The sequence below is a fragment of the Camarhynchus parvulus genome, chromosome 3 (assembly GCF_901933205.1).
Source record: "Camarhynchus parvulus chromosome 3, STF_HiC, whole genome shotgun sequence".
Taxonomy (NCBI): domain Eukaryota; kingdom Metazoa; phylum Chordata; class Aves; order Passeriformes; family Thraupidae; genus Camarhynchus; species Camarhynchus parvulus.
The window spans coordinates 47,394,514-47,457,534 of NC_044573.1; the positions used below are offsets into that span (position 1 = coordinate 47,394,514).

At 38.9% G+C, this 63,021-nt stretch overlaps 2 protein-coding genes across 2 annotated transcripts in view; both read right to left on the reverse strand.

Annotated features, from left to right (window-relative positions):
• Positions 1-27,948, reverse strand: part of ADGB (androglobin) — a 98,036-nt gene extending 70,088 nt beyond the window's left edge. The window contains exons 1-8 of the mRNA XM_030945672.1: positions 27,886-27,948; positions 15,195-15,339; positions 12,087-12,179; positions 9,800-9,871; positions 8,346-8,534; positions 5,586-5,725; positions 4,203-4,289; positions 2,440-2,651 (exon numbers count right to left, since the gene is read on the reverse strand). Coding sequence (XP_030801532.1) covers positions 2,440-2,651; positions 4,203-4,289; positions 5,586-5,725; positions 8,346-8,534; positions 9,800-9,871; positions 12,087-12,179; positions 15,195-15,339; positions 27,886-27,947 — 1,000 coding nt within the window. The 5' untranslated portion in view covers position 27,948. The remainder of the gene's footprint in view (positions 1-2,439; positions 2,652-4,202; positions 4,290-5,585; positions 5,726-8,345; positions 8,535-9,799; positions 9,872-12,086; positions 12,180-15,194; positions 15,340-27,885) is intronic.
• A 7,269-nt stretch (positions 27,949-35,217) lies between these two features.
• Positions 35,218-55,276, reverse strand: RAB32 (RAB32, member RAS oncogene family). The gene is made up of 3 exons (XM_030946451.1): positions 54,819-55,276; positions 38,898-39,175; positions 35,218-36,770 (listed from the first exon to the last, which is right to left on the reverse strand). Exons 1-3 carry the CDS (start codon positions 55,045-55,047, stop codon positions 36,621-36,623), a joined length of 657 nt encoding a protein of 218 aa, XP_030802311.1. The 5' UTR covers positions 55,048-55,276; the 3' UTR covers positions 35,218-36,620.
• Between the last annotated feature and the right edge of the window lie 7,745 nt (positions 55,277-63,021).

Genomic DNA, 63,021 nt, shown 5'->3' on the forward strand with positions numbered 1-63,021 from the left:
CTTCTAACACTCAATCTAAACCTACTCTCTGTGAGTTTAAAGCTATTCACTCTTGTTCTACCACTACATGCCCTTGTAACAAGTCCTGCTCCAGCTCTCTGGTAGGCCCCCTCTAAGTACTGGAAGGTGCTCTAAGGTCTCCCCGAAGCCTTCTCTTCTCTAGGCTGAACAATCCCAGCTCTCTGACTGCCTCCATAGGAAAGGTTCTCCACCCCTCTGATCATCTTAGTAGCCCTCCTCTGGACTCATTCCAACAGGTCCAAGTCTTTCTTGTGCTGGGACCCCAGAGCTGGATGCTGCATTCCAGGTTGGGGTCTCATAAGAGCAGAGTAGAGGGGGAGACTCACCTTCCTCATCCTGCTGGCCACACTGCTTTGGATGCAGCCTAGGATACAACTGCCTTTCTGGGCTGTGAGCACACACTGGCGGCTCATGTACTGCCTCTTGTCCACCAGATCCCCCATGTCCTTCTCCACAGGTCTGCTCTCAGTTCTTCTTCCAGTCTGCACTCATGCCTCAGATTGTCTCAACCCAGGTGCAGCACCTTGCACTTGGACTTTCTGAACCTCATTAGATTCTCATGGGTCCAATTCTCAAGCTTGTCCAAGCCATTTTGGATGGCATTCCTTCATTCCTTTGTGCCAACTGCACAATACAGCCTCACAGAACCACAGAATGCTTCAGGTGGAAAAGGATTACCGTGCGTCATCTGGTCTAACCTCCCTGCTCCACCAGGGTCATACTAGAGCACATGGCACAGGACTGCATCCAGACAGTTCTTGAATATCTCCAGTTTAAAGAGATTCCCAGTGAGGGAAAATCTACAACCTCTCCAGGCAATGTGTTCCACTGCTCAGCCACTCACACAGTAAAGAAGTTCATCCTCATGTTCAGGTGGAGCTTCTTGTGCACCAGTTTCCACCCACTGCCTCTCTTGATACTGTTCATCAGCATGGAGCAGGGCCTGGTTTCATCTTCTTGGAACCCATCTTTTAGATTCTTATACACATTGATGAGGTCCCCTCTCAGCGGTCTCTTCACAAAGCTGAATAGGCCCAGCTTCCCCAGCCTTGCCTCGTCAGAGACATTCCAGTCTCCCAGACACCCTCATTGCCTTCTCTGCTGGACACACTCAGGAGCTCTATGTCTGTAATGTGCTGAAGAGTCCAGGACTGGACAGAGCACTCCAGATGGAGACTGAGGGAAGGGGCAGGATCAGCTCCCTCGCCCTGATAGGAATGCTCTTCTTAATGTATCCCAGGACATCATCAGCCTTCTTGACCCCCAGGGAACACTGCTGACTCAGGGGCAGCTTGTTTTCCACCAGGATCCCCAGGTCCTTATCTCTCATGGTGACACGGATGGCTTTGTGTCATCCAAACATCAATCTCAAACATCAACAGAACATTTCAACAAAGCTTTTAGCCTCAGAGTTGGAGATTACAGAGCTGTATCGGACACAATGGTTCCCTGATTCTTACCTATTTCAGTTACTAATGAATTTTTAAGTCTTAGGCACGATTACATTTACTTAGTTTTAAGGGAAAAAAATGACAGTACCCTGTTGGACGAACAACAGTGCTGTTGCCAGTGACATGTCCATTCCAAACTCTGAAATATCTACCCCACTGATGGCTGGGTCAAAATGATGGCAAGATTTCCTAAGAAGAGAGAATACTACCTCAGCCAGGTAACTTCTAAGACTTTTATAACACTTTAGACATTGGGACATAGTATTTGGGATTCAAAGCAAGGAAGTCAGTGATTTTTCTGAAAATCTAGGAAGAAATAGAAATTTTAGCATGTGATTTGTACTCTCCAAAGGCATGAGAAGTGTTTGAAATTGCACCCATGACTTCAAGTTAAAAACAGCAACTAAGAAAATTCATTCTCAAATAAAAAAAAAGAAGGATAATATACTGGAACAAACTAGTTTATAAATCTAAATTTTAAAATTTAAATGTAAATAGGATTAACAGCTCTGAAAGAAAATTATTGCATATACATAACAGAATAAAATAAAAATTGCAATAAATAAAAATACAGGTAGATGTTAGAATATATTTGTCATAACTCTGTAGGTAATCACACTTTACAACACCCATTATGAAATATATAATTAATTGATGGTCAGAGCAGTGTTGCCTTTGGAGAAACTGTAACCTCTCTGATTGGTATCTCTCTGCAAGGAACTCTATTTTAGAGAAATGACTGTGACATGGAGCTGAAAAAATCTCTGCCAGAAAGGGAAACTATTTTTATAAAATAAAAGACTAGTACTGCTTTTTGAATATACATCATTGCAACATGTCTGGTGAAACAACAAACCCACAGAGTTGTATGTGGCAATATATGCAAAATATACTTATTTGAAACAGAGATGATGTTAACCTTATTTAAACTTGGCCTACAAAGATTAGACTATGTAAAATTACAGACCTTTGCTAATGTTACTGGCTGTCTCTGCTCTCTCAGTTGAATCTGGCAGCTTACTCACAGATGAAAGCTCACTTTTTAACTCTGAGTCTCTGGTTTCTTCAGTTTTTGTATCATCCTGAGTAATCTCAAGTTCTGGAGACTTCTTCTCTGGCAAGGTGAATTCTGGCACAATCTCTTTCAAAAAGCCCCAAACTTTGTCCAGGTATTCAGGCCTTTAAGAGAAAACACAAATGTATATGTTAGTGGTAGGGATATTTCCAATAAGAGAAGAAAGTGTGATTTTCATTTAGACAGCACTATACCACAACTCACAGTCCAACTCTAAAAACCACAACTGGGTTATTTTAGAAGACACAACACCCTCTGTATCAGAAATATTTGTTGAGACAGCTTATGAAAAGCCCATAAAAAAAGAGATGGTGGTTAGAGATGCATGCAAATAAAGCATCCTTTCTCAAGATTTTTAGCAGATACTAGTTGTGACAGAGAAACTTGCAGACTACTTTACAACTACACCATATAATAGGGTGATTCTATCTCTGTATATTAAAAAGTGTCCCAAAGGTACTTCCAAACTGAAAAGTTTTTGATATGATGCAACAGTTGCAGTCATGTTAATTTTCCACAGAAACTCGATCATTCCAGAAATTATCTCAAACAGGGTCATGCAGAGTCTCATTCAAGTTAACTGCATTCAACTTTTTTTTTTAAATAAAATAAGTGATTGTAAAATGAGCTAACGTCATCTTATACTACTATTCCAAAGACTCTGTAGTATTCACATTTTCATATTCCATGGTATAATGTATTTGTAGTGAGTGAATACTGGTTTTTGCTGTTGAAGTTGTAAAACTAACTACAGAAAGAAATAAAATTTAGGCTAGTTAGATTTTTAAGTCCATGAACTACATACACACTACTGTGGGACACAAATATATCAAAAACCTAAATTGCAAGCATAGCTTGAGACATAAAAATTACTGAAAAATTGAATAAAATATTCTTTGAGTGGAATTATTTATTAGTGAAATATGGTTATAAATAAACAAGTATATCTAAGTAAATTATATATAAACCATAACTATTTGTTATCTAGATATTAATTTGAATTTATATATCAAAAGGCAAAAAAGGTGCGACTCAAAAGAAAAAATCTAAATATTTAGTATCAATACCTGGGTAATTAATTTAGTAAAAAGAATACCAAGCTGAAAAACCAGAATGTCTTTCTTTAAAAATAAAAGATTAACATATAACACATAGGAAACAAGAAACATATTATTGTAGGTAGGAAACACTATTTTTGGTTGAAACTAGAAGTCTGCCAACTGTTACAATTTGCAGGGTGGAAACACCACACTAGCTGACACTGATTACTTCCAAATTCATGACATATACTTTCTATGGTATATTCAGATATAAAATTATTATTATCAGCAGACATTTTATAACTGCATACTAAACACAACATAGATTTCTCTAACCTTGTTTTCCTCATGCTGTTTAATATTAGCTAAATTAATTTATAAAGAATAGGCATCAGCATGATAAATAGCTTTACAAGAAACTGTGTGACTTACAAAGAAAAACACAGTAAAATTGCATTTCTCAAAGGTACGTTACCCAAGTGCCTGAACTATAAACCATTCACTTTCCAAAATTGATGGTGAAGGACTTTTAGGGCTTAGCTTTATTTTTCATAATGCCTTACAGAATTAAATATTAAATAACTGACACATAAATTGTTTAATGAAAGAACTTACTGGAGAGGAATAACTTCTGGTATCCATCCAGTCAGTGTTTGTAGAACTGTAAATTCCTCCATCTCTCTTTTTCCACTTGCATGTATACTATAAGACAAAAGCAGACTTTTTACAATTATAATGTTACCAACTACAGTAAACTCTGTAGTCTACATTGCTTTCTGTAATAAGAGCATGTAATAAGGAATAAGATCATACACAGAATTGTCTGATGAAAAACAAACCATTACTTGCAATTTCAACAGTTTTCCAAACCACTGCTGACTACTCCCCTACAAAGTCAATGCCTTCACATCAGCTCCATTATTTTAGTGCTCCCTCTGGTACAATGGCATTTTTTTCACCTTTGTTAGCAAGCATACTATGTATGCTTGCACACAGTAGCAGTGTTGGAGATGTGGGTTTGAAATTCCTTGTGCTAAAACAGGGTTATGATTCTACAACTTCCATTTCCTAAGCAGCTTCTTTAGCTCCCAGGTTATTCTGAACAAGCTGGTTCTCTCTAGCTGGTTCACTTCCACTCTAGCAAAGTTCACTCTTTCAAACTGACACTCTGCTACTCTCTGGAGAGGTTTCCTGAGAGGACCAAGGCCAAAGATGCCAGCACTTGTATGGCTAGCCCTTGTGCTCTGGAGAAATGCAGTATGTCAATCACATTCCTGCAAAGTTTCCTAACAGGCACCTCTTGGCAACTCCTTAGCCTGTGTCAACATACTTTAGATGACTCTTCTGACAAACATAACTTGATATGACGAAAATAGGGAAGCTTCATTACCCAGATGTGTGTTTTGAATTATTTTCTCAAACTTATTCATTTAAACTATTGGTCTTCATTCCTCATTTCATAGGAACCTGTAGCCATAATTGTCAATTACTGCATCATAGGCCACCTTCTGCTTTTCCAGTTAGTTCTAGGGAAGTAGATCACTATACACAACAGCACAACTGTACCTTTCACAACTGTAGAAAGATATCAAAAGAAGCTCACAAAACTCTAATTTCAACATTGGTTGAGTCAATACTGGTCAAGGCTCACAATAACAATTTCATTAACAGTTCACAGGTACTTCTTTTTGGCAGGAAGCCACATGAGAAGTTGTCAGGAATACAGTCAAACAAATGAAGCAAATAATGAGAGTACTCCAGTTTCTTTGTAAGTTTTCTGTGAATAAATTTACAAACACAACACATCTAAAAATGAAATCCTGTGCCTTCTGTAGCTGTAGAGGATTTTGTTTTTCTGATTTACAGTGTCAGCTTTTGGAAGTGCATAACTGTCATTACAAAAATGTAGCAAAATACATTTCCTAGTATACTAAATCAAATTTTGCTGTTACCATGTGACTTCACAAAACAAACCAAAAGTGAGATGACAAAACATACCTAGTATGTGCTAACTTAATTATAGCTTTGGACAGCAACATTGGCCAAAGTTCATTTTGGCTGGCTGTAGCTGGTAATAACAAATTCTCCTCTTCACTGAACGGCATAGTGTCATCCACAATGATCTTCCTCCAGCATCCCTGTGACAGGGGAAGGGGAGAAAAGCAGAAAGAAAAAAATTATTTTGTGGGCTGGCAAGTAAAGAGTACACAAGAGAACTTTTAATGCTTTCCCAAGAACCTAATTCTACTGTAACTCGATTTACATCACAGATGGCTTTAAAAAAGTTCTCACATAATTTATGAGAAACATGAAAACAGCATTCATAGCATTTTATTACTGCTCTGACTTATTTGTTCCAGAGATTAATCTAATTGCTGCTATTTCCAAATATATTTCATCTCATATGTGTAGTACATCATGTGCATGCATTCAGTACTGTTTCTTCAGCTGCCATGACAGATGCCTGAGAAACACTAATGATTAAAAAAGGCTTAACTAAGATAGCAGCTTTTTAAAAGTCTCTTTAGATATCAGTCTGGAAAATACTTGTGACATAAGCAGTTCCCCTTGCTTCCCAAAAACTACCTGGGGATACTGACTGCAGTTAGTCTCCTGTTACACATTACAACAGTATTTTGTAAAACACTATACTAAACACAATGATCAAATGTAAAAAAATTAAAAAATATAGATACATATATTTAAAAAAAAATCCGTATTTCCAGGATAAGAAACAAAGAGGTAAGACAAAGTACTGGTATCTCCAATATGAGATACTTCATTAGTAAACTGAGCTAATATTCCACAAAATAATCTTGTCTACCATTCTTCAAATAAAACTCTGTGTCCTAGTGATGAAGATATAATAGAAAATAGGTGGGCCAATAGCAAATACTTCTGTTAATTCACCCACAAAATGATGAAGAATGACCAAATCACTAAAGTGTTCACCATGTGTTATCAGAGAGTGCAAAACTATTGCTCTCTGCTTGTAACTAAGCTATGGGTTCAAGCTGAAATGACAGCTGATTAATGCTATGAATTCTATAGGTCTAAGGAGAAAACAAATTTAGTCCAGAGGTCAAAGATACTAAAAAATCATAAAAGAAGCTAATCTTTTTAAGGATAAGAACCATTTTGTGACAACAAAAACAAAATATTTAAACTTCCCTAGTTTGAAAAGGACCTAGTCAGGGATATGACCACATATTCATCTCCTCTTCCAGTAGTTGCTGAAGTTTACTAGGGAGAACAGAACAAGTTGATAAGTAAAAGAAAATAAACCAAAAAATTAAAAAAAAATGTGGGGCAGGTCTACAGACAGAAAAAAGTGAGAAAAAAATAACTACAGGAACAAGTTCAATAAACCTCAGGAAGGCAAAGTGAAAGTAGAATGTGGGATGGAATGTATATATTTTGTCAAATATGTAAAAAAAATTATTATCCACAGGTTTGATGTTGTGTACAACGTCTTCAGGACTCAGTGTAGACATTAGTGAAATCAGTTCATTATTCTTCCACTTTTTGCACTGTTTTTCATTTATTTTTCTACTTTCTCCTATGAAATATATTTCTCCTCTATCTCTTCTGATATTTGTCTTTCCTTGTTTGTATATTTTGTTTAAACTTCCAACAGGTGACCCTATTTGTTCCTGTTTTTCTTTCTGTAAAATACATCTGTATACCCAGAGGAAAAAACAAATTGAATAAACACACAGGCCCAAATAAAAAAAAGACAAAGAGTGTAACAAAAAGTGACAAAAGTGACAAAGAAAATGAAGCACTGGTAACTCTTGGATATGCTTTAAAATGTAGTCTTTTACCACATGACTTCATAATATCTGCAGCATTAAATTCACACACAGAATAATGTCTTCTTCTGAGGAGCTTGGACAATACAATTTGTGCTTTCTCAAACTCATGGAACTCATTTCTATATGAAATATAAGTTATTCCACAAGTGAAGGCAGTAGTAAGGGGTGAGGAAAGCACATGCATGTAAATCAGATAAGTGTTCCCTTTACAGAGAAGGTCACTTCCAAGTTTTTGTTTCCAACTGACTTTTTAGAAATATTTTCAGCTTTGGGCAACTGGAAGTTTAGTAGGGTTAGTTATAGGTCTTAGCATGCTGCAACATTTTCTGTTTCCAAAAGGCAAATGTAACTGAAATAACTCCAACAACATAGATAACTTTTAGATGTCAGTTCTTTTATATGTTACTATTTCTCTATTAAAATTAGGTTCAATATGCAATTAAGTGTTCCCTGTTGACTGCCAAATGTGTTAAAAAATTATTATCTATTATCTTTAGAAATCCTTGGGATGTTTTAGTTTTACCAGTACCTCTTCAGAAAATGGTCTTCACACTAACTATCTTTAAACACATTTAGAGACAAATAGCTCTGTAAAGTCAGGCAACTGAATTACTTAAATATAAAAAGAAAAAATTTAGCCTAATACACCAGAAGTGTGGGCCAGATGTCTGACTCTACTAAGCATTTGCATCAAACCTACAAAACTACAAAAATAAATATTGCCTTTGCAAGTAATAACACTTCTATCAGGCCACAAGTTGTACAACAATCACATGAACTGTAAGAGACATTTTAATTAACAAGCATTCAAATCAACAATTTGTCAGTTTTTCTACTCCTAAAAATCTATCTATTTTCAATAATAAAATGTATGTCCAGTAACCATTAAAATTTGCCATGCTAGCTGCATCATATTTTTATATTGTTGGAGGAAACCACTCACCATCCAATAAAGTTTCAATGCATATTTTCCAAATTTATTGTACACTGTTATGCGTTCCTTGGCAGATTTACATAAGCCATAAATGTGTTCCCAAGGTTTCCAAACAAGTGTGGGTGTTTCACTATTTAAGGAATTTTCATTGTATATCCTCCAGACAGCATAGATTTCACTTACAATCCATCTCATCAGCTAAAACAAGAGAAAAATAGAAAAAAAAGTTTTTGCAAGTAACACATTTTGAAAAAAATGTGAAGTTATAATGATCAAAGAATAAATCAGATCCTGTTGTAAATAAAAAAGTGACATAAAAATATAGCTATAGTTTAATGGAAAAATTTATTTCGCTGTCACAACTTCTCTTAAAATCATTACAATACCTATCTGCAACAACACAAGACTTCATGCAACTTCATGCAAAGGCACAATATAAATAAAGGTATTCATTATTTAACAAAGACAAATTAAGAAATATGATCCTAAAATAAATTATATTACAGGGCTTGTGAGTTGTCACTTGTTTAATTGCTTTTTAAAAGCCAGTTGCTAAAAGTCAACATTGCCTTGAATAGTCATTATTTGTACTCAGTAAAGGAAATCCTAAATTATTAAATGTACTTAGAAATATTTAATTCTTAAAATAAGAACTTAAACTAATCCTGTTTTATACATGAGCTTTTATTATATGCAGATTTATGATGTATGCCTTACTTTCACAAGTATTACCAAACTGTTATAAGGATTGATGTATACTGGAATGAAAAAAATCTTTTACTACAAGAAACGTGCCCTAAAATTAATTTGTGGTTCTATGGACATTCTAAGAAACTTGTCCTAGAACAAATTAGCGATTTCTTGGACTTAAAAATTGACATGACCTGTCTTCTGGTGTTTCTTCCCTTATATCTCTCATGCTGAATTTTGAATTTGCATTGACATACTGAATTAAATAGAAATTATTAAGTGATATTACATTCAGTAAGGCACTCAGATGATTTAGTTCCACTTGGTTTACATTTTTCCATGACCCTGCAGAAATTCAGTAAACCTTTATTCAACTCTGGAGAGACAGAAAAGACTGGATCACAGATATTTGCACACACATGCAAATTGATTGTTGATTCAAAATATATTGGACTACTAGGACTTCCAGAAAGTTTGAGTAAAAAATAGAAATCCTTTATAACATAGCCTTTATTTACTCTTTCTTTAGACAATATTATCCAGCTGGAAAACCTGTTACCATCACTGATATTTCAATTTCTAAAAAAGATAAACACTAATTATAATAATCTAGATAATTTCTTGCTACTTTATCCCCTTCATTCATTTTCCACTTAAAAAACTTCTCACAACATATTTCTTTTTTGTAGGACTTTGGAGTGAAATTCAAAAAGTCAAAGAAAGATAAAAAGGAAATAATTTTTTTAAAGGGACATTAATGTATTTCCACCTACCTCACAACAAAATATGTGCTCGTTTGCTGAAACAAGATCAAATGAGGTTTCATTTTGCACTATCACAGGAACCTAGTAGAAAGTAAATCAGTTAGGTCCATAACTAAATTATCTGGAGAAAATTAAATTAACATTAGCATTTAACTGCAGTGGACATGCAAATGTTGGACATCCGGCAAGCATTCATTACACATTTGAAAACTAGTAGTGATCATTTTGTAGATGGTTTGGTATTTCTTTATAAAACCTCCTTAAATGTAGGTTCAGATTTTTAATAAATTATTATTTTTACCAGGAGATTTAGAGTATCATATTGAATAATCATGTGAGTAAATTGAGATGCCCTCAATTTCTTAAGATATTTGCAGTTCTGCATTTAAATCATGATCATAACACTGTTTCATACTTCGAGATTCCCTTAGCCACCCACCAGGGTTCACAGGGATTTATTTGCTCATGGTCAGTTAGATAGTGTAATGTCTGAACAGCAACTTTGTCATATCTCTGGCTGCATTATGTTGTGTTCATGAATATTTTCTTCTTGTACAGCCCATTTCCTTTTTGTAAGCAGTTTAATAATAACAGACTGGGACTGCAGTTTATTGAACTAAACGTATCTGTGCCTCTCATCATGTATTGGTGTTCATTGCTTGATTCTTTGCTTACCACACTATTGGCTTGTTTATGCTTTCTTTTATAGTTAAAAATATATCAGCTAACAAATAATTCTTAGTAGCCTTTCATTGCTTGACATTTACATTAATTTTTATATGAAATCTCTGGTAATCATTGCTTGTTGATTCAAAATATATTGGACCAAAAGAAGCATCAAAGTTTTAATCAGGTCCTAAAGAAAACAAATGCTTTCTTCATCTTACTCCAGAGATATATTTTAAAAGTTATTTTTAATACAGATACATGTTTCCATAACTTTCTGGGCTGCCAGCTTTCTTGTCCTCATCTTTCAGATACCTCCACTCAGTTTATGCATTTTGGCAGTGTTTCCTATCCAATCTTTTGGTCTTGTCACTTACTGCTCTGACCTCTCCCCCTCCGTCCATTAAAAATTAAACATAGATCTGTTTAGAGTCTAGTTAATAAAAAATGAAACTGACAAGCTGACAAAAAGAAAACTGACAAGCCTGAAAAACTTGGAAGGGTGGTCTAAGTGCTTTAAAACTTCAAGATATGAAGTAAATCACATAAACCCTTAGATTAGTAACAGAACTGGAGAACACTAACCTTTGAAATGGGAGGCTGTTTATTTTCTCTGCAATTAATTTTAAAGCTATGCACAATTTTAAAATGCTATGGTTACCTTGCAGACAAGTACTGCCAAAGACATGTACTCTGTGTAGCCCAGAAAAATATGATAGTTGAAGTGAAAAAAAGTAATGTAGTTCTGGTAAAGTTAGTTCATGGTTTCATGAAAAATATGAATACTTCAGACACCTGCTCAGGTGGAACATACAGAAAATTTTCTGCCATGAGAGTAATTCTTAAGTGAGAATAGAGAAATAGAAGGTATCTATAAAAACAGAAAAGCATCTCTCTGTCCAGTTGTCTTCCAAATGAACATGGGAGTCAAAAAGTGAAGCAAATGTGGGGGGATACATAACCATGATGTTTTGCAGCAGGAAGTGCTGATCCATGGTGGTCTTATCCCATTAATAAATTTAATTAATAATTAATCTCAGATTCTGTACAGTATCACTGAGAATGCTATTATTACGCTAACTGTAAAGAATGGGATTAGTATAGGTAATCTTATGTCCTTTTAGACACAGAGAAACCCGTGCTGTGTGGCATCAAGCAGGTCTCTGGTTCATCTATGCAGTATTCTGTGCAGATGTCATCCATTTTGGTTTTGCTGACCTATGATACAATTTGAGCTACGAAAGAATATTCTTACAAGAAAATAACCCTGCTCCCAATTTCTGCTGTAAAATGAAAGGATGTTGAAGAACTGCTGTGTGGTTAGATAAAGTCACGGTGATGTAATTGCCAGTAAGGAGCAGGAGCTGCCTGCAGGCTGCTCCATCACCATGAGCAGTGTGAGCTCACCCTGGGCTCAGGCTTTCCAGCTCCAGGGCCCAGCCATGCAAGCAGCACAGCTGAGCTGTCACACAGGTCACTGAGCCCTCATGTACACCAGTGTCCAGGACAGGACTGACTGCATGGTCAAGTGGTTTTTACGTGTTGAACTAACTTCCTCTGCTAATTTCACTCTACTTGTCACAAGTTAGGCAATTGGGAATTTTTCATCACGGCCTTGCTTGTTTCTTACCTCTTTTGTTAAAAACTCTTGTGGACGTTTCCACGAACGCACTTTTAAGGATGCTGGCAACTGTATTTTCCCTTCAGGATCATCAAATCCAGGCTACACAAAATATGCATGAACAAAAATGGACCAACTTTAATAATTACAGTATTGTATCTTCCATGAGATTTAAAATAATATATTGTTCACAGGATAATTCACTTAAGGAGCAAAATACCATAAAAAAGAACCAATAGTATATACAACTAAACAAAAAGAGCCCAAAGCCCAAGATGAAAATGCAGCACAAAAGCCGCCTCCAGTATTCAGAGAAGCTTATATGGTCTGCACTTTCCAAGAGGTCTATATGAAATTATTCTTTTTCTTTTCCCCTTTCAGAAAGATCTCAAAAAAAAAAGGTTAAATTTTTAAGTCAGTTACTCTTCTACCAAGCTATTCCTATGTACTTTTTCTAACTCACTTATTTCTACAGCTTTTAAGAACACTGAAACTAAATTTCTAAAGTGATTATTAAGAAACAGAAAAACTCATGTTCCATGCATTTAGCACTGCCATAGAAACCAAAGAGAGCTATAATTATACAGCATGAATTAGCCCATTAAAAAGAGAGGCTCATACAGTTTTCAAACTTGCATTTTTAAGTGATGCTTATCCTCCATGCGCACAGAAGGCGTGAGGATATACGATGTCTGTTTACTTGCTGGCACAACGTGGGATGAGGACATGCCTCTGATACAGGTTGTGCTGACTGAGAAGCTAATCAGTTACATGGATAATGCCTTTTATTTGTGCCTGGATTTTCAAGAACTTGGAGGCATATTACACATTTGTGAGTGTTTCACAGTCTACGATGCACTCTGCCTTCTACAGAGCAGAGAAAGAGTTGCCCGGAACAAAAATCTGTGAGTCCTTAATGATTAATGGAAGACAAAACAAAGTGCATCAGAAAAGCATAAAAACCAAACACAAACCAAAGACCCCCAAATAACCTTTTCCCCACATTTTTTTTTCCCATTGTATAAGTTCCTTCAACATAATAATCTGCAACAACCTATTTCAGTACCTGACGGAAAAAAGAGAAGCTGGGGAGGAGGGGAGGGAAGGAATGTTTTAGGAATACTTTCTCTTTTTTCTGAAAGCTTAAAGAATTCCTTGGAGCCTGGACAATACAAAACTGTATTAACTGTGTTTATATTCTGCTTTCAGACACAACCAACCCTGACTTCATGGCATAACAGGAAAGTTTAGCTCTTAAACACTAGATAAACCAGAGAAAGGAGGCAGATGGCAATGACATGACACTATGCAAAGTACCAAAACCAAAACAAAACCAAAAAGCTCCAAACGAACAAAAACAAAGAAACAAAAAAAAAACCCCACACCTGGAAAGATACAACCTTTCTTTAGCTTACTAGTGCAAAAAATGTTTTGAAGCAGAATATTATAGGTCCAGGCTGAAAAAATCAAGTTTTAACTTATCAAGTTTAAACTAGTCTTTTATTTAAGGTGGCTATAAGAGACAAGTGCCAAGTCTCAGGGGTTCATGCTCTAAGGACAGGAGTCTCAACCACAAGTTCTACAGGAAGGACATGGAAGAAATGAGCACAAAAGACAAAGACAAGATCAAATGCATAATCTCAGGAACACAGTGCACAGCTCTAAGAGAGAGCATTGTGTTCAGGTGGTTGGTAAAAGACTTTCAGTGTTGCAAGGAAAGAGATCACTTCAGGTTGATTTCTTTACCCACACAAGAAAATAGGACTGTTTATATTCATGTTCCAAGTGTACTTAAAAGTTCTAATTTTGTTTCCAACTGAAATAACCTATTTGATGTTGAATTCTGGCTATCTGCTTAGATCAAAAGAGGTCATGTTACAAAATACTTTAGATCTGTAAATTCATCTGCTGTAACTGCCGTGTAATTCCTTTAAACATGTAAAAGAAGCAATGTTTCATACAGCTTGTAGCTGAAGAACAGAAGAGTCCAGTAAACAACTCAGAACACCTCTTGTGCTAAAATAGAAGAAAGGTTTTCATATATAGTTAATTTGAAGTTTATGTATGATAATAATGCCTGGTAGACCTAAAAATTAGTGTTAGATAAATGTTGAGTACAGGCCAAAGACACCAAAAGTGGTAAAGGAACAGGAGAAGGACACAAAGGAAAATTATTTGCTTGACAAGTTAAGACAGCCTTCAGTACAGAATGTATACCTTCTCTCAAAACAATACTTTGGCCCCATAGGAGTATAATATATTCAACCTTAGGACAAGAAAAAAAATAATCTAGAAATATATATGGAAACATAAACATAGTACACAAGCACACACTCAGAAGAAATATATTAACAATGCAAAATTTGCATATAAAATATGTGATAAATAATTTAAATGCATTAAATAAATTTAATGCATTTTAAATTTCAATTTAGGATGCTGAGTTTAAGAAATTTTTAAGAAATCAGTTTACTACTACTCTGTGTAGAAGATCCATACACTCTGCAATGATAACCAGCATGAAGGAGTAAAAATCCATGAGATTTTAATTCATTCCAAAGTTGGAAAACAGGATTTTTTTCAACATCTGGCAGGTGCTTACTTTCTGCAAAATGACAATATTCCCTCAAATAATTCTGTACATACTAGAACTGCAGACAGTGTTTCATACGTCCAGAAACTGCAGCGTACAAAAGAAAGTACTTTAGCATCCATTTCTGCCATAAAAAAGATGGATGCATCAAACCTCTTGAGTCCACCAAAACTGCAGTGCCCTCAAGACTGTGCCAGTGCCCTGACATACTACAACAGTTCAGCTGTTCCCACATCCTCAGTTTTAGTTATTCTATGAAATAGATTTGAGGGTTGTATTTTTTTAAACCATTAATGTGCACACAGATATGTTAAGAGTTCATTTCAAAAGTAGCAAATAAACAATGCACAATTGTTTTTAGTTTATTACTGTAGTTTAGTAAGGAACTACTTAAACATATTGAAAACATATGATTGAAAATAAATATATTTATCAGTAACACATTATTTTGAAGTTGTGGCAAATACTCTATTAAATACAAGTACAAAAAATGAAGTAGAAATAATATGTGTCACACAACTTACTGAAACTTGACCTTTTCCAGGTTTTTCTTTTCCAGCTTTTCCTGCATCCCATTTTTCTGCATTGATATCTGCATCATTCCATTCTGGCCAAATAGGAAATCTCCACTTCTCGTTGGAAGCAGCTTCCTTGGAAAGCATAGACGGCCTAGAAAACACAAAACAGCATACATAAAAATGAACAGCATTATTATACAAGCGTAGTAGAAAGTATTTTATCTTATAAAATATTATTTTTTTAATGTAATAGGAATTTTAGTGCTTTTAACTATGTTAACTTTTTGTCACGAAGATAAGCAAACATCTTAGAAAATGCTTGATGTTGTTATTAGGTATAAACCAACAAAATATTTAATGCATTTATACTTCTGCTGAAGTAAATTGGGTACTGAAGCACAAAACCAGAATTTGAGGGCAGTTTCTTCCCTCCTCTTTTCCCCTGCTGCAAGTCACATGGCTCTCCTTTCTCTCCTATGCCAGTCCTAGCATTCATCACTCAGTTAAACTCACTCACCTATCTGAAGGCATTCCTTCATTTCTTCTGACTTATTTTCTTTAGATAACCAGAAGGAGCTTGCCATGGATACCAGATGCCCGGGGGAAAAGGATTTCCACTTCAAGGCATCTGGAAGCTGCTAGACCAGCCAGCGCTGTCTGCGGGCAGTTTCATTCTCAGGCAGTCTCATTCTCTTGTGCTACCAGCATTCTCACTACTTTCTCCTGGCTTTCACAATCCTGGCAATAATTTTGCTGAGGCTGAAAGGATTTTCACAAGACCAATACCCAATGTGTTCATAGCCACAAAGTAGCACTAGTGTACCTTCATCTTTCCAGTGCATACAAAGGGCTGAAAAACTGAATTAGCTAGAATATTCATTCATTATTCCTATATATAAATGCAACAAAATGTGTAACCATGTTCCAAAGTCAAACACAGACTACTTAAATGACTAAGGAAACTACTTAAATTACTAAGTCTGACTAAGGAAAATGTTGTCTATCAAATGACACCTGAAAATCCTATTAAGCCACATCACCCAGAAGGTGGAAGCAGGGACAAGTCACTTAGGGGAACAGAGGCATTGCTCAAGTGTAGAGCAGTGAAACTACAAAAGCAAAAGCTCAGCTGGAGTAGAAATAATCAAAGGATGTTAAGGACAAGGAAAAAAGCTCCCGTAAGCACACTGGCAGCAAAGGACATATAAGGAAGCACATGTCTGCTGCTCAGTGGGGTGGGGAACAGCTTAGTGACAGAGAACATCGGAAAGGCCAAGATACTCAATGTCTTTTTGTGTCTTGGGTTTTGTTGGCAAATTTGTCTCTCCCCAGTCCAAGAGCCTATTTACAAAGTCTGTGGGAGTGAAGCATTACCCACAGTAGAGGAAGGAGCTGGGCAGCACTTAAGGCAACGGGACACACACAGCTCCATGGGACTAGCTGCAACGGGAGCAAAGGTACTGAGGGAGTTGACTGGAGTCTGATTTGGATTTTGGTAAATGCAGTGCTTGGAGACACTTGATGTAAACAACCTGATGTAAACTGTTCCTGCTTGAGTAGGAGTTTGACTAAATGGCTCCCAGATGCACTGTTCAATCAAAGTTTTTCTATAATTCCATAATACTTTAGCAATAGTAAGGACAAAGACATGGGTAAAAATAAAGATTTCTCACTGTCTAGACATTAAGTACGTTCATCCACACTACCAGTAACTCTTAATGGAAGACAGCTGTTAAAATTCAATACCATCTGCGCCTTCTGCTGTGCAAAACCCACCCAAACATAGCTTCTACCTCTCTAACTGGAAGGAAGATGAATTCTGTAGAATGATACTTAGCTTTATTTTTTCATCTTTTTCACCTCAGTCATCTGTAAATTGACTCTATTACGTTTGATCTTGCATTAATGGCATAATATTTTCTCCAGTGTTTTCTTGAAGACTCAAATGATGCTTCATTCCGTATTCAATAATATTTACCCAGCAATTGAAAAACCCTGTGGTGTTTATCAGTTTCTTTGTATAGTTTCCAGTTGTTTCAAAGAATCTTTTGCATCTGTGCTAACCTCATGCATGAAGAACAATGAAAAACTAAGTGCTGGCTGTATCAACAGATTCAGCATTTGTGATATTTTGAAACCCGAACACTTCTAACACTGATTTAAATATTACTCCTGGCAGTTTCTTACACATAGTAAAAAATTTGTAGGTTAAAATTTTTTGTACTTTTTCTTATGTCAGATGAAATATGAATGGCTTACCTATCGATTTTAAATATTTAAGGACTACTCCTAATTTTTTCGTATCTTTTTTGTACTTCTAAATCTGCATTTGCTCTTCTACAAATTTATAGAGAAGCATGAAAATTTCACTGACTGATACCAATAATAAAGATATTTTGACACCATTCACAAATAAAATTAATGATAATTGCAGTAATTCATAGAATCATAGAATGGTTTGGCTTGGAAGGGACCTTAGAGATCATCTAGTTCCACCCCTCCTGCCATGAGTAGGGACACCTTCCACTAGACTATGTTACTCAGAGCCTGTCCTCGTTTCTTGCTATAAGGTTTCTGAGTGCTTTGGGACAATAATGGAATAATAAAAGAGCATAATTTTAAAATGCAACAATGAGATATGGAAGACTTACTTAGCTTACTATCACACTAAGACAGATAATCACTTTCTACCACACTTTGACATAACAGAATATCCTCAGCATTAACAATGTGGAAGACATGGAAACAATGCTACCTATGATTGAGATGCCTAAACTAAATTGTGGAAGTCTAATGCTACTGCATCTCAGAAATGATAATTCAACAAGACCTGTAAAATTCACAAATTACAGCAATTTAATTGGTCTACAAATATAAGTAATAAATGAAAAAAGACTGCTGAATTAATTAAAATACTGAATTTGAGTAATGCTATTAAGAAGTTGCTCTATTACAAGAATTGAATAATATAACTGTGAGAATTCTTTGAAATGAACTGTAAGATACAAGGACAATGCAAATTACTGGTATTTTACGCTCAGGCTGGAAGGGTTCATTGTGCAACAGTATTTTTAAAACCAAATTACTGGTAGACTTCCTTTTAATCCTGTGCTAAATCCTAAAGGAGAAAAAGGAAGAACAAATTGCCAAATGAAATACCATGAAGTTGGCACTAATTCACCTCTGACCCTTAAAGCAGCTTCTCCAAGAATACTGGTATAATTGATATAGTGCCAACAGAGAAAAGAGGGGATGGCAGGATAGACAAGCACTACAGGGAAAATACAGACAGATTGCAACCTAAGTTTTTCAGACACTTCAGATTTAATACAGAGACAGGAAACAAGCCCACTGGAAATGTGCTCTCAAGTAATACAGTCATTTAGTCTGTAGACATATGCACTACCACATTCTGCAAGCAAGATCTTGTCAGCTTGGTTAACGGAGTCTAGGAAGATAGGAAGCAAATATTTTCTTCCTAAAACAGATGAATCAACCTGCAAATTATCTATGGCCATTCCATAGAGAGGGAACCCAGCAACACTGATGGGAGTCTTCTCAAGAATTTCAGAAGCATTGGTAGGTACTTTCAAACAGCATGGCTACTCCAACCTTCCTTTGCCAATACTCATGTCATTCTGGACCACCAAACAATTTCGTGATTTTTTTTAGAAATGTGTCACTTTCTGTGAATTGTTTGAACAGTCATAAAAAAACTACTACTGTCCTCAGTAAAGCTTTTATACTAGTAAAAAGAGAGCAGCGAACAAACAGATGCTTCATTTTTTTCTCCAAATCTGCCCTGCAGGGAAGCTACTTAAGTTTTCCTTTAATCTCTTCCAACCTCAAAGACAAAAGACTCCTTTGAAGACCTTATTTATAGCAGAAATTTCTTTTAAACTGTAATCACTGAAATGATTTTTAAAAAGTAGCATCTGAATATCTTAGAAACCCAGAGCAGAAACCATGGTAACAGTCAAGTTCATAAGAATCTCTAAAGGATACAGGAAAGCTTGGCCAAGTATCAGTAACTCTGGGGCAAAATGATTTGCTCTTTTTCTTCATACCTAGTGTCATTCTTCAGAAGAGGAACAAACAATCACAATCAGACAATTTAATCAGCAGCTAATAAAGAAAAACAGTCTTCTCCTTATTATTAGCATAGTCAGTAGCAATTACAAAATAAAACCAAAATATGAATGAGTGGTTTACAATACCTTGCCATTAGTCTTATCTTGGATACTGGAGCCAAAACATATAGGATTCTCTGCAGAAGTAAAATAGTCTACGTGCTCAGAGCTCTCGTGTTTGGGGAGACCCAAGCCACGGATGCAGCTCAGGTATGATGAGCAGAACAAATAATTGTAAACCATCTATGCTGCAAACACAGTTGCTTGCAAAAGCCTATGACAATAGGTTTTATTGTCATTTCAGGTTTGGGTACAGGGGTAGGACTTCTTCCCCAAAAAGCATACCTTCTGTGTGAAGCAAGTTCAAACTGGAAAATTAAAGTGATGAGAGACAGAAAAGATGAACACCAACTGATTATTCTTTATAGACATATCATTTTTTAAGGGGTCTGCAATTTAGATCACTGCTTCCAAGTGTGATGTTCTCATTTTTAAACATAGCTGATGTCCTTGTAGGTGTCAGACAAACTACTAATAGACCTCAGTAACTTGTGAAGAATGAGCCTCTTTTGAAGGCACACACACACATTTGCTAAGAGAGATGGTTACCTAGCCTCACATTTAGCTTTGATAGCTAGAACTCCACACGTTTTCTTACTTATATTTGCCTTCACATTAATGGAAACCAAGTTATTCCTTCTTGGTTTGCTTTCCAGATTCTAGGACATAGAAGAAAAACCCTAAATGCCAAATCCCTTGGGCAAATTTTACACAGTAGCATGCCTTGGACATTACTTGAAAGAAAAATTAATAGAAAATAGTAATTTAGAAGCCCTGTAGGTTTTAAAACATTTTTTTTTGTTTGCTCTCCTTGTTTTCAGCCTGATTCCATTTGTCGCCCTAAAAATATTGTCTGAATTATTATCCTTGTAATTTTAGAATTCTAGCTAAAACTGAGTATCTTCTGCTGTTTTGGTCCATTTATCCCAACTAAATCTTTTTTGCTATATAAAACTTGAAGTCAGAAATTAAATATAAAGCACAAAATCAAGTAATAGACTTTTTACATATGTGACAAATAGACTGATAAGCAACTGAATATTTAATATAAGTCGCAAAACACTTTTTTTTATCCTATGTGAAAAAAATCTGTGTAAAGAAAAAAAATATTTCCTTTTTTGGAGGAATTCCTGTAAGATTCAACCTTCATGCTCATAGCAAGCTCATGTACAATGCTAGAATTTTGGATCCTGATCCTTCAATTTTTGCATTCCAGGAAGAACAGTTTCTATTGCACAAACTACCATTTGTAAACTGCTTAAAGACAGAAGTAAAATCAGGTGGCATTATACACTTGAGAAACAATATCATGTATGTGCTGCTTTCAAATGGCAGACCAAGACCCTGTAGCCTGCGAGAGCAATGCCAGAAAACTCAGCTTACCATTTTCTGTGCTGAGAGACAGCTGTAGTGAAATTCTCTGCTCCTGATTCTATGGAGCCAAAGATCTGCTATAAAAAACCTTTGAATACAGAATAGAGAAAAGTACTTTTTACTTATTTGAAAAACATTCTTCACAATGGAAGGTATCAGATTGCCTGGATGTCATTCATTGGACAGCCTTTCACATTCTACTACACTGGAGACACTGGAGGTCACTTAAACCTTAAAAAGACATCCTTCAAATTTATTTTTTTTAATTGTATTCCCAAGAGTGGAACATTGAAAATTAATTCCAAGAGATGCCTGCCAAGGCAGAAACACTGTATTATCTAGCTCTTAAATGAGTCCTTGTAACATACAGAAACAAATATAGTCTGCAGACGTGGGCTTTCTATCCAGTGTTACAGGTGGAAATATGATATACCAATACCTAGATAACGTCATAGCAAGAGCCTGGAAAGAGGAATGTCTTTTCCAGTCATTTTCAGGTGTCAATCTCAGCCAAAAGAAGTGATCTATCATGGATTTTTCCAAGATAGTTATGGCTGACTCTGAGTTGTGCTCCAAGTGGGATTGTGAGCTGGTCCAAATCCTTTGAGGCTAACTGGTTTCAAATGGTGGTGATGACAGGCCAAGTGAACAGACTGCCACAGACAACAAGGGCTTTGAGCCTTGAAATCTTGCAGTTTTCCACCAAGTCACAGATTTGAAAGCAAGTAACATCTACATCCATTTTGCAGATCAAATTTCTGTCTGATCAATGTGCTCTTCCAACTAGCAGCAAATGAATAGGCATTATAAGGCTACATGCTGACCTTAGACCCAGCTGTAAGAATGCTAAGACTGGTTTTGACACTAAAGTTTGATACTCAAGCATCAAGTAGAAGAATATGAACTGCACAGCGCTGCTTCTTTGTTGGCTTCTGTAAAAACCTCTTGTGCCTTCCGTATGGCACCTGAACAATTAACCAAGAGCTGAAAGTCTCTGCATGACACAGCATGCCAGTACTTCTGGAGGATTTAAGCCAACTCATTTAAAAAGCACTTTGCATGCATTGTTAAGAAAATCAGGAAATCCCATTTCTTCCATGGTGGTTACAGAGAATTCACAGAAGATAAAGACCATTCTGCTTAAATAGATGAATAATCCCTGTCAAACTGAGTCTCTAACATTATACTTTAAGAATGCTTTCTAGTTTCAAATCACAATTATTATATTTTTCTTTTGACAGTACATTTTCTGCTATGCAGTTCTGCTGGAAGCTGCTTTTTTCTGCCATACTGTTTTTTACACTGTTCACGACAATAGAAGTCAAAACTCCTCTTGCACACTCTGATTGTACAGTCTCCAACCAAGGGCTCATGGAGTGTTTGCCTGCAAGATTCTCTGACAGTGCTTTGAGTTTCATGGAAAGAAAAACCTAAAACTAAAATCAGTAGGGAGTACAGCATTTAGTGTGATATTGCCACTAGGAAATTACTTAATATTTTCATGCCCATGAGTCCGTGAAGTTTGAAATCTACAGATCAAATAAGCTGAGCTCTCAGGGGTTCCTTGTTTTAATTAGAATTAACTAGGAAAATTAATTTGAATACATAATTTTCTAATTAACATGTAATCTAGTTAATAAAAAATTAAACTTATTGGTCAGTTTATATGCTATTCTAGTAGGCTTCTCATAAGCATACTGGGAAAAAAAAACATTATCTCACCACAAAGCATGAAACTAAAAAGAAAGTTAAAAGTAGAAGGGAGAAAAAAGTATCAAAAAATTGACTATGTAAAGTTGTACTGTGTTTACACACTGAAAAAATTTTGATTAATGAAGCACAGGTATTGAAAGCAAGAGCTTTATTTTTCTAGTCAGAAATTCTAGGTCTAATTTAGAATTTTTTTTTTTTGTGATACTCAAAAAATTACTACCCTCGGAAATATGAGTTACTTACAAAACAAATAGACAATAAAAAATAAATGGAAAGTGGTTCTTTCAAGCTTAAGAAAGACAATGCAAAAACTTCAGGAACATCTCTAGCTTTATTCAGGTTAGAATTTAGGTATTAATACAATAGTACAGTAGTAGAGCTTGCAGATAATCAGTGATGCAATAAATAACTTCTGAAGAACAATCACGAACCTAAGATCACAACACATTTATTCACTAACACTGCTGTGTCTGGGGAATGTACATATGTGCAGGATGGTACCACTTGCTCAGCATCTCAGATGGTTAAATTTTAAGGTACATAAAAACTTTTCCCTTCAGTTATGCAGCTGGATGTCCTGGAATCCTGGGCCATCACAGTTTTCTGTTGTGCCTAAACTATTTGAGAGAGCAGGAAATGCCTTCCAAAAAGGCGGCAGACAGGCATTCAAACCAAAACAATTGTTTATCTTTGGATTGCAATTAACAGCATGCTGAAGGAGACCATGATCTCAAAACATCCTCAGTTTTGTCAGGACAGTAGCTGCAAACTGGAGATGAACAACTATTGTAACTCAAGATACACCACTCAGAGTCTTGTGAAGCCTTAACTGGCTTTGGTTAGAAAGGATCTGAACTGAGCTGTTTGAGACAGAAGAGCCCCACGAGTTATCAAAAATCAGCCTTGTAGTAAGAGTATAAAATCTTGTAATATGTTACCAGTTACAATTGTAAAGCAGACTATGAATGCAGTGAAGGTTTAAAATTTTTAATTCAAATCTTCTCCTTGTGAAGTCCAGTGAGTAGCTGTACTGGGTTCAGCTAGGTTTGAAGTAAATTTCCTCAGAGCAGCTTGTAGGGGGGATATGTTTTAGTTTTGTGATGGAAACAGTGTCAATAACACAGTGATATTTCAGTTATTGCTGAGCAGTAACTACACAGAGTCAATGCCTTTTCTGATTCTCACACAGCTCCACCAGCGCGTAGGCTGGAGGTGCACGAGAAGGGACCAGAGGGGATTCAGCCCAGACACCTGACCCCAAACAACCAAAGAGACTTTCCTTCCCATATGTTGTCATGCTGAGCAATGAAACTGGGGGAAGAAGAAGGAAGTAGAAGACATTCAGAGTGATGACATTTGTCTTCCCAAGTCACAATTACATGTGATGAAGCCCTGCTTTCATGGGGATGCCTCTACACCTGACTGTCCATGGGAAGCAGTGAATGAATTCCTGTTCTTCCTCTGCTGTTTACCTATTGAGCTGTCTTCATCTGCAACAAGTTTTTGCATTTTTACCCAGATTCCTGCCCTCATCCTGCTAGGGATGAGCAAGCAAGCAGTGTGGGTCAGAGCTGCCAGATTAAACCATGGGGTTAAACCATGACACTTGAAACTAATAATATTTTTTTTAAAAGCCCAGTTTCTAATAAATTGGCAGAATTAACTATAAAATGGGTACACCTAATAAAAAAATGCAAAATCAGGGCTAGTATGTCTTTTGTCCAAAACATTCACTCTGTTTCAAGTCTTTAGCAAAAGTTGGTTATAAACCTTCAAGTCATACTCAGCTCTGACTGTAGCTCATGTACAGTCAAAAACAAGCATTTGCACCTCCACAGGAATATAACCAGCTTTTATATAATACAGCAACCCCTTCTCTCAAATAAAACATGTTGCAACATGTTGCAAGTCAAAGATGTACCACTGGGCTACCCCCTTGGACCACAAACAGGAGAACAGGAGTACTGAGTGGGAGAATGAGTGAACTGTAGCCCAGCACCATGTCCCAAACAATATTGCAACTGAAAACCTCTATGCAAAGAGCATAAAGGCATATCTAGTATATCTGTCAAATAATTTCCCAGACTCTAAGTATTGTTAAGAATAATGCTCAAGCAATTCCCAGGCTTGATGTAGTTGCTATGTGTTTATATAATTTTCAACAGGTTTCTTTTCTGCAAGCTTGTTCACTGATTCCATGTAAATTTTTAGCGCCCATTAAAATTTACATTAACCAACATGAGAGGTCCACTAAAAGCTTCAAGCTCAATTACCATGCTCTTACCCAAAAGTCATGAGTTCTTACCATTCTCAATCTTCAGCCTATCTAAAAAACCCAAAACATTAAAAAATTAATCTGGTCAGTCTATATTGTCTAAACTACCAAACCTAAAGAACAGATCCTGGCAGAGGATAAAACCTCAACCACAAGCCATGGCTGAAACCTTATTCTAGGCCTATAGGAACTGAAGAATGAACTAGCAATTCCACAATTTTTTTCTGCTCTTATTCTCACATCCTTTTATCTTAATAACAAATGTTAAGTAATCCTAAGCATTGGTGCAGCAACCTGCTACTGATTGCAATCAACCAGGCATACAGCTAAAAAATAATTTCTCCCAGCCAGTGCAGGCTTCAGCCTGTCTCTGCTGGTCCTTAAGGATACATCAGCAGTACATATTAGTTAGTGACCTCTTTAAAAAGTACTCCAGCATTGCTCTGACCTTCTCCTATATACACTGGTGACCTCTGTCTGCGCCACAATTACACCTAAATCACTTACCTCTCTTGGCACTGACTCCTCATTTTTGTCCCTAATAGCCCAAACCCTAATTGTGATAGCTGCTGATGGCTTAATTCAGAAGATTGGGCTTGATGGCTTAGAGCTTCATCCAATTAATTTAAAAGCATTTTAATTCATTATCCATTCTTACTAGCCAGAATCTCTTCCAGTGCCACCAAAGACATCAATTCCTATTCACCATAGCTGTTGAAACCTGGGAAAGATCAGATTCTCAGCAGCTTCTAATGGTGCAATTCAGAAAAGCTGTAAGGGCAGCAGTTCTTTTGAGCTCTTCAGCCCATCATCTCCAGCAGCTGCCTAGCTCCTGAGGGAATTACTATCTAATTAGAAAGCAATAATGAAGAGAGACCCAATGGAGTATCCTGCAGAGACCCAGGGGAAGTCTGGCTATCAAGTCCAGAGGAATTTTCCTGCCTTCTCCATATGTTTCTGAGGTCCCACTCTAACAATGCAATATATCCACCCATAATCCTGATTGATTTTCCACAGTGCAGATGTACTGTTCTGACTGTTCTAAACACTTGTGGGGAAAAAAAAGAAGCCTGATTTCACTAGAAATGGAGAGAAGTGATTTTAAGGTGATCAAAATATATTGCACAGATTTTTGTACACATTACTCTCAGAGGATTTCTGCATTAATTTTATCCACAACAGATGAAATTATAACACTAATTCTTTTTGGTAAGCACTGAGAGATTTCAGGATTTTTTTACAAATTGTTTAAAGAAAAATTAGTATTTTTTTTTTTTTTTTATTTCTTATATTCCTATTTAGTATTTTGATTATTAGAGACATATAAAAAACAAGTCATGTTTCCTATCAGAAAAACAGTACTAGTCCTAAAGACAAAGTATTCTAACATTTTTTCCTTGCAACTGCAAGCTTTGTTCTAAAATAAACAGAAAATCTATGTTGTAATTACAACAGAATACTAAATTTACAAGGCAACGTTTTCTCAGGTAGGCTGCAAATATCCATTTCTCTTTCAAATACAGGAATAGTTACATTACTTAAGTTTTCATAGATTTAGACAAAATTTTTATAGCAATTGTCTCTGTCTCATAAACATCCTTAACAAGCTGGGTAACAGAATGAACAGCATGAATGAATATCAAAGAGAATCAGAGAATATTCTGAGTTGGATTCCACTAGGATCATCAAAGTCCAACTCCTGGCCCTGCACAGGACATCCCAAGAGTCACTCCATGTGCCTGGGAATGCTGTCCAAATACTTGAACTCTCTCAAGCTTGGTGCTGTGACCCCTTCCCTGGCCAAAACAGCAACAACAGCAGCGTTACTAAGCAGAGGGCACAATGGGGAGAAGGAACTAGATACTGGCAGCCTGCAACAGAAAAGTTGGCAAAATGGGAATCAAGGTGTGAAATATAAAGTAGAAACAGGAAAGTATAAGAAACTGTGTAGTAAAGGCTGTGTAACTAGATATGAAATAAGCATAAAGGGGCATTTGAGATTGACTTCAGGAAAGCAATAAGCGATACAACTGAAACCTTTGTGTATGTCAGAAAAAAAAAGAAGCAAAGGCCACAAGCACATACATGAGATACTTTTTTCATTTGAATCCCGACAGCACCATGCATTCAGGCTTACATTAGGATGAGAAAGCTGCTAACACCATAGAAACAGAACTCACAAGTCAAAACAGTGACAGTGAATGTCAATGTTCTCTATTTATTTGTCTTTTCAGGAAGAAATAGACATTTACACAGAAATATACAAATTCACACTAAACACCCAGCAAATAGCAAATCATTTAAAAATAACTCAAGAGATGCTACTTACACTGAAATATTTAAGAAATTAATAGGAAGAACTATTTTCTTTATCATACTTGCTTTCCTCAGATTCTTTATAACATAAAGCAAACTTTCCAGACACTGGGAATTTTCTTTCCTTTTTGTAAGGGAAACTGATGTGCTACGACCGTCATTAATCATTTTGCCCCCAAAACTGCAGCTAGTTTGGTTCCTCTCCCGGATGAAAGTAGAGCGTCCCCATTCCCAAAATTATTTCCCGGTTGACAGGGTCTTTTAAACCCAAAATCGTTTCAGTGAGCTCTTAACCTCTGATGGCTGCCGAGCAGCAGCTGAAGCTGCGCGCAAGGTCCGAGGTCTGCGTGCCCGACCAGGGATGCTCCAGGACACGCACGGCTCCGGCGGGGCAGGACGGCGCTGAGGCAAGAGCGCCCCAAGGACCGCAGAGGGAGGGAGCACAACTTCCACCCGAGCTGGGCCCCCGGTTTGAACAAACAAACAAAACCCCAGGAGCAACCAAACCCCTCCTCGGCTTTAGGAAACAATTTTACTGAAGCACCCACGCGAGCAAGTGAACTTTCTCAGCGCAAGTTGTTTGCCCGCACGGCGCTTACGGGCATGCACCGTGTCCGGCCGGTGCCACGGCGACAGGGCCGCCTGGCACAGGTGCCCGCCGGCCTCGGCGGCCGCCCGGGCCGGCCCGAGGCAGAGAAGCCTCGGGGAAGTTCCCGGCCGGCCGCAGCAGCCCAGGCCGGGCACGGCGGTGTCTCCATCCCGTGTCGGGCCGGCCGGCGGGGGCTGCCGTCCTCCCGCGCCCACCCTCCCTCTCTCCCGGGGCTCTCACCTTCTGGAGGAGGTGCCGGCGCCGCTGGAGATCTCCTTCTTCTTGCCCGCCTTGGAGGCCATGGCCGCGGGTCGGAGCCGCCGCGTCCGCCGCGTTGCCGGGCGACCCCGCGGGCCGCGGGAGGGGCCGCGGGCGGTGAGGGGCGAGGGCGAGGGGCCGGGCCCAGCCCCTGTTAGGACACGGCCCCGCCGCCTGCTTCGTGCCCGAGGAGCCAAAGGAACGGCGTGGAATGGCTCTGCGGGCGAAGATTTGGCTTGGAGGGTAACAGATACCGCTTTCTGCAGCAGCCTCAGGAATCCGTCCCAAGAACGGAGTTTGTCTGCTGGCCCGTGATAATCAGCTGTGAGAAGCTGTCCACTCTGTCGAAGACAGAGAGGCCCTGCAGAGAGACCTGGACAAGTGAGGGGACTGGGCGATCACCACTTGTATGAAGTCTGGCCAAGACCAGTGTTGGATTCTGCACCTGGCACAGAGCAACCCTGGATGTATGGACAGACTGGGAAACAGGCTGGACAGCAGGACTGCAGGAAGGGACCTGGGGACCTTGGTCGATGGCAACTTGATTATGAATCAGCTCTGCCCTAGCAGCCTAGAGAAATTTTAGAGTTAGATTATGCAAGTATTTCTTTTTGATTTCAGATTGAGGCAATTAATTAACTCCTGCTATGAAGCCCATGATTGCCAAAGTGAATGCTGTTCCACCAAGGTCAGATAAAATTAGCATTAATCTGCTGGTTTTTAATTCAGCAGATAGTTTACTACAACTTCATTTATAAGAAGACTTTTTCAGATACATTCCAGAGACTGCACCATTATTAACAGCTCTTATTTCTAACATCATATTTGCTGTTTCCCAATCTGTAGTGAATGATGAAAAATCCTTGATAAAATAGAATATACTTTGCTTATGCTTATTCAAGCTTTTTCAAATATAAAAATCAATGAAAATCTATTTGCCAAATTGCAGAGGCCATGAGTAGATTAAAAATTGGAGGAAAAATAGGCAGATGTTGCTACATCTAGAGGCTTATTTTAGACAAATTTCAGATCTTGATTTATATCAAGATGACAGGCAGCCAGATATACACTCATAAATTTCAAAGTGCAGTATTCTTCCACAGCTTGGCGTTTCCTTCAGCGTTATGTCCAACAGCATCCATTTTAAACAAGGTACTTTGGGACACTTCTCACTTGAGAGCCAAATAAACATTTCAGTTTTATTTATTTCTTTTCAAACTGAACAGCTGGTCTTCTCTTCATACAATTATGCTTTCAAATATTGATTAGGGCAATAAATAAAATAAAAATAGGAGAGAAAGAGGTGAGTTCAAACATCTGGATACACCTCTTCAGTACCAGCACAGGGCTGTTCACCTCCATACCTTGCTGGATGCTGATGCAAACTTGTAGATGGGGGACAGGATTCAGTTTGTGGCCCAGAATGCAGATTAAAAACACCATGGAAATTACAGACTTTCTATTCCTCTGAATCCCCTTTCCTATACTTACTGGACAGAGAAAATACTATGGAAGAATGTCTATGAAACACACATATAAATGTAAGAGGCAATTATGGAAGTTTTCATAGTAGAGAAATTCCCTTCTTTAAAGAAGGAAAACTTTTCCTTCTTGAGGAAGAAAAACTTCCTTCCTTCTCCTTTTTCTTCTTGAAAACTTCCTTCTTGAGGTGACCAATGAGATTTGCAGCATCCCAACAAATAAAACTTTAATTACTTCTGTGAAAGACAACATAAAAGTAACTGAAGTTTGAGTGCCTGGGGTGGTGGAGGAGGAAGAACACAAATCAGAAAAGCATAATCAAGTACAGAGGCTTTAATTATTTGCTCTGTTAAATGATAGTTACTACATAGGAAGTTCAGAATGGACCTGACCTTAACCATAAAATCCTACAGTGTTTGTTTGCTAAGTGATGGCATTAGAAGCATGTATCTATGTGCTTTCTGAAGGAAAAACAAGATCTCAAGTTTAACATCCATCAAGTTACATCTCTTTATTTATGCAAGAAGTTCATTTAGAATTCTATAACCTAACAGCAATGACAAGGACAGCTTGTTTGGAAAGAGAAATTAATCTGAATTTCAAACAAGCTAGTTTTCTAACTGGCAAAGAATCTCTAAGGTCACATCAGCTGTTTTACTGCCCTAATGTCTCAAGCCATGAAGTATATCTGACAGACACTCCCTGAAGGGAAGAAATTGTTAGGATAGAGGCAGCTGACGGAAAATGTGGAATAAATGCATAAGACAACAAAACAAGTGTTAGGAACCCATTGAGATGTCACTAAAGAAATACTAAGGCAGCACATACTGATTAGCAATGGATGGATGACCTTCTGGTCATCATTCTTCTAAGGTATCGTTCAAAACACCAGCTTCTTTGTTTTTCCCTGAAAGCATCACAGCAACAACTACAGCACATGCAAATCGCTTACAGGAAAGCAGCCTTTTAATCTTAAGTATTTTGTATTTTTTTTATCGCAACACATAGTAGCTGGAGTGAGTAGAAAATGAGTAACTATGAACAGCAACACTACCAAAAGCCCTCAGGGGTTTTGGAGCTCAGACTTAAGTCTCCTCTGATTTTACAGAGGGCACAAGGACTTCAGAACAAGAGAGTAAAAGTTTTTGCCTTAAGAGAAGGAGTGTGGGACTGGGGCAAAGCAGAATGTCTAGAATAAGTGATGAGTAGGCTAAAGACACTTATTCTTCTCAGAGATGACAAATGACAGGATTAGTATCAATGTAAGAATTTAAATACAAGAAATTCCTCTTTAAAATTTTATTTTATTTTTAATTACAGTCAAGCTGGTCAAACACCAGAACACCTTTTTCCAGTAAGACTGTGGAGTTTGTATCAAACTGGGCATGACCATGAGCAACCTGCTCAAGGTCTGAGCAGAGATGTAGGACTACACAATCTTTCAAAGCCACTTCCAGCCTTACCCATTCTGTGGTTCTGGGAAGTCTTCTGTGAAAAAATGTGTAAAGGTGAAAAGCAGCTAGAGGCTTCTGTAAGAAGAGATGCTTCATTTGCAAGCATGAGGTTGCAACAGTCACCAGATGAAAGGATTTTTGTGTTGTATTTTTGAGACTTTTTTCCCCCATGTATTTTTATCAAATGATAGGAAAATCTAGGTTATGAAATTAATGCTTTGAACAGATAAAAAAAAACCCATTGCCCTTTAGCTTCCAGTATTCTCTTTTATCTGTTTGCTAAGTGAAAGAGTAGGTGGAAGAGATGTAGGGAAGGTACAGGTCAGTGGGAAATAGTGAACAGAGGAGGACAGCAGTGCACTGGCATTTCATTAAGTGTGAGCAGTGGAGGATCAGGAAAAGAGTGAAGGGTGATCAAAAAAGAGCAATTGTGAGTGGAGAACAGTAATGCCTGAGAAAATGAAAACACTGCAGTATGTGATAGAGCCTGGGAGGAGCAGTCTGTGCACTGTGTCAGGAACAGTCAGTCACTGAGGTGACATAGGCCAGGGAACTGAATTTGAGCAAAACCATCCTCAAACAGATGGACTGAAGCTATGCACAGGCAGCCACAGTCTGTTAACTCTTAATGTGAGGCTAGGGAGTAAAGTGGATTATGAAAGTTTTCTTGGGTAAACTGATGGAATAAGACAAGGTAGGGGGAAAAATCAGTCAGTTACATAATAGAAAATAGTGTTTGCCTAAGCACAGGACTTCACTGCCATTTCAAAAATATCTTATGGTAACATGTCTCATCTGATTTTGTCAGGGACATGATTTTTCCAACATTCCAGCCTGTCTTGAATTTGACACAGTGCCAGAAAGGTGGGGTTCATTAGAGTCCTATGTTACTATTGACACTGACCCTTTTTATTTTCAAGTTTTTTATTTACTAGAGCACATTCTATCACATTCTCATGCTATAATCTCATTTTGGAGAAACCCAGACCCAAAACATTCTGTTAAATATCAAGCAGCTGTTTAAGTCCAATTTAAATACAGCAATACAATCAAGTCCCATGGGAATGCTCAGGGTACTTATTTATGTAAAAGTGTGAACGGAGGACCACCACAACTTTGATCATCTCTCCACTCCAATATAGGGATAAAACATTATCCCTATGTATTATCCCTGTGTATGCTCCAAGAGCAGGCAGCAGAGGAAAATCAAAGTAGCTCACAGAATCATACAGAGCCATTGCCTTTCTTTTGCAAATTTACATTTGATGATACAGGAATATCTTTCTATGTCAAAAGGAAAGGCTTTCTGGGTTTGATAGAGTGTGAAAACCCTATCTGAAATCTGGAGTTAAATAAGACATCTGTGATTCTCTAACTATTGGAACTGTTACAAAATTCAGATACGGAGAGAGGAAGTAGTATTACCTCTTTAAAAAATTCTAGATATTTGACTAAAAAGATACAATGAAACTGTGACAGTAGCCTGAAGGACAGAAGGGTATTTTTTCTAAATTGAGAATACACAGTCTTAATGTAGTGTAAACTACAGAACTGCAGAACTTATTAAATCTCTTAGTACTCTATTCTACTTTAGTATTTTGGTTTTTGCATTTTTTTTTATAATTAAGAATGTAACCTTTTTTGCAGGGGATTTAAAAAGTTAAGTCTTCTTGTTCTAAGTAAAGGCATACTGCAGATCACAGCAAATCCTTTTTAACAGTGATTAACTTTAGTGTGTTTTAATAGTGGCTGCAGTTGTATATGCAGGCTAAAAGCAAAAAGCTGTACTATCTGAAAAATGCAAAATGTAAGATTGCTGCATAAATATGTTTTAATAGAAATGTGATTAAAATTCTTCATGAAAAGTTAGAAACAAGACCATAAGCTGATGTAAAATGTCTTCTAACTTGTTTTAACCAAATAAAAATATATTGTTTCTCTTAATAAAAAAAATCTACAACAGTTTACATTCTCTAACTTCTGAAACTCATAACAATTACATAAATTGTCACACTTATGCCATCATCCATATACCACATGCCACTAGCCATTTGAGCTGTAAGTTGTCTGATATAACTGTGCTTAAAACAATAACCCAATGAAATGAAATAGCATCCTGGTGGACAATCTGACAGAAAGTTCTTGCTCCTTAAGCTATTAAATAAAAGAAAGTAGTGATTTTGGGGATCTTGTGGCAAAGTGCCATCGAAAACAACAATTCTTTAAGTTTCAAGCAAAGTAGTTTCCTTGTGTGGTGGGTTGACCCTGGCTAGACAGCAGGTGCCAACCAAAGCCATTGTATCGCTCCTCTCTCAGATGGATGGAAGAAAGGAAATTTAAAAAAAGGCTCATGAGTTGAGGTAAGAGGCAGAAATCATTCACAATTGCTCTCATGGGTAAACAGACTTGACTGAGGTAAATTAGTTTAGTTTACTACAAATCAAATTGGATTAGTATAATGAGAAATAAAAACTAAATCTTAAAAACACTTTTTCCAACCCCTCCCTTCTTCTTGAGCTTAACTTAGTTTTCTCTACCTCCTCCACCCAGTGGTGCAGGGGGATGGGAAATGGGGGTTTGCAGCCAGTTCATCACATATTGTCTCTGCTGCTCCTTCCTTCTCAGGGGAGGACTCCTCACATTTCTCCTGCTCCAGCATGGGGCCCTTCCCATGGGAGACAATCCTCCAGAAGCTTCTCTAGTGTGAGTTCTTCCCCTGGGCTCCATGAACTGCTCCAGTGTAGGCTCCTTCCATAGGGTGCAGTCCTTCAGAACCAACAGCTCCAGCATGGACTCCCCCCAGGGTCCCAAGACCTGTCAGAAAACCTGCTCCAGCATGGGCCCTTCCATGGGGCCACAGGTTCTGCTGGGACCCTGTTCCAGCAAGGGCTTTCCACAAGGTCACAGACTACTTCAGGCATCCACCTGTTCCATGGTGACATCAAGTACTGGGTCTCTAGAAATGACTTAAACTATTCCCCACAGATTAATTATTATAGAGGAACAAAGATTTGTTCAATCTAAGGAGTTAGTACAACTCAACAAGCCTGACACAAAGTTTAAACAAAACTCTGGAGGCTTGGAATAGCTCATATTTTTTAGTACTGCAGTTAAGATACATCAGAAAATAATATACTGAAAGTCACTGTTTATGTCTGCCTTCCACATATTTTTTTCCAAATCAAAGTTTTTGGGTTAATTAGGATAGGGCTTCATGACTAGTTTAACTAACCTATACACTTCTGCATGAACTGCAGTCCCATATCCCTCAACCAGGGAGACACTACCATTTCCTTCCTCAGGCCAGTCTTTCCTTAGTTTTCTTGTTCTGTCTGGATCAGCTTTCCCAATCCACCTGCTCAGGCTTAAATATCACAATGCTCCCTCTCCACAGAGGGAGAGCGAGAATGCAGTTTGTAGCACAAAGCAAAACTAGCATTCTATTAAAGCGCCAATTCTTTCCCTCAGACAAGTGACAGAAGATTAAAAAAAAAAAAACAAAGACTACATCCTGCAGGTAGTTTTATACTACTGGTCTCAGTAGTAACAACCTGTATCTAAACCAGTACATTCCACCAGTTTTAGAGTTATGTCCTTTCTACATTCATGCAGATGTTTAGAAGACATTCTCCGCAAACTAAGGAAAGTACTTAAATACAGCAACAGTAACTCCTCAAAAAAAGGTTTAGACATTCTTGAAAATAACCTGCATAGGAATATATTATCAGCGACAGGACCCAGATGAGATTCATGCAGTAAGGCGGTCACAAAGCTTGAGTTTCTTCTCCATTTTGCTGTTTAATCTAAACACAAAAGGAAAAAAAAAAAAAAAAAAAAAATCCACAATCCACTACATCTGGGGAAACTTCCTGTAGAAGTAAAGTTGGTATTTACATTTGTGCCGCTTTAATTAAAGTTGAAAAAAAAGACAGTACAGCAGAGATTAAACATTGAAAGTGAGTTTACAGTCAAAATGGAGTTGTTCAAGTGATTGAATAGGAAGATTGTGATAGTTTCAACTCTCAAGGAAAGTCAGGCATTGAAACAACTTTCCCAGGGCCATACAGTCTCCATGGTTTGAGGTTAAGACCAGAGCACATGAACACCTAAGCACTGTGATATGACCTTGCTCGGGGAAAGACACTGGCTCAGAAGACATCTTAAGAGCTCTTTCATCAGAATCACCTTACGATGCTAAGCTTAATAAACCCAGTTTTGGTTTATGCCAAACCTTGCTGTGGTAACTTTAAATAATTCTTTAACATAGCACATACTAGAAGATAAAGTTGTTTTCAAATGTCAGTGAAAGTATTTGAGTATAGGGTGGAACATATGATAGGATTCGTGTTCTCAAAAGCATACACCAACACACAAAAGATGCCCAAATACATTTATTTAACTCTTAAAAAGTATGTTACTCTTTAGAAAAAAAGACAGCCTAAGAAATCTCAATACAGATTAAAGTATATCAAATCCTGCATATACCTAGTTCTGATGTTTACCTAAACATCAGCACCATCAAACCCAGCAAGGTAAGACTTCTGAAGTCAATAGCAATGAGGTACCAGGAGAGAAGAAATCCTTAAAATAAAGAGGAGCTTCAAAGCCTTTAAGCCAATCAGAGCCAGAGTTCCAGAACACATTCAAGAACCGTTAAATACCTCTAATCCTTTTGAACTTCATTTGCTGCCAAAAATGCATGAGTGCTATAACAAAGAAACATAAGTATCTCAGCATACAGTTACAAACTGGTAAGCCATTTCCTTAGTTCAAAGCAGTCAAAAGAGTTCTAAAACTGACAAAGACAGAGCTTGGGGCAGAAAGGTTGACAGACTAGCATGAACCAATTAAGCTATTTCCCTCAAGACCTCTCTCCTTGCTCATGGTATTCAGAACCATCTCTAGACAGAAGAAAAAGTTCATCATCACAGGACAGTAAGGTACTTACTTTTTGTACTCTTGGTAAAGTTTTCAGTGTTAGTGCATGAAAAAGTTATTAGATGCTTATTTCTGGATGTGCATAGGGGTGAGGTTACTACAACTATGTGCCAGGAGTACAACTGTATTCATTAATGTGTTTCATATGTAAAGTATTAGCTGAAAATATTCAGCCTTAAATTGCTGGACATGCATTTGTATTAGTATCTCTATAACAATGTCTTTCCCTTGTTATACACAATAACAACCATCTTGTTTTTACTCAGTGCTAAAAGCCATCAACTCCACTCAATCTTAGTGATCACACTAGGAAAGATATGTCCCATCTGTCATTGGCCCCTTCAAGATTTCTGGGAGGTCTTGATCCAGGAGAACTAGCAAAGAGACAGATCCTCATGGTGGGGATAATAAATAGAGACAATTGTGCTGGTGAGAAGGCTCACGTGGGACATGAAAGGTGACAAAGGAAAAGTTTACTTTAAAGGTGCAAGAGTCCAGTCACCTAAAAGTGAGTCCTATTTGGAATGTAGCATATGTCCTAGAAACAAACTAGACACTGAATGTTGTCTTTGTTCCTTTTAGGAGTGTAAACACTACCTTATGTTCTCAAGTAAGAAGACCACTAATCAGACTTAGATGCAGACACTCAAGCAAGTGGAATGATAACTCACAAGATACTCAGTTTCATGCTAAACAAGAACATGTAAACACCCAAATGAGTCACCAATTCAGATAGTACCAGACACCCCATATGGATTGTCACATCGCAGCACCATAGCAGCATTTTGATTTGAAGCAAAGTCCTGCTGCTCATCCCATCACATCTACTGAATGGTGGTAGCATTAGCAGCACTGTGATTTACTCTCTGCTTTCAATGGGTCTAGGTCCAGTTTTGGTTTCCCCACATCATTCTCTTCATTAGGAAAGGTTTTGTAATTGGCAAGGATGTTTTCCACCAAGAATCGAGCAGCTTCGTCTATGTTGATGTTGTCCTAAAAATGTTGAAAGCAAGGAAGTCAGTGATCTTTTTGAAACAGTCACACATCCCTATTAACAGTCACACTTTCCTAAAGTTATCCAAAAAGAAAATAATTCTTCAATCTCATCAGTAGAACACAAACAGTTTAGATGCAAGAAGTCATTGCTCACCCTTTTTTTTTCTGAAAAAGTTAGCAGAGAGGTTGGACACAAAATTATTCATCCAATATTACAAGCTGAAATCTGATTCTAATCTAGTAGGCAGTCAGGGGAATAAGTGGTACCTGCGTTTGGAAGGCTGACAAATGCCTAAGGGCATTTCTGCATCAGGAAAGATCCTAGGCAATTACATCATCTGCAGTATTGTCCTACCTTTTGGAGCCTTTTTCTGTTTCTGATGGAATTTGGATGCACTTACCTTTTCCATGATCCTCAAAATCACAACGATTTCCAAGTGCCTTATATAGCTACTCTACATATTCTTGTGCATACTTTGAAAAGTCCCTTGCCATACACCCTGAAGAATGTATATGTGCAGGATACTTAGAGATGCACTTTGCCAGAATATCCCAGTTTCTGAGGGTCCAAGCTGGCCTAGTGCCAAGGAGTCTCTGGCCACAGGTTTGACCTGGCTGGGCCATCTGCTAGCACAGGGCTACCATGTTTGGAATTGCTCATCTTTGCTTCCAAAGGAAATACCAGCCAAGTATATTACTGATGACTGAGTATCCAACTATCAGTTCCAACAGAAAGGCAAAAGCAGATTAATAGGGTATCCAAGTGGGCACGACCTAAAGCCATAAACTGTTTTGGTATGCTTAGAAAACAAGACAGTTGTCCTAAATTTTTGCTTTTTCAACTACAATTCTTCAGAGTTCTAAACAAGTCAATTACTACTTAAGCTAGAATTTATTGCCTGGATTTTTCTCTGCAGCAAGAACCTTGTTTTACATTGTCCTGTCTTAAATGCCACCTAAAATGCAAGCTGTCACTTGAATTTCACATTAGATTTTTTCCAATGTTACTGGCATTTATTTTTAAGCCATAATGCAGTTTATATATAGCAGTATTACAGGCAGGTAAAGGTTTGGGGAAGACTTTTACCAAAGCAGAATCGTGGTATTCTTTTTGAGTATAGAGAGCCTTAAAAATAAAGTTTTTAGTAGCAGATGGGTGAGTTTGGAAATATCTTTTCAAATGCAAACAAATCGTCAGCTAATTTCACTAATTCCTTTAACTGTGTATCCTTCTCTTAAAGTAAACAAAGAGCAACTTTGTTTCTTATAGTCTTCTCAGAGACTCTTTTCTTTTTAAGAGTTGTCTCAACAATTCAGCAGCAGCAGCTGAAGGAAGTAAGCAAGACAAGGGAAAAGTGGGACCTTGAGGCCTATCTTACTTTATAAAGGATTTATCAGCCAGACCAGTAAACTGGTCTGTCAGACACACTGTCTTCATCTAGAGGAGTCCTTCATTTTAAGAATCAGTTGGGCTTGAACGAAATATTGGGTTTCACTTCCAACTTCTAGTTTAATCTGTGCATTGACAAAACATCTGTAGACTAAAACTGTAAAATACATGAAATTACTCAAAGTTAACTGACTAAAGTAGCTGTCTTTCTTAACTTAAATTACTATACAGAACAATGTTTTTCTCCAGTTCAGTCTTGACATTGCCTGATAAAATAGAAAAGTGCTTTAGCAACACTGTGGGTAGGTAGTAATGAGTAAGCAAATAGCTTCTTCACTTCAAATCTTGCTGTTTCCTACATTAAACAGTGACAATAGAAAATGCAATTTAAAAAACTGCACCTAAAGATGACCTGTATTTTTTGGGGAGCTTGATCAGCATTTAGTAATATTAACATCTAAAGAATGACTGATCCTCACGCATGCAAGATGAAAAAACTTATCAAACTCAGATAATCAAGGTTTCCAGATAGTTTCAAGATGCTCTGAATTTGAGATACCTTTTCATCTAAACCAAACCATTCTTCAGGAATGAAGCTAGCCAGCACATGAGTTCAAACTTTCAGAATTTGACTGCCACTTCCTATACTTGATAACTTTATTTCCTACATGACTATATTCACCCTTCTTATGCTAATATTCAAGAGACTAAAAATATTTTTCTATTAAGCTTACCTTGGCAGATGTTTCAAACCATCCAACAAAGCCACCTTCTCTGCAGAACTGGTCCATTTGAGAGGGATTCTGGCTGCCATCTTTCTTCTGGTCACACTTGTTTGCAAGGAGAACAGCAGGGATGGGGCTGCCATTGGGAAGTAGTACTTTACTGTCCAAATCATGCTTCCATTTTGAAACAGCCTCAAAAGTGGAGCCTCTTGTGACATCAAAGACCACAAAAGCACCAACTGCCTCTTTGTAGTATACTCTGGTCATATTTCCAAAGCGCTCCTGGCCTGAAAGAGAGAACAGTCACAGAGTATATTTTAATTGAAGCACAAACTGAATGCAGTGTAAACAGATTAGTGTACCAGCTTAATCCATAGAAGTTTGGCATTTGGGTCTAGTCACCTACAGCATAAAACATTGCCTTCTCTATCTCACCTAAGTTCATTGTAACAGCTATTATTTACACTATTCATGACAAGTCAAAGGCTTAAAGTAGTTTGCAGACCAAACTACAACTTGGAGTTTTTCTTAAAAAGCCCCTCAACTTCTATACTTATATAGTAAACTTATTCGTTGAGTAGAGGTCTTTGAAAGTAACGCCTAAAAACACTACCAACACAGCTATACACAAATCATTATTTCATCAAAGAATATTAAGGCTTGTATGTTAATCTAGTTGCTTCAGCTAAAGACTTAAACTCAGCCTTTTGCTGAATGGTGAGCAACAAGGGGTTTTGCAAGCTTCAAGGCTAACAGCCTTCAAAGTACCTTCTGAAGAAGTCCACCTATAATATAGATTTTTCCTTAGGGAAAAGTTCAAAAGAAGCTGCTAGCTTAATAGTTCTGGCTAAATCTGTTAACTTTGACTTCATTTTTTTAAGTCTAAGATTCACTCTGAATTAATTTTCAACTATAGAAGTTCTACAGCAATCCGAGGATTTAAAACAAGAACAGTTAAAGTACAATTATTCACAACAAAAATCCAGGAAAAGAAAATCAATTGCTCATAAGCAGAGAAAACTCAAAAAAAGCCTTTTCTTATTAAGTACAACCACTTTAGCCAGAATACTTGAAATACAGAATTAGTGTGTGCCAGTTCATTTTTTCTTCTGTTTGAAAGGCCAGACTATCATGGTGTGTTTACATTTGAGTGTGTCTAGCAGTATCAAGTCCTAGCACATTGTTTGCAAAGTCCGGGCTACTAAAATAGCTTTCTGCTTTGTTTGGAAGTCTTCACTGGGAAAAGCAGTCCCTGAACTCTATGATTTAGTTTTACAGTGTGTCATCACTTGAGCTTTTATCTTTTCATGCATATGAGGTTTAAGAACAGATAAAGGAAGAGCTGTATTTGGAAACCTAGTTGTCCTCTGTTTATAAACATTCAAGTCCATCTTTGATTAGCAAGGACAAACAGATACAAGGAGAATTGGGTGTTATCACCTTCTCAGAAAGAGACCAAAATTCAATAAATGAAGTTGACAATAGATTCTGTTCAGCAGTGTTCTTTTCCAGCTCATTTGCCTCATTTTAATGTCAGTAATTCAGAGTATGATTAGCTCATTCCCTACAGACTGTTTCAGAAAAGGTTGCCTAAGCAGCTACTAGAATGGTCTGAAAACAGCAGCACCCACATTAAAGATCCAAAGAACTATAAAGAAGTTGACTTTATTTCTGTCTGTTCACTTTAAACTATGATGCTGCAGCAAACAGCATCACTACCCAGCATACTCTTCAGAACAGAGATTACACATTGTTTTCCACTACATCTTGTGTAAGAACAAGCATGATCCAAGAAGAAAGCTCTTAACTCCATACTCAAAACTCAAGTTTTAAAGCAGCATTAATGTCATGGAAATTAAGGCCATGCAACAAGCCAGGCACCAAGCCTGCATCTCTGTGACTATGCCTCTGGAAAAGCCACACTGCAACTACAATTCTCCTAAACAGGGTACACAAGTAATTCACATTGTCTCCCTAGGCTGGGCTTTCATGCCTAACAGAGGTTTTTAGAACAGCCTTACTACAAACCACACCACTGACCACTGTTTCCACTAATCAAGTACTATTAAGGAAGAGTTAGATCAGAAGACTTTTACTACTTCTGCATGTCCGTAATGTTACATTTAAAGAAACTTTACCCTTAGAATGTAGGGATTTTGTTTTTGGGAGTTGTGGTTGAGTTTCTTTAATGGAATTCCACACAGTCAAATTTAGTTACATTACGCCAGTCACTGCATAGGGCACCACACAAGTTTTGAGCAGCTCCTTCTCAGCTTGCTCATTTGTTTAGCTGTCAGTTTCACCACCAATTCCTGCCACATGGGAACACCTTGGACTATGCTAAAGCACTAACCCCAGTATCCAATACAGGGAGATATCCCTTCACACCAAAGGACAGCCCCACAAAACAAAGAGTGTAATCTCAAGGTCCACAATGCCCTGTACCAACCTCAGTCTTCTACAGAAAGAGTTCTTCAATTCAGCCCTGAAATGGTCCAGAACTGAGCACCACTTGCTGTCATTTACATGAGACTGAACATGAACTTGAAGCAGCAAGGAAAATTGTCCCATTAGTCCTCCCTATTCAGTTGCTGGAGAGGTGGGAGGTTTCCAGGCTTTACTTAAGGCTGTTTTTCCAAATATTTGATGAACATTTACATAAGAAAATTAAGTTGTATTGATTAGTTGCAGGAAGGGTTGTGAGATTGTTACCAGAAGGAATAAACAGAGCATGATCACTACATAGGAAAACTAAGTTATTTAGGAATTACAAAAAAGATCATCAGGCAGTTACCATTTCTCAGATAGCTGTGTATGCTGTACATAAACAAGGCTGCAATCACTGAGCACAGGGAAGGACATTACCATTGACTGAATCCCTTCCTGCCTATTGCTCTTCCATCCAAAACAGCTGTAAAGACAGAAACAGTTGACAAGGTGGCCAGATGAGCCTCCTTTAGCAATAACCATTCCTGAAACATGCACAACAGCACATTTAAGACGTACAAAAAGGTGAAATTAGTACAGTGCTACATATGGCTTCCAAGCAACAAAGTTACAAAGCATAGCTCAGAACCAAACCTGAGGGGTCAGCCAAAGTCAGCCTTGTACAGTGGCTGCTCACAGTGTAAGAAGACAGCAGTCCTGATAGGAATGGAAGTCAGCATGGAACTGTATGTTGCTTAGTATTCTATGGCAGCCACAGTATAAACCATGGGCTTTGGCTGTCCACAACAATAATTTAACTCTATTTACAGCAACTCTTACCTCTCTTGTAGTATGACTTTTAGATTTAGAGAAACATCAATACATGTTGTTCCGCAGTTTTAATTTGGGTGAAAGTAGGAAACTGATGCACCTATCAGCAAGAAAGCTTCTATTTTTACTTACTAGATTAAAGCTTTATATTAGGAAGATTTTCTCCCTCTTACCCTTAAACACACACAAGCTCAACAGCCTTGGATTCTTAGAGATTAATGCCTTTTAATGTCAAATACCAGCCAATATGAGCGCTTATTCTAGAGTGAGTAACACAAACCAGGTTGTTATAGAGCTGTTTTCACCTCTAGAATTCACATCCACTAACAATAAACCTGACCTGAATACTACCTTGCAACTGCTCTTTCATCCTGTCTGGAGCCTAATGAAGATGGATATACTGTATTTCATACAAAGACAGAAGCAATAAAACATGGCCTGCCCAGGATGTAAGAGTTTTGTTTGGTAAAAGGTATACAGCATGAGGCAGGAAAAGAATTCAGTTTAAAGTGAGTGGACTTTCTTTATAATCCTGTCATTACTGAAAAAGCACATGCTGACCTTCTTGTCTAGGATGCAGAGCATTCTAGACAGCCGTTTGAAAATTTAACAGGAGTTCAGATAGAGCTTTTGCAAGGCAAAAAAAACCCACAAACAAAACAAAACAAAAACCCAACCAAACCCACAAACCCTCATACAGCAAAATCAAACTACAAACCACTAATCCTCCAAATTCTCAAGGCTGAACATAATTCTCTTTGTTTGTAAAACTAAATGTCTCAGCTTCTGCCATGCACAGTTCAGAGATCTGTCATGCCCCTTCCTCTGTCCAGCAAGATATTTGCTATAATGATTTCTGCATATGTGACAATAGTGTTGAGCAGTACAGAAAGTGGATCATACCCCCAGAGAAGAAAAAGGTTAAAAGTGATCAGATTAAACTAGACTTAAAATCCCCAGTGTGTATAATGTTAGAAAGAAGAGAGCAGGAAGATAACTAATTGCTTAGTACAGCAGTAAAGAAAGAACATCACAAGATTAATCATACTGGTAGGTCTAGTGACTAGGCATAAATCTGATGCCACTACAGTCTTTAGTAGTTCAGGTGTAAATGAGGAACTAAGATACAGGACAGTCACAGGGATCAGAAGTTTAATTTGGGGTTATGGAAGTGACTTCATGTAATGAAAATTCCTGCATTCTCTAACCAAAGTTTCCATACCAAAATGACTCAGCACCTACCGTCACCATATTTTCCAGTAACTGCAACAACCTTAAGTGAAATATTCGCACAATGACACACATCAGGAACTAGTTCACCTCCCTACAGCAGCACCACAGGAATAAAGTTGACTTTAAAACTCCATTAGAACTTGGGAGCTATTCTCACTCCCCAGTTTATATTGTAATGGGGGCGAAATGTAAGTAAAAAACTACATGAGAGAAATTGTGAGCTGTAATTTAAGATCCAACATTAAAAGCTTTATATTTGTCCTTTACTGCAAAAGGTAAGTTATCATTGTAACCTTGCCTTGAAGTACATTTCCAAGCATTTCTAGAGCAGTCTTTCCCAGTGTAAGGGAGAAGCACCAGTGTCCTGTTTATTACAGCAGTGTGACCTACCATTGTAGCAGTTCTCATGAATATTTAGCAAAAAAGATACCCTAGACTCCTATTATTTCACTCATAATTTCAACTTGTAACTCCTCCTATATGATGGGAATTGGAGCCAGAACAAGCAGTTTAAATGTACAAATGATTGCTGGATATGCACAATGAGTTTGTCAAGCTTCCTTCCCACAGACTACTTATTATATTAATGAGTTAATAGACAGGCTATATCAACTGATGAGTGAAAGCTTTTTTTTTCCAGGGACACCTGAGTGACAATTCCAACTCTCAGTAAAGTTACTGTCATCCAGTGTGATAGATTTAAACTAAATCCCCATCCAAAATGGCTGGGAACATCGTTCAATCCTCTGAGTTAGAACTACTGTCACTTTCAAAACATGCCCTTCAAGAGCCACAGGCAGGAAAAGACCAGACTCTGGACGCCAGCTGGATGTTTGGCATAATACAGCAAATACCCAGAACTGCCCTGAGGATGAATCTCCCAGTTCTCCAGACATCTAATGTACATTTTAGCATTACCAGGGTCAGGTGTGAGTTGACTGAAGTTCCTTTTTAGAGAGGCATATAAACATGTTACTGGCAAGTTACCACTGCTGACAGCTATCCCCCATCTCCCCAAACCAGCACATCTTGTCCCAGAACTGTCCTACCTAATTAGATTGGATCTGTTATTCTGCAAGAAGTAGGTTAACCAGACCGCTATCAGTATTACAGCCCACATTCAAGTGTGTCTGCCTGCTGTCCCACAGAGAGTAGCCATAGATTGGGAGTAAACAGACTCCAAGACTGTTAATACCAGATGGCTCCCCACTCCCCAATCTTATCCATTTAAGCTAAAAGTGTAAAGTTGCCACAAGTTAAAACCACAGAAGTGTTGAACTATGCATTTATTTAATGACAGACAAATTTGCAGATGACATCAAGCTGAGTGGTGCAGCTGACACATCTGAAAGATGGGATGCCATCCAGAGGGACCTGGACAAACTTGAGAAGTGAGCCCATGGGAATCTCATGAGGATTAACAAGACCAAGTGCAAGGTGCTGCAACTGGGTTGGGATGTCAACACAGGCTGGGGAATGAACAGACAGAGCAGCTGGGCCAAGAAGGACTTATGGGTGCTGGTAGATGAGAGTCTGGACATGAGCCAGCAATGTGCACTTGGAGCCCAGGGAAATCACTTGTATCCTGGGCTACATCCAAAGCAGCATGGACAGCAAGGCAAGGGAGGTTGATTCTGCCTTCTGCTCTGCCTTTGTGAGATGCCAACTGGAGTGTGGTATCCAGCTCTGGGATCCCCAGCATAAGGACATGGACCTGTTGGAGTGAGTCCAAAGGCAGGCCATGAAGATCAGAGGGCTGGAGCACCTCTCCTGTGAAGACAGGCTGAGAAAGTTGGGATTGTCCAGCCTGAAGAAGAAAAGGCTTCAGGGTGACTTGAGGCCTTCCAGCACCTAAAGGGAGCCCTACAAGAAAGACGGAGAGGGGCTATTTACAAGAGCATGTACTGACAGAACACAGGGAAATGGTTTTAAATTAAGAGTAGGTTCAGATAAGATATCAGGAAGAAATTCTTCACTGTCATGGTGGTGAGGCACCAGAACAGGTTGCCCAGAGAAGCTGTGGATGCCCCATCCCTGGAAATGCTCAAAGTCCAGGATGGGTGGAGCAACCTATGGTCAAGTCCCATGGCAGCAGAGTTGGACCCGGATGATCTTTAAGGCTCATTACAGCCAAAGCCATTCTGTGATCCTATGACATTAGCAGCTCTAGCAGATGTTAGAAACCTGTAAGTGTTAAGGAACATCCAGCTTGACTTTTACTTTCCACTACTGTGAAAAAGTGTTATTTGTGGTTCTGGTGACAAACACAGGCTAGGAAGTGAGAATTACTAGAATATTATATCTTCCTGTATGAGACAAGTACTAGAAATAACCTCACTGACTGCAGTACTTAGTTTCTGACAGACAAAAGCAGTCTCAGACAATTACAACTGCTAGTGCCCTTTCTTATTAAGGATGGTATGGGTAAGTTAACTGACCACTGGACGGACTCTTCCCAACACTAACAGTCTTCAGGGCAAAAGCCAGTTAATCCCTGTTCAACTGACTCACACTTTATTGTAAGAGACAACTTTTGATCCCCTGGTTATGTCTATATTAGAAAGCTGCAGGGTGCAGTTGGAGCAGTTCTGTTGAACAATACAGTGTCAGAGGCATGACACTGACAATATATACTGTACAGACACAGTATCTATGAGAGACCCTGTAGCCATTGAAAAGTTACTGATGAATATCAGCTTAAGTGCAGCAGTATTTTGATTATTTAGATCATACCACAAAGTATTTTCACATGTTCACAGAAGTCACTATTTCATTCTGAAATGTTAGGAAGCAGTTTGCTTTGAAGTTCCATTTCCCAACACAGCCAGTTTCTAAACTAACAATCTGTTAACTACATGAAACTTCAAATCAATGACTAGTTCCTTCCATTCACTGCTTGCTATCATTATACTTTAACACAGGACAGTCCCATTCACTACCCGTGAAACAGCAAGAGCACAGAGATGGCAAGTGCTGGAAGCTAGACACCAGATTTGCACCAGGAGCTATGATCACTTCTAACCTAATAGAAGAGGTATGCCATTCTTTGCCACAAAGACAGAAAGATTTCCCTTAAATAATTACACAGCCCTCACTGGGAATTTCACAGCAAGACTGGAACTTTTCATTGCTGCCTGTAGTCTTGGGCTAATCTAATTACTTAATTGTCCAAATTGACTTCAACAGCTTAGTGTTGTGTCTTTAAGAAGTTGAGAGGCAACACCCTGCACTTAGAGTTCAATGGGTTTTGTCCAACATCATGTGTATGCAGCAGTATTACAGTCATGTTTGTATAAGAATCCACCTATTTTTTTTGCATCTTTGCTAAACAGCAAGTGAGACAAAGTCCCTGTTTAAGCACTAGATTTCAATCCCCAGAAAAATCAGAATGCAACCAAGCTAAACAATTTCTAACTAGCTGTCAAATGCAGCATGTGTAGAACAATTCCCCTGCATTAGTATTCAAAGGAGTCAACATAGTCCAATTAGTGCCAGCAAAAGCATGAATTGGTACTTCCCACATTGTTTTAACAAGACTTACCCAAACAAGTAATCTGCCAGAGTTCAGCTATTTCATGCCTACCACCCCTCTGATCCATATCCTTTGGTGCGCTGCCCTGCAGCCAGAGCTGCACTGTGCGCCTCAGAGCGATGCTGCATGGCACTACAGCATTTCACTGCACACAGGAGAACAATTCTAAAGTCAGATTGTCTCCAGAACAATATCACGAGACTGAAAAAATGTTAATCTCTAAAATGGTCGATGTGTCATAGCACATTGTGTGTGATTGGAATTTTGTATCAAATTGTTTCCACTTTGCTCTACCCAGCACACAGCCTGGGAGCACTAAAAGAACAAGTTCCCATAAGCTGTTTGCAGTGACATTCAGAGACTACCTCTCAACCTATTATATGAAAAGCTGCTAAAATCCATACAATAAGGAATATTTGTTTTCATTACCTGCTAATGTAGAAGCCACTGCTGCTGAGAGTTTGCCAGCCTTCTCTAGACAGTTAAGACATTTCTAAGCAAGCTCTATAAAGCCCTAAAATCCCTCCATTTCTCAAAGCACAATCACAGTCCATTTATCCTCTTTTTGTGTCTCCATAGCCAGAAGAAATCTTTGAATACTGAACACTGTACTACAGTAGCTTGAGCAGCACGCTGTGCTTTGTAGTCACTGCTGGTCATGCTAGCTTTAACATCAGCAGGAATTTCACAAGAGGTATCCCTATATTTCCATGCAGAAATATAAACAGACATTCCCTTCCTGCGAATTGCTTCTTTCTAACATGGTGTATCACACTTCTGAACCTCTGAAGCAAGTATTTGGAGGGAACCATTTACAGCGGACTACAAAAGCAAAGCAATGGTTACCACTGGAATTCATGGAGGGTATGTCAGACAGCTGTGAGACTGAATCCAGTGGTCCCACTCACCACTGCTCACCACTGAGAGGAAGAATCTTATTTTTTTACAGCATACTAATACCTTTTCTGGAATCAGTCAGCTAAGATTATTTTCTTTGCTTTATGACATAAGTTGAGAATTACTCCTTTACAGCACTTGCCAACTCAAATTGTACTTGTGGATATGCACTTTGGTAACACCCTGTCCTAATGTGCACCTAAAGGAAACCAAACTGGTAAGAGGCAAAATGGAGATGTAAATAAGGTTAAGCACCAAGACTCTGAAGCTGCAACTTCTGAAGATGAAAAGAGAGTTGATAAAGCTTGATTTACATTCATGTGAATGTCATACATTAAGAGAAAAGTGTATATTCAACTCTGTCTGCACCAGTTTGTCTCTGAAGGGCAATGTGCTTGACTTGTCAAACCAGTTTAATTTCTGACTACTTGAGTCGGTCATTATATGAAGGGCAGAAATTTAATACTTGCCTTCAGAATAGTGGGTGACCCACGTGAGATTATTATTTCTGCAAAGAACTCCAGTTTCATAAAGTAATCAAAAAATTAGTTATGTTGAGCTCTATGTACTATTTTTCCTCCTGTCTACTCTATTGCATGTAAGAATTTAGGTATTGTTTGCCTTTAAGGTAGATTTCCCCTGTCTGTTTGATGTATACCCACTCAGCCATCCCTGACTCTCTGTATCAGAGTACTAGCAAATAGTTTTTATTGTGATCTTGTAGGAAGCACAAAACTTCTGAGCAGCTGCTGTGCAACATCTGAGCCTTAAACTGCTGTGCAACATCTGAAAATAAGGCTGAAGCACCATCTATTCCATAGTGATTAGATGCTCAAGCACAAAGTGCATTTCCATTGCTGACAGAAATTAGAAGTACCTGTAAGATAAATACACTGAACTCTATTTTAAGCCTGTACTAGATCAGGTGGTCTTTTAGGATCATATCTTTAACCCCATTTCTCATAGAATACCTTGAAATGCCTTATGAGGAAATTCTAAGCTAACTTCCAAGACAATCAAAGAACATCTGCCTCAATTCTCCCATTTAACTGAACTGTCCTGCCTTGCATAATCAAAATTACCACACTAGACTATCTTATAACACCAACATCAAGACAGTAGCATTTCCCATATGCTTATGGAATTCAATCAGCATAATGGTTATAGGCTTAGTTCAAAATAACATATACAGTACTTCAAGTGGCTACATAACATAGTACTAAGCAAAAGAACCTTTGCCATTATGAATGCTTTGGTACTCCACTGATAAGATATGGAAATTCCTTCATTAGGCCAACAATCATACCTCATACCTTGATAACATTTCATTAAGTGTATTTAAACAGGACTCCCAAAAAAGAAAACACACAGAATCTGTTTGCATTCAGAAAAGTCTGAAAGTTGGAAAAACACCAAAACCCCCAGTTTAACACATTCAGAACTTATTTTGATATTTAGCTGCAGAGCTCCAAGCACAGCAAGTCATTTTGAAGTGAAAGCTCATAACCCAAATCCAGCTATTCCAGAAAAGTCATAAGAAAGGACACCCACACAAGATTTCCCACAGAGGGATGGTTTCTAGAAGGAAACAAAGTACACCTTCAGTGCTGTTTCTTGCCTCTGTGTTCAAAATCTATGTGAGCAGGCCTTCTACTTCCCATCCCCAAAGTTTATCTGCTAGTCTTGCATGTTTCCAGTAAGCATAACCCTTAAGAAAATTTTCTCTCATGAGATTTATATTTAAACATGTGTGAGCAGGAAGCAGTCAGAAATTAAGTCTTTCATATCTCCATGAGTCTGAAGACATAATCACATAGAAGATTCCCCAGCCCTGACTGGGAGCTTTCTGACCTGTCTCAGCTATAAGCAAAATGATAGCACTACTAATCTCCACCTGAAGGCTGCTCCTGGAACCTTATCACCATATAAACTAGGAAGCAACCTCAGAAAACTTATGTGTTTCTGAAAAAACCCTGAGCTCCAAGTTCTGCATCCATTTCTGATATGGTTATTTATGTTCACATCCTTCACTCTTTAAGACTATTTATAGTGGTGAGAAAAAAAATCTCTACATTTGAGGGAAGGTTACGCCTGGATTGTCTCGCCTCCACCTTATCCTCACTTGTACCAGGCACATACCTAAGCAACTTTTTCATGTTTTTTTTTTCTTTTTTTCTGCAAGAGTTGCCATTTTAATCCCTTCAACATGCATTGTGGCTAAGGATAAGTTGTAACAAGAATACCTTAACTACTTTAAGAGACTGCTGCCTCCAAGTTCTCCACACTTAGGAGAGACTTCCCTGCAAAGCAACTGAAGCATACATGCCTCTGGCACAGAGCCAGGTATGGATACAGAACAGCTGAAGTTTTCTGCTTGTTTTCCTATAGACTTTCAGGGATGCACTAACATCACTTAACACGTGCTTTAGACCTTATTTGAAAAAAATAAAATCAGTCCATAATTGAAGACACAAGCTAATGCCCCAGTACACAGAAGCAACTTGGCAGCCTCTATGGCATGCCAATGGCACAAATGCAGACCAGCTGGAATACAGAGCTGCTTGAAACTAGGGTTTTCACATGGAAGTAAATTATCCCACATACTGTAACTGCCTGGATGCCTTTGAAAGTCAATCATACCCATGGTTTCCTGTACTCGCTCCCATTTCTCATGGCTTCCTATAGAAAAGCCTAACAGTTACTTAAAAAGTTAATTTGCTCTTAACATCAAGTCACAGATCTTAAATCTCACTTGTCTTCATAGAAAAGATGGGTTATTCCAGCTCTTCCTCAACTTAGTATTTAACCAAAATACTTCACCTAATTTCTCCATCCTCTTGGGGACCTGTATATACTTACAACAAGTTACAGTTCAGTTCCTCTCAAGGAGACATGCAAGATTTTAGTAACAAATTTACATGCTACATGCTGCTTATCATTTAGCTCTTGAAAGCTTGTAGAGCATGTTTACAGTACCAAAGTACAATGATTCCTCTTCTGTTTGGCCAACTTCATAGCCATAGTCTGCCAGGTAAAGCATTACTTCAGTTTTAATAAATATTTATGCAAAGAAGTTTTAATAAAATCTTGGAAGAAAAATGCTATTACATAAAAGTTAATGTAGAATTCCTCAAAAAAGCTTTAAAATCAAATTAATCTAACAGTTGCCATGAGTGACATTCTTCATGAGAAGCCAACCTCAAGCCACTATTTACGATCTTTACCGCTCCCGCTCTCCAGCAAACTGCACTTCATACAGCCTGATGTGAGTGACAGTGATAGTCAACATGAGCACAAAAGCAGCAACTAACACAGCTGTTGGTTTTACTAGAGCAGCTCAAAAGTTTCTATGAGGCTGAAAATCCTTTGAGCACTCTTTCAATATCTCCTGACAGCTTCATCAATATGCCACACACGCCTCCTGAGCGTGCTGTGGTCAGTGCAGTGCTCACTAAAACAGCATGCCTGTCAAGTAGGAATCTCTACTGGTTTGAAATAGACTATCAAAACACTTCCCTATCATTAAGATTTCTTTTGGTTTGCATCTCTTTACTACAATGACTCATTCCTACATCCTATTTATTTTGCCAATCATTTATGCCCTTTGATCAATGCTTTAACATTTTCAGAATTTATCCAGAAAGATGATTTTTCATTACTTGACGCATCAAAATAAAAAAATGGCAACAAAACACAAAAGCCAACTAAACAAAAAAAAAAAAAACCAAAAAAAAACCCAAGAATAGTGCCTAAAGGCAGCTAAAGTTCCTGCATGAACACACATATAATCTCCTCATCTCCTTTCAGATGCTTCTTTCTTTATGCTGTAACCAAGATAATTTGACAGTGACCGATCAGTCTTACTCTGAAGCTCTTTCATCACCCTTATTTGAGAAGTTACAACCTGTATCTAAAAACTAAAGCACCTATCTCTAGAATACAAATGTCTAGGTACAACAGTAACCTTCCTCCCTCTTCATTATTTTACATCACTTCCCCTTTCATGCTGCTGCAAGGGATTGCACTACTTTGTACCTTACAACAAGAGGGCTATTTTCAGCAGAAAAAAGAAAAAGCATAAGCAGTGTAACATGGTCATGCTCTACTTGATAGAATTATCTAATCACAAAAAAAGACCCAAAACCAAAACAACCTCAGCTAGCACAAGAATTTGAAGTCATCCAGTAACCCACTGCATTGCAATAAACAGCACAACATTCATCACTTTTCCTACAACCAAATCAAAAGCCAGCATAGTATCTGCGTTATGATCTTTAGCTGATGCATGAACTACAGGGTCAGTTCTTATCATTGACTTAGGTACAAAACCTTAGCTTGCATCACCCAGCTCTTTAAAGAAAGCTTCTTACAATGAACTGTTACATACAAGCTTTGATCTAGTGAAAATAACATCCCTGTCTATGCTTAAGGGTTAGACTTTAATTCAACAGCCTTTTTAAATGCATCAAAATAAATTCAGAATGCCAGCACTACACTGCTTGCAGGGAAGTCACATGTAACATTACTTACCATAAGATTCAGATCTCTTGAAGAGATCTAAAGCCGTTTGTCTGCACACTCCAGCAGGCAAAATTATCTACCAGCTGTTGAAAGCCAGAAGACAGCTGGGCTGATGAGTTAAAAAGGAATGACTATCACATGCTCAGACACTGCTACACTTCAATAAAGCGCTTTAGATAATGATGTCTATGATTATAGAAGCCATCTTCAACCTGGTTCTTTAATTAATAACTTCGGTATAAATCTGTTAACATCCTCAAGAATTTAGAAATATTCCTGATTGTACACATAAAGAGCTGCAGAGCACACTCCCAAGTTGAGGATTTCAGCAGCTTTAAGACCATCAAATACCCTTACAGAAACTAAAATACTCTTTATTTTACTAATTAACTCTCAGATGTCAAGGGCTATAGGAGTCCAAATTGTCGCTGTCACACTGGCTCAGCACAACCCAATCAAAAGTCACCAAGATTACTTCTCTGCTTTGTTGTTTTTTTTTTCATTGGGCAAGCTTCCCCCAGCCTTTTGGAAACAGAATACCCTAAACTAGCAGATTAGACTAAGAGTTTGGACTGCAAACTGCAGAACAGTTGTATCTTCCTTTTTAATTTCTGCTAGGGAAAGACTAGTCAGAGGTTTCATACAAAAGTCTTATAAAACAGGAAAAAAAAAATTTCAGTTACAGGAAAAGTTTTAATTATTCAATCAATTTAATTCTTCAACCAATTTACCACAAGCTTCCAGGGATTTATCAGCAGCTCTTAACTTAGTCTCCGGCTATCTGTGTCAAAAATATTCCAAGGGCAATAATCAAGAATGAAAAATACTGTCTTCTGGATCATGACATTATTGCATGGATGTATTGATAGAACTTCCCTAGCTGTAAATAGGTTCTGTCCAAACTTTGTGACAAGTTAAAGCTAAGTTTCTGCCTATCCTGTCGAAAGCACACAGCCTACCCAAGTCTGAGCAACGAAGGGCTGAGAAGTCAAACACAAGGATGGCAGCCTGCCAAACCCCAGGATGCCAACTGCCTCCCCTCTTCAATCTTTGGAACCCCAGGCTCGCTAAATATACCCAGAGGACTGCAGTAGCTTGTGCTATATACTGATAATTGAGTCACAGAAAGTTAAAACTGATTCACAAGAGGAACACATCAGAAGAGAAAGCTTGCCAACATCTTACTTGCTCTTCAAAACAGCAATTAGAAAATATTTTCATTTGCCCTGCAGGCCAGGAACAGAAAGATCCATGGTGTATTTCAGCATATGGCAGTACGAAGGCTCTTCAGTTTGAGGAATCATATTTGAAGTGTTTTAGAGCAAAAAGGCCAGGAGCTGAGGTACAGCTGGTCTGTCACAGGGTTACAGCAGCCACATGTCACACTTCCTCATTTCTGAGCTTCCACTGATAGGAATAAAGTTCATGGAAACAGTAATTACCAGCTTTTTTCCCTTGTGTCTTCCAGCAGTGTAAGTTTAAACAGTAGTATTTAAAATAAAGTCTGCTTTGTCAGATCCAAGGAGATATTCCGAGGGTGGTAGACAGGGATGAGGAGAGTGGCAGGGTAACACGTGGATTGCACACAAAACTAGAAATGCAATACCAGCCAAAGTGATTACAGAGGTGAGGGACAGACTTCTTATGAGACCACGGCAAAACAGAGATTGTTCTGTGGCATTTGACTCCACAGCATAAGCAAAGTTAACCATGGTAGGTATACAGTTGGAGTCTTGGAAACAAGAGATGCTGAAGAACAGGTTTGAATCATATACAGGAAAGGAGTAATGCATGGTTTGGACAAGTAGACAGGACTTTTCTGCTTCCATGTGCTCAAAGTATGTTTCCAATTCGCAAATTTGTGATTTGAATATAGAACTAAGCATAACAGAAATTCCACTCCCTCACTCAATGCAGCAGGGATGAAAACTACTTTTAAATTAACCAGGTGACTCCAAGCATGCAAAGTTTAAACATTCTTCCTTTGAGGACAATTTTAGCTGTTTGAGTTACCTTTAACCCGTAAAGCATGGCACATTAGATGCATTACAGAGCCATAACCCTGAATTTATTTCAGCAGCAGCCATAACCAAGGCCACCACCACCCAGACAAGCAGGTCAGGCAGAGCAGTATGAGCAGGGACACTCCGGGAGCCATGGAGCCAGCAGCGAGAGTAAAGCAGCTGTTCGAGGACTGCTGTAAAACCCTTGGCCAAGCCAAGAGCCCCACGAAGTCTGCTAACAGGAGAGGGCAAAGCCCGTAAAAAGTGAAAAACTTCACTCCCACGTCAAGACCTCCTTCTACTTACACCTCAAAGGCAAGAATGATAGGTTGCCTATAACAGGGGTAAGACAAAAAATAAACAAGAAGAGACATTTCCCAGCCAAAACACGCTTTTCTCCGCAGAGGCCGTGTGCCAGGCCCCCGACAGCCAGGCTCCCAGCGCTGCCCGGCGCACCCTGCGGGGAGCAGCCCGCCCGTCCCGTACCTGCGATATCCCAGAGCTGCAGCCGCACCAGGGTCTTACTGTCCCAGTTGATGACTTTGAGCGCGAAATCCACGCCGATGGTGGCCCGGTAGTGCTGGGAGAAGAGCTGGTGGACGTAGCGCTTGATAATGCTGGTTTTGCCCACGCCCAGCTCCCCGATCACCAGCACCTTGAAGAGGTGCTCCCGGCACTCCGGCACGCCGCTGCCCGCTCCTTCCCCGCCGGCCATCCCTCCCTCCCTCCTTCCCTCCCGTGGAGTGCGGCGGAGAGGCCGGGCTGCCGGGCCCGCGGCTCTCCCGCTTCTAAACTTTCCCAGGCAGCAACTTTCCTCCAACTTTCCCCAGCCGGCTCCCCGCAGGACCGGCCCTCGCCGGGCGGGGGAAGACGAAGCGGGACAGAGGGTGGGAGGGAGCAGGGAACCTCAGCCACCACCTGACTGCAGTCACAGGACGCGGAAACTCCGCGGGCTTATAGCGGCCCGGGGGAGGGCGGTGAGAGGGGCGGGGAGAGGGAGCGGCCCGCCGCTCCGGGAGGTGGGAACGGGAAAGGGCCCGGGCGGGAGGAGTTCCCCTGCAGCCGCTCCGGGCAGGCCGGGAGCGGCAGGGCTCAGAAGAGAGCTCGGGTTGGGAAAGTGTCAGCTCTCTGTCCGTACCATTCTTTGGTACTTTGCTTCCAGTGGTGGTGGTGGCAGCGAAGTTTTCTGCCGGTGAAGTCTCTGAAAGCACCCGTGTTCTCTCCCCGCCGTCCGGCAAAGAGTGTTTTACGGCAGAGAGGTCCGTGGGACAGAGGGCCTTGTCAAGATGCGTGGCGATGGCAGGGTTCCAGTGGCCGTGTTCGCTCCCAGCCTCCATTCCCAGGAGCCACCATGGGGCGCTGTAGGTGCGGGGTGCTGCGCCCCGGCCCCCTCTCCGCCCTCGCAGGCCCTGCAGTGTGGCCTGGGGCTGCGTGTGGGCCGGGCTGGGGCTGGGGCTGGGGCTGGGCTGGGCTAGGCTGAGCCCGCTGAGCAAACAGGGCCGGGCTGGGCTGTGCTGAGACACCGGGGCAAACAGGGCCGGCAGTGCGGGCCGGGCTGTGCTGAGCCCGCCGGAGCAAACAGGGCCGGCAGTGCAGGCAGGAGTGTGCTGAGCCTCCCGGGGTAAATAGGCCCGTGCCCAGGCGGCAGCCGTGGTACAGCAATGGCTCTGTGGAAAAGGCTCGGGTGAGCAGGGCAGACATCACCTCCTCATCTGCCGGATTGCCATCAAACACCTACAGCTAAATTTGGTTCCCTCATGTTGCTAAATTGATCTAATAAAATATTCTTTTCTGGTTGTTTTAAAAATTATCCTCGGCAGTTGTAGAACGTGGAATGGTTTGGTTTGGAAGGAGCCTTGCAAATCATCCAGTCCCAACTCCCCTGACATGGGCAGGGACACCCCCTGCTAGACCAGATTGCTCCAAGCCAGGTCCAGGGATGGGGCATTCACAGCCTCTCTGAAACAGACACCTTGTTAGAAATCAGCATAAAACGAGTTTCCTGACCTTAGAACCATGTAGTACCACGTGTGCTGACTACAGGTGCTGGGGGAAGAACCCTATCTTTGCTAACATACTCTTCAAATTAAACACACAACCCCAGATGTCTGTGCCAGTAATAAGAGGATGAAGTTGTGTGGTAGTGTCTCCATGCTGTAAGGTTTGTTTATCGTGTTAATACCTAAACAGAACTATTTTGTACCGGAGAGCAATGGCAACCACCCCAAACAGGAAACATTACCTGCTTGTCTGGACAGCCTGTGTGTACAGAGGCAGGTAACCCAAGGGAAGATCTGACTAGCAGTGAAGGGATGCCCCCGGTGGGAAAGAAAGTAGCGCTTAAAATACATGGGAACATCTGTCAAACAATTGTCAGTTTCTCCTGATACTATAACAGTTTTTTGCATATACTGATTTCTTTACAATGCTTTAAATTAGTGGCTTCAGTAAAATGATGATCCAGATATCCTCAGGTGGCTTTTGGAGAATGTGTATTTCCATGTCACACAAAGATGGTGCATGCTATGTAGATGGGAGTAGGTGAATAGAAGAGCTGTTTGGCAAAATAAGACAAGAAAAGGCAGCATTCTTGGAGAAATATTGTGTTTGGGGATTTTGGTTTGGTAAATTTGCTAATTTGTCATGCTATATTAACTCCATGGCAATTTCTGTAATTAGTATTTACTTGCCCAGCAGTAATGATACCAGAATATAAACTGGGGGAAGACTATAACTTAGAAACAAGATTTTTTCTTTCCTTGGTGGAGGGAGACATGGGGCAGCCCAGGTTCCTATCAAGAGATGAGACAAGCAAGTAACACTGTCTTTTTCCAGGAAGTTGGAGGCAGATGTGAGACAATATTATTTCAGGTACAGGTACTTTAACCACTATGGGTTCTGGTAAAGCTCTTTAGCTATATCTAGACTGAGGTCTTTTTCATCACAATGGTCCATTCAGACAGGGAATTTGGCTGGCATGCACTGAAATTTCCCCCTAGATAGGTCCTAAACTTTTCCTTTGTCTTGCAAAAACAAAAGTGGTTTGGAAATTAATTGTCACATGCTCATGGCTGGGGTTTAGGATGGATGCAGAGGCCTTGTTCCACAGGCTTAGATGGAGTCTTTGAGCCTTTATTCCTCACCTGTGAGACAGTAATTACATTACTTTCCTACCTTCTGGGAGAGTTGTATTAATTGATTACTAGGCACATTCTGTTATTATATACCAGGGTGTGGAATGCTTGCATGTTAACTGCAGGCATCTCATGACATTATATAAATTGTTTTCCCTTGCACAGACAGGAGCAAAATTGTGTGTATTTCCTACCATTTTTCAGGCCTGCCTACTACCCTTTTTGTTTTACATGTCATAAAAATTCATTGACGCCATAGAAATTAATCCCTCCCATTACTTCCTCCATTCCTGCTACTTTTTTTTTTTTTTACAAGCAATCAACTAAGTGAGATATTATTAACTGTACTACTAGTAGTAAACTGAATACAAGTACTTTGGGATACTTGAGTTTTATATCAACAGTGCAAAAGAAGGCTGTAATTTAATTTTTTTCCACACATACTGATTTGGAGTGATAAGGACCAATATTAAAACCAAAGAAGTCAATAAAAATCATCATGTGTTCAGTGAGGAGTTAGTATAAAAAAGCAAGGGCAAAAAGCAAGGACTGATAATTTGCCATGATTAATAGCTTAATCAGTACTAATTACATTACATAATGCCAAACATATAGCAGTAGATCTTGTCTGAACTAATAATTTGCCTTAATTTCATTAATATTAATTTTCATCAAGCTGGCTGATACCTGTGGGAAACAGCTTGGAAAAATTCAGTCATTTGTAGTCCTGTGTCTCTGGGGAAGTGCAATCAATCATGCATGAGGTTATAGAATAAAGTATAATCAACACCCACCTAATCTTCATATTGTGAGCTTAATTTCTGTGTCACTTGATCTTTTACATGTAATTCTATTTTTTAACTGACTTCCCTTTGTCACTTGAATGTCAGCAAAAATGCTGTATTGAACAAGGGCTTTTGACATTATGGTACAGTAATTGGGATAAAACCATTATATTTTATGTTCAGTTGCCTGCACTAGGAGAGCAGGAAAGGGTTATTTTTGGCCATATTACTTAGCTTATCTGGTTGGTTGCCTTTAAATAAGATGTGTGCTTCATATTTCAAATACAAAATAAAAGCTCTGGTTTTGGTGGGTTTTGGTTTTGGTTTTTTTTTTCCTTTCTCTGCACTGGAGGTCTCAGGAATGAGGAAGAGAAATGTGTATCTTACAAAACAGGCTTTTGGTACCCTCTCATCCTAAGAGCTGAAGTTTGATCTGAAGTTTTTTTTTCCGTTGCTCTTTGTTGCAACCAGTGGCTGCCCAGCCCCTGGGTTCCTTTGCTAAATTATGTTTATCCACATGTCAGAACACTGTCTTCCAACAGCAGTTGGATTTAAGGAACTGTCGGGCCACTGGAAATGCTACAGAAATTTTAATAGCCTCATGATTGTTACACAATGAACTGGTGAAATACTTTAGCTTGTAAGACAGCACTTTAGCTTCCTTTTTTTCTGATCCGTAATGGCTTTTTATCTCTCTTGCTTCAAGACTACTTCTTCTAATCTTTCCCATGTTAGTCTCTCCTCCGCTTCCTCTACACACCATTTTGCCTTATCTTCTTTCTATTTTCATCGTAACAGCTGCAATTCTTGTAATTCTTTAACAGCTTTTCTTTTTGCCTTCTTTTTCTTTGATTTTTTCCTCTATTTTTATTTCCTTTTCCCATGAATGTTATTTTTCCCCTGACCTCAGTTTAGGCCTTTCACTTTTTACCTTTTTTGTTTTATGATTCCTTTCTTTCATACTCACTTTTCTATTCTTCTGAGCTTTTTCCTCTCTGAAGTGAATGAGAGATTTTTCATGTTTCTACTTGTCAGCCAGTGGTGAGAAAGGGACCAGCAGCAGGTTCAGCCAGTTAGACCAGGAAAGCTGCAGGAGGCACATTCTTGCCCAAAGCAGAGGGATGCATTTAACTTAGTCTGCAGTTACATTAGACGTCAAAATCATAGCTGAAGGGATGGTGTGAGTGGCTGAAAAAGTGGATGTACAACACATGGACAATTTCCCTGTGCATATGAGGATGCAGAGCTGCTTGGAGACTATGACTGAGCAGGTTTGCACACCGTGTTATCTGTGTGCCTCCTTGATCTGGTGGGGGATGCACAGAGCACTTCCTCTGCTCCACAGAGTGTTTCCCAGAAGTCAAGGGCAACATAAATCTGCATTGTACACAAATACCATGGTCACAGCCAGAGTGTTCTGCTGGAGCAGCACAGGTGACTGAATGCTTTCATTTAACAGTGGGGTTTGAGGGAAATGTCTCAAAGTACTGTGATAGTAACATACAAACAGTGGAGACCAAGGCAGGAATGGAAGGCTGGGGATATTTTGGAAAAGTGCTTCTATGGTCAAGTAAAACACTGGACAACAAAGCTTATACACAAAAGCACTGAATTAATATTAATTGAAGGTTATATACGAGTTTACAGTCTACAAATGCATGCCTAGTTTTTGCCCACTATATGCCGTCAGCTGTATGAGAGCACCCATGAACAGAAAGCTAAGATTATGTGATAGTACTAAGCCTGCCTGGGGCTTTGCTTCCTGCCAGTCACTATGACACACTCTTGTCTCCTGACCACAAATTTAACTGAGTGATGCAGGCTTGAACTTGTAAAACATTCTCGGCATATAGGAGAGTTCTACTCGTACTCAAACTGATATAGCTGGAGAAATACAGGTACTGTTGTAAAATGTATCTTGGGTGCATGCATAGAAAACTATTATTAGACAATCATAAATATATGTTGGAAAATCCAGAAAAATAAATACTAATTTTTATTTAAAGCCTGTAAAATAATGGTGCAAAAAGTGAAGTAATGGAAGGATCCTTCTGTCCAGAAGAGTAAGAGAAACCAGCCATGAAGAGGTCATGTCAAACAGTGATGTTTGCTGGCAAACTCCTGGAGGGAGTCCCTGATGATCACAAGCAGAAGTCTCCTTAATGAGACTGGTGGTCCTGCACAGAGGATGGGATAGTCTTTCTCACCTGTAATCTATGCAAGTAAATGATGGGCTTGGAATACCATTTTCACATGGCTATCAAGCTTACTTTTTCCCCACTTGCAGGCATCCTGTTACCCAAATTCTGGGCTATATCCATTTTATCTTTACTTCTGCTCTTTTGAAAAGTCTTTTGTGCCTTTTCTGTTATCCAGAGGTGAAAGGATACCATACTGCTGAGGCACTGAGTGACTAAGAGATTCTCTCATCATCTGTGACTGCAACACATAAAGCAGGAGCAAGCTGTAGTGAAAGTGCGCCAGATCTGCTGATTCCTTCCATGACTTATTTTGGTAAATCTCCATCTGCATAGACAGCAGACTGAGAGAAACAGCTTTTGAATTGTCTCCTCTGCAAATATTTATTTTTTCCTCTTTACATATGAGAATGGTAAATTCTTTGCCTTCATTATGAGCGCTCTGAAGAAGATAGTTCGATACTCTAGTATTGAACCAGTGCAGTGAGCCTACAGTGTGTTGTTGGGAGGCAGATTTGTGGCAAAATAGGTCAATCCTTATAGAGCATCATTGCAAGTGTGAAGACTGAGGCCAGGAGGGAGGACAGCCATTGACTGAGATTCAGATAAGCAAGATGGAATAGTTATTGAAATACTGAGGGGATTGTTATGATAAGCTTTCTTCCTTTGCTAGCTGCTCACTCTAGCTTGTGTGTGGACATTAATTTCCCCAACAACTTTTCCCACATTCAGTAGCCATGCCCTCAGTTCTTCTCAGTACTCCCAGCCATGTGCTAGGAAGGAAATAGAGGTTCTTCCATGGAAGGCCCTTACTTTCCAGACACAGTGACTCCACCTGATCTCTTCCATAAAGTCTGGGTCGTTTTGATCTCTCATCAGCATAGAAGATGAGGCAATTATCTGTGTGGTGATGATTAACTCTTAGCATCCACAGCACAACATAGAGGCTGTAAGCATCTGAAGGTGGGGAGAGATGGTAGGATTTACTCAATCAGCAGCTAACTGTAGCATCTCCAGCTGGGCATGGGTGGGCTCTGTAGTAGGCACCACACAGACATAAGCTGCCCTAGGAAAGCATTTTTTGTGTGTTTTAAATGGTTCTAAGACTGAAGTACTGAAAGGCTCTAGAAATTCCTATTTATGTTTATGTTGATAACTCACCATATTGTTTTGTATCACTCTTAACTAAAAATCCATATAATTCTTAGCTTATCTTGGTTTAAAAATGTACTTTTCCTGTATCACACTGACTAATATCTGCAGCTACAGAAATGTGACTGAAGATATGACTTGGAAACATAGATACCAAATTACATAGATGCTTAGAGTGATGAGTGACAACCAGACACTATTGTAAATAAATCCATGTTGATTGACACATTTAATTTTAATTAAATTTTAATTTAATTAATTTAATTTAGTTAAAATTTATTTAATTTTTAGCAACCCTTTAAAGCAACTGCATTTATTGCATCTTTCATGGGGAACAAAGTAGGAAAACTGAAACAAAAAGCATTCTATGACCTTTTGTAAACTGTTGTAGTAAGTCCCCATTCTGCTCACACACTTAAGCAAGAGAAATTCATTCATCATGACTCATCCCATCCTCTGCACCTTCTTGAGTTCACTCCTGTGCATGAACTTCATCACATGCAGCCAGCTTCTTATTTTTTGTGATGGGACAGAGAATGGAAAAGATAACTATTAAAGCAGAGCTGGAAATACAGCTAATATGCATGTAGACTTAAATATACATCATGGTTATTTACTCATTACATGTTCAGCTGAAAATATAGATGTTTTCCATTGCCTTCTTTGCTGCACATTTTCACAGCAATGACAGAACACATGGAAATACCCTTTTCTCTCTCTCTTCGCATTCAAAAGGGCAAACTTCTCTAACAAAATAAACTAACCATACGTATGCATTTTTGGTCAACCTCAGTGCTGCTGTGTGGCTTAAACATGAGGCCATGTAATGCAGCAAGCTGTATTATGATAAAAATATATAACAGTTTCAGTCTCATTTATGTGCAGATTGTGTTGGAATTTACATTGCAACTGAGTGTCTTTCTTACAACTGGCTTTGACTGGGAGTTGCTAAAATTAATGTTTGAACTGAGGTGTCCAAAACCTGACCAATTTGAAGGGGTTTTTTATGGATACATGAAGTTTGATGCATGCTACCCTTTGTCAGTTTTCAAGATCCTACTGCCTAGGACAGGGGTTCAAACCTTTCCAGTCTAGAGGCTTTTGATCTTTGATTTGGGACAGTCATTTCGCCCCTCTCCTTGCCCCACAATTAGTTTATTATTGAGAAATGGTTGAACAGGTCTTGTTGACAGGTTTTAGAGCTTTTCAGCCTGAGGCAGACACCTGGCATGGATAAGGTTTGCTTAGGTTTCAAGCAGGCTAAAGAACAATAATGGAGATTCCCAGTCTTCATTACTGAGAAAGCTAGTAGATCCTTCTGCAATACTGTATTGTCTTACCCTCATCGCTCCTCTTTTCTGTAGGAATTTGGACCATGGTTTTATAGCCCTGCTCTCAACCATGCAAAAACCCAAACAAA

Excerpts from the sequence above, each read along its gene's own strand:
- RAB32 (XM_030946451.1), bottom strand. The coding sequence starts at position 55,047 with ATGGCCGGCGGGGAAGGAGCGGGCAGCGGCGTGCCGGAGTGCCGGGAG. Across the intron at positions 39,176-54,818 it reads GCAGCTCTGGGATATCGCAG|GCCAGGAGCGCTTTGGAAAT; the intron begins GTACGGGACGGG and ends TCTCTCTTTCAG. Across the intron at positions 36,771-38,897 it reads GGTTTGAAACATCTGCCAAG|GACAACATCAACATAGACGA; the intron begins GTAAGCTTAATA and ends CAACATTTTTAG.